The 72,089-nt window shown below is 32.8% G+C and overlaps 2 protein-coding genes, 1 long non-coding RNA gene and 1 pseudogene across 4 annotated transcripts; 2 read left to right on the top strand and 2 right to left on the bottom strand.

Annotated features, from left to right (window-relative positions):
- The first annotated feature begins 18,395 nt into the window (after positions 1-18,395).
- Positions 18,396-27,631, top strand: LOC132041037 (topless-related protein 4-like). Of its 2 annotated transcripts, none has more exons than XM_059431783.1 (26): positions 18,396-18,547; positions 18,986-19,074; positions 20,202-20,381; positions 20,480-20,593; positions 20,670-20,828; positions 21,407-21,593; positions 21,672-21,798; positions 21,934-22,043; positions 22,274-22,442; positions 22,549-22,658; positions 22,757-22,826; positions 22,929-23,002; positions 23,091-23,186; positions 23,272-23,367; positions 23,680-23,807; positions 23,889-24,123; positions 24,200-24,352; positions 24,449-24,538; positions 24,652-24,798; positions 25,015-25,125; positions 25,201-25,380; positions 25,694-25,822; positions 25,927-26,022; positions 26,555-26,743; positions 26,844-27,010; positions 27,095-27,631. In XM_059431783.1, exons 2-26 carry the CDS (start codon positions 18,995-18,997, stop codon positions 27,288-27,290), a joined length of 3,393 nt encoding a protein of 1,130 aa, XP_059287766.1. In that variant the 5' UTR covers positions 18,396-18,547; positions 18,986-18,994; the 3' UTR covers positions 27,291-27,631. The 2 variants fall into 2 exon arrangements, with proteins under 2 accessions (XP_059287766.1, XP_059287764.1); XM_059431781.1 differs by having other exon boundaries at positions 21,928-22,043.
- Positions 27,632-28,818: 1,187 nt separating this feature from the next.
- On the bottom strand, positions 28,819-35,478 carry LOC132040100 (BRAP2 RING ZnF UBP domain-containing protein 1). The gene is made up of 11 exons (XM_059430716.1): positions 35,167-35,478; positions 32,324-32,432; positions 32,081-32,195; positions 31,085-31,182; positions 30,694-30,800; positions 30,323-30,572; positions 30,101-30,154; positions 29,831-29,974; positions 29,653-29,717; positions 29,304-29,358; positions 28,819-29,201 (listed from the first exon to the last, which is right to left on the bottom strand). The coding sequence occupies exons 1-11, from the start codon at positions 35,454-35,456 to the stop codon at positions 29,046-29,048; spliced, it is 1,443 nt and encodes a 480-aa protein (XP_059286699.1). The 5' UTR covers positions 35,457-35,478; the 3' UTR covers positions 28,819-29,045.
- Positions 35,479-41,770: 6,292 nt separating this feature from the next.
- Positions 41,771-42,267, bottom strand: LOC132039858 (uncharacterized). The gene is made up of 2 exons (XR_009410504.1): positions 42,110-42,267; positions 41,771-41,991 (listed from the first exon to the last, which is right to left on the bottom strand). It is a non-coding gene; the product is annotated as an uncharacterized LOC132039858 (long non-coding RNA).
- An 11,382-nt stretch (positions 42,268-53,649) lies between these two features.
- Positions 53,650-57,245, top strand: LOC132038924 (putative clathrin assembly protein At2g25430; annotated as a pseudogene).
- Positions 57,246-72,089: the final 14,844 nt, after the last annotated feature.

Genomic DNA, 72,089 nt, shown 5'->3' with positions numbered 1-72,089 from the left:
AATAATTGTTTTTTTCTTATTTTTTGTTTTTAGAAGTATGTGTTTATTTGTACTTTTAGCCACTAGCTATTTTCATTTCTAAAGAAGCTTCCACAACCTCTTTTGCCCCTTCATTACCTTATGCCTTTTTATCATTTCGATTTGACACATGCACGTGAATTAATATTCGTAGGAAACTTCATGATAGGGTATACAGAAGTACAAATTATGAGGGCAAATATTTGTAGATAAATATTTTATCAAATTATGAGGGCAAATATATGTAGATAAATATTGTATGGTGACCAAATTGATAAGAGAGTTTATTCTGTTATTACTACTATGAATTAGTTATTCTATCTAGACTCAATTTTACAAGTGAATCTTGTGTACCAATGATCACCAAAGCAACTTAAGTATTTCGAAGGTCAAATCAATTTAATATGACATTAACTTCTACCAATACTTAATTCATGCGGTTTGCAGTTTTATAGAAATTTCAAGAGATGAAAGTATTGAAAAAAAAATGCTAAGATTTCTTAATTTGCACATATTTAATTGTACTTGCTGTCCCATAAATTTTGTTAAAATTAAACCTTCGTTTGGTTGCTGGTTAGAGAGGAGTTATTCATGTATTTAAATTAGCATAACTTCATACATTGCATGACTATAAAAATGGGGAAAAATAATCTCCTCAGAGAATCTAGCATAAGTTATATAGTGTTTGGTTGATTTTTTCTCTTTTCCACATAAAATATATTATTGCCATTCCAATGTTTGGTTCATGTTTGTCTTTTTTTCGCATAACTAATACATGTATATTATGAGGGAATCTATGTATTATTTTATGCTTAGAAAATGGAACAACTAATACACATGAATAACTAAACTCTGCATAACTAATTCTTGCACAACTAATCTCTGCGTTGCTAAAACCTGCATAACTAATCCTTATTTTATTAATATTTGCATAACTCTAATTCACCAGCAATCAAACGACCCCTAAATTATTTCGAAGCTGAATATAAACGTACTGAAATTTCTTCTTGTCCAGCATCCCTCAAGTCCTTTTCATTTGCTGTTTAAGATTTTAAATCCATTTATAAGAAATCCAAACAAACATGTAATTTGGTAATTTAATCAATCAGAATTTTAGCATTATATTCCCCTTCCTATGTACGTAAGACTACTTAACACCACTGTTGTAATATTTCATAGTGACTGTTCTTTTTTTTTTTTTCCTTCTAAAATTACTGAGTTGTTTCTAATGCAAAAATGACTTAAAATACTACAAGATAAAAGACTATATGCTAGTCAGAGAAATGCCACATCAAAACATATTATAACTTAGCCATAACTCGTGTTTAATTATAGCAATAATCTCCATGCTTGAGATAATGCATGAGTTTTAAAAGAATAATATGTCCTTTATAGACTATTTCTTTAGCAATGATTTGTCATTTTTTACTTGTCTTCTAAGAAATTCTCATGTTCCTTCCAATTCAAACAGCATGGCTAATTTCAGCATAGAGCGTTTTAAATATTTTAGCAGCACTTGCTCTTCCTTTAGCATTCTGTATTGCCCATTGTTCATGCTGCACCCAAGTTGTTGCACTGAAAGGTTGTCTTTGTATGCATTGTAGGAGCCAGTTCCATAGACTTGTTATGGAATGGAAAAAACGAGAAATAAAATAGAAGAGAGAAATAATGAAAACTCTTTAATTTGTATTGATTCATTACATTGTTTCTTGCATTGAAAATAAGAGACTACATCACTATTTATAGAGAACTAAAAGAAATAAAATAAAAGAAAATATGGTATTTTCCTTATAAATACTAAACTAAAAGGAAACTACTGTATATATTATGTAATTAATGTAGATCCTAGACTTAGAAGAAAAATAAATATTCTAGAAATATTCATAGACTAAAAGTAAAGTAAATATATTCTATCATAAATTTAAATCATAACATAGAAGATATGCAAATTTTAACAAGACTTCTAGTAAATGGACATAAAACTGATAGGTGCGTCAAAGTCTTTATCATGAGCATGCACGGTGCACCTAGGTTCAATCACCAAACCCCAACTAATATATCTGCCATCAATAATCTTCCCTGCAACTGAAATCACAGGGTGAATTTGGCTTCAATGTTGAACATCAAATTCTTCCATGATTTCTGGACATATCTCACAAGAGTTGATGATATTTATGTTTGGTGAAGGTTTTTCCCCGTTCAAATTTGGGCAATATTTGTAGATTTCTCTTGTTTCAATCAACTTCGTAATCATCCAACAGGCTTGTTGGGAGATAGGAAAGTTATCAAAAGATCTCCCTTTATAATATATAGTAATTGTGGATCCATAGTTTATTCTCTTCTGAGCAAAGATCCCAACAACTTCTAATTATTAAGTTTTGCCAAAAAAAAAAAAAAAAAGGTTGTATTATGCCCAAGGTCGTCTTTTTCATACAGTTATACTCAAGATATCTGCATAAAATGTTAAAGATTTCAGATTTTAAGTCTATATAATAGACAACTTTTAAGACGATGAAGCAAAGGTATAACCAAATTCTTACTTGAAGCCAAAACTAAAAACCAACAAAATTGTGCAAAGACCAACATCAATAAGATGACATCATATGCAACTATTTTTTTTTTTTTTTTTTTTTTGGGAAACCACTAAGTTATACTTAGTGGAGGATATTTTATTACTACTCAAAATAGGAAAGTACACAGCAAAAAACAAATGAAAAAGAAAATGGTCCCAACACAAAACCACAACTACGGATCAAACCCGACATTATCTCAAACCTAATCTCTCAAAAAGGAAACTTTGCAAAACAATATTGAAACCTGCAAAACAATACGAAAACCCTATGTATAGTAGGTACTATTAATACCGATCGGAAGCATTGGATACTTAGTACTTAATAAATATTTTCAAGATAATTTAATTGTGAACTTGAGCCTTGATTAACAACACTAGTTAATATTGTCTTATAATTCTTTTTTTCATTTTAGGTTAGAATTTAAATTCAAAAGTATTTGTAAAAGGTCCTAGGGCTGGATTGAGCTAAATTTAAGGCCCATCAAAATGGTGGCCTGGCCCAACACACTCCGTCAATTTTCAAGGCCCGCACGTGTTGGGCTTGTTAGGATATACTATTAACCATGCGGTTTGATTATAGTATTATGTTTTATTCCTTTTGGAACAATTGTTTATTTATTTATTCAATTCAATAAAGTATTATTTTAAATAGATCATTCGTTCATATGTGTGCCCTTTACTTATAAAGTAGACGATTTGGTGTATGGAATTTTAGTTCATGTGCAGAAGATTAAATTGTCGGTTCTTATAAGTTATAAAGTTAATGTTCACAATCAAAGATGAAACTGGGCAAAATATCTTGATAATTGTAGCATAAGATTAAAATATAATCTATCTTGATTATGGGAATGGTTTTGTTTCCAACTTCTTATGCTAGTACATTTTGTATGTATTGAACGGACCAAGTAGAGATAAGTGTTTTTGTACTGAATATATAAAACAACCTCTCTAGCTCATTAAATGTACTTGTACTCTTAATCTTGATGTGATTGTTATGATCAATGTGCTTCGTTCATTATTTTGATTTATTAAAAGGTACGACTCAATGCGAGTTAATGTATCCTGGTAAATTGGATAATGGCAAAGTGCATTTGTGAAATAACAATTAGTTGACAGAATCCATGTCTCGACCTTGAGATTGATGATAACCCTTTATGGATGCTTATAAGTTTTTATGTGAAAACCCTGCAGGTGGATTTTGTATCCGTCACATTAAATAAGTTAAGCGGAAGTATAAAGGATTAAATTAGTCGATGAATTAAATTGTCAGTAATTTAATTTATTTGATTGGTATCTGTAATCTTAACATGGGGAGTTAAATAAGTTTTAACGAATGATTTCGAAATTAAACAGAGGAGTGCAATTATAGTTTTCTAGTGGAATAAATTGTAATTTATTGTGGTAGGATTAATTCACTTATATTCCGAATTAATACCGCAATAGGAAGCCTCGTTATTAAATCTGTGGTCCCTGCTGTGCCTGAACATTCTAGAACAAAGAAAATAAAAAGAAAAATAATATCCTTGGTGGGTAAGGAAAGGGCTGCACGTTTTTTGCTAGGGTTTACCCTAAAACGCGTGTGTATAAAGAAAGCCATTCAACCCTAAGTGAGATTTATTCTTTAGCCGCAATACTTGCCACTCAAGTATTTCGTACATAGAAGTTCAGGATACACAGTAGAAGATCGTAGACCTGGAGAGAACGGACGCTATTGAAGATTTGTGCAACAGCTTCAAAAGGTTAGTGTTACAATCTCGTATTTGATTATGTTTGTCTAGTTTACATGTAAGAATATGATCTTGGTTGTTTGCTTCCGCTGCGTATATATGCCTATTTTCTATCAATTGGCATCAAGAGTTGTCTTACATCTAACTAGATAATGTAATACTTCATGAAACAGAAACCCTAGAATTGGTGTAGTTTTTTGAATGCATGTTTGTCATGTTAGTTTCTAAAAACAATGTTGTTTTATGAAAAACGAGATTGATTATGTTGTTTATGATTTCTGGAATCACGGATATTGTTAGAATCAGTATAAATAATATGTGATATGATCGTATCTGATTTTATTTTGAAACCCTAAAACGACAAAACCGATTTTTACCGAATGGTCATGGTTTTGGAATTCTGAATTTTTGACGAACTCCGATTGAGATGAAATTTGGTAGATTCATTGGAAACGGCCCACTGAACAATACTCACACTTTGCTATGACCAAGGGCCTTTTTTGGCCATTTGGGGTCGTTTAGATGGGTTTATGGGCGTTTTTCTATTTTCGGAAATTTTTTTGTTAACTGAATTTTTTTATTTTAACAAATAATGGTGTTAGGGTTCATTCTCTATGGTCTCCATTGTATGTAGCAGTGATATAATGAGTTTATGTGTTGACATAGGTCTTCCTCCCATCGGATAGATTCATTATGGTTAATTACTGTGTTGTAATCCCTAGTTAATTGATAGCTTGTCTTGACTCTTCAACTGAGTTACACGTTGGTTCAATGGAACTAGGGATAATTTAATGTGATATCTACCTAATATAAATTATCAGTTTACTCTCCATCTGAGTTGGTTCTGTTTTTTATGGGGTAATATATCTGGCATGACTCATATATTTTGCATGAATAGTTAAGTTTCCCTATCGAATCTAACTGTTCGGTAAGCATGGTTTTATGTGTGATGTGTGGTTTGAATTTTATTATTCTTTCAAAATAAATAATGATCTATTTAATGTTTATATCTCTCAGATTAATCATGTTTTCTTTCAACCCACTTACCGTTATTCTGAACCAAAACAAGTTAGAGGGTCCGAATTATGTTGACTGGAAACGAAACCTGGATATTGTCCTAGCTAAGCGAAGGTTACAAATTTGTGCTTTTGATGAGTGCCCAAAAAACCGGAGACGATGCTTCGGAAGACCGATTAAGGCCTATGATAAATGGGTTAAGGTCGATGAGATGGCGCGATGTTACATTCTTGCCTCCATGGCGAATGTTTTGCAACATCGCATCGGGTCTCGTAGGCAACGGGTACTTTGTACGACATGCTTGAAAATCTCAAAGAGATGTTCGGAGAGCAAAATCGCGCGGCTAAGGATAACCATGAAAGCCCTTTTATATGGGCGTAACACTAAGATGGCTGAAGGATCTTCGGTTAGGAAACATGTAAATTGACATGATGAGTCTTCTGAACGAACTCGAGGTTCTTGGAGCTGTGATTGATAAGGAATCTCAAGTTGAGATGGTCCTTTTTTGCGAAATATATAATGCTTCGATTAGAAGCCAAAGGCAATTTCGCTTGAAATCTACAATATGAACAAAATGGATTTGTCAAAGGCGAAATTGTTGAATGAGACAACAATCAAACGGAGAGTCCATTATCAAACAACAAGCTCCCGTTGTGGCAATGACTGATTGAGAAAGGTTCGGTTTCTAAAATTCCGAAAGGCGATGTTAATAAAAAAAAGGCTCGCAAGGTAGTGGCACCCGGATTCTTTCATCCAAGCCGGTGGTGTATGAGCAAGCCTAAGGGCAAGTGCTATCACCGCAAGCGTCCTCTTTTGGCCATCACAAGAAAACAATGTCCCGCTTTATATATAAGATGAATATAGCAAGGTAATTCATATTTAAATGTTGTTGAAACTTGTTTAGCGGTGTTTCTACCATGTCATGGTGTGTAGATTCGGGAGCCACTAATCATATCCGCACTTCTTTGCAGGGTTTCGAAATGCGGCTAAAGGCTAAGTAAGAATGAAGTTTGCGTTTTTCATATATATATGGCGAACCAAAGACCAACTTAGCTTTAGGATATATTAGAGTTGAGTTTAGTAGTGATAGAGTTTTGAATTTAAAAGACGTTTTATATGTACCTTCCATTAGAAGGAATTTGCTTTCGCCGAGATTAATGGATGTTGGTTATAATGTCTTTTTTATTAATAACTATATATATATATATATATGCTATTATTAAGTACAATAGACTTTTTATCTACACCGTCGTAGTACATGACCTTTTTATACTTGATATTTCTCCCGATGTGCTACAACCAAAAGAGCTAAATAACGTTGATCTGCCACATAAAAGGAAGCGTATTTCTGAATTGAGTCAAACTTATTTATGGCATTTACGTCTAGGTCATATAAATCTAAATAGGATTTCAAGGTTGGTTTCTGATGGACCCCTAAGTTCATTGAAAGTGGAGGCACTACCAACTTGCGAATCTTGTTTAGAAGGAAAAATGACCAAGAGACCTTTCCCTTCAAAAGGAAATAGAGCCAGTGATAAGTTAGAATTAATCCATTCCGATTTGTGTGGACCTATGAATATACAAGCAAAAGGTGGTTTTGAGTATTTTGTGACTTTCACAGATGACTACTCCAAATACGGATATATTTATTTGTTGCGCCGTAAGTCTGAGTGCTTTGAGAAATTCAAAGAATTTAAGACAGAAACGGAGAAACGACATGATAAACATATCAAATCATTGCGATCTGATCGCGGTGGTGAATACCTTTCTGCAGAATTCATTAAATACTTATCAGATTGTGGAATAACGTCTCAATTATCTGCTCCAGGAACACCACAACAAAATGGTGTAGCAGAAAGAAGAAATAGAACCCTTATGGAAATGGTCAGATCAATGTTGAGTTATTCAGAGCTGCCCTCATCCTTTTGGGGATATGCTTTAGAAACAACAAATTACATTCTGAATTTGGTTCCTTCCAAGTCAGTACCTACAACTCCAACAGAATTGTGGACTGGGCACAAACCCAGTTTGCGACATATTCGAGTTTGGGGTTGTCCAAAGACATGTGTTGAAAGGGAAAACGGATAAATTGGAATCGAGGACAGAGGTGTGCGTTTTTATTGGATATCCAAAAGGAACAAAGGGAGGTTTATTTTATTGTCCAAAAGAAAAGAAGGTGATTGTTACAACAAATGCCAAATTTCTGGAAGAGGATTATTTAATAAACCATGTTCCTAGAAGCAAACTTGTTTTACAGGAATTGAGCAAAGAAATAACAAAAGATCCATCTCCAAAACATATCCCGGCAGCCAAGAAGATTGATCTACCACTGCGTTCTCATAGTAGGAGGAACGTCAATAGGCAAGAGGACACACAAGAGGCATTGCCCGACATCTCGCTGCCCCAAAGCAATGGGAGTAATGTTGAGCAACCTGCAATTGTGTAAACTGCACTTGAAGAAGAAGCTCATGAAATCCTGGCACCGCAAGGTGCGGAGGATGACGTTGAGCATCCAGTTCTTCATGATGATGTCGTGGATGAAAATGCACCTGTAGTGTCTCGTCGTAGTGGGAGAATTATTAGAAAACCTTCTCGGTATGTACTCTTGGGAGAATCTTACGATAGGATCCCTGAAGAGACTAATACAGAACCTCTAAATTACGACGAAGCACTACAGGATATAGATACTGAAAAGTGGATTGCTGCTATGAAATCTGAAATGGAGTCCATGTACTCCAATCAAGTCTGAGATCTTGTGGAACCACCTGCGGGAGTCAAACCTATTGGTTGTAGATGGATCTATAAGAAAAAGAGAGGAGTGGATGGAAAAGTGCAAACTTTTAAAGCAAGGCTTGTTGCAAAAGGGTTTACTCAGAAAGAAGGGATCGATTATGAGGAAACTTTTTCAAATCGCCGAGTAGCCATGCTTAAATCAATAAGAATCCTCTTATCTATTGCTGCTCATTATGATTATGAGATCTGGCAAATGGATGTCAAGACGACTTTCCTTAATGGAAGTCTTGATGAGTGCATTTATATGGCACAACCAGAGAGTTTCAAGAAAAGCGGTGATGAGCACATACTGTGTAAGCTGAACAAATCCATTTATGGATTAAAACAGGCATCTAGGGCGTGGAACACTTGTTTTGACAAGTCGATTAAGACTTTTGGTTTTGATCAATGTGAAAACGAGTCTTGTGTCTATAAGAAATGGGATGGAGAAAAAGTAGCGTTTTTGGTACTGTATGTAGATGATATCTTGCTCATAGGAAATAATGTGGGCATGTTGAATTCAGTCAAGGAGTGGTTGTCCTCACATTTTGATATGAAGGACTTGGGAGAAGCAGCTCATATCCTTGGGATCAAGCTCACGCGAGATCGCAAGCAAAGGATATTAGGCTTGTCTCAAGCACTTTATATTGATACTATTCTCGCCAGATTTAGCATGCAAGATTCCAAGAAAGGATTTCTTCCTTTCAAGCATGGGATCTCTCTGTCCAAGGATCAGTATCCCAATATGGCTAATGAGATAGAGAAGATGAAGGCGGTCCCTTATGCTTCTGCTGTAGGGAGTCTTATGTATGCAATGCTATGTACTAGACCTGACATCTGCTTTGCTATTGGCATAGTTAGCAAATTTCAGTCTAATCCTGGGAAAGAACATTGGATCGTCATAAGCATATAATCAAGTACCTGAAAAGGACTAGGGATTATATGTTGATTTTTCACTCAAGCGATCTTGTACCCATTGGGTATACAGACTCAGATTTCCAGTCAGATAGAGATTCTAGAAAATCTACCTCAGGACATGTGTTTACCTTAGGAGGAGGAGCCATAAGTTGGAGGAGTATTAAGCAATCCCGTGTTGCTGATTCCACCATGGGCCGAATACGTGGCTCGCCTCGAGGTCGCCAAGGAGGCTATTTGGCTCGGGAACTTCCTGAAAGAGCTTGGTGTTGTCCCTTCAGTACAAGCACCAATTACACTTTATTGTGATAATAGTGGTGCGGTTGCAAACTCGAAGGAACCACGAAGCCATAAGAGGAGTAAACATATTGAGCGTAAATATCATTTAATTCGTGACATTGTTCAGAGGGGAGGGGTGAAAGTTTTGAAGATTGCATCAGCAGACAATTTGGCAGACCCGTTTACCAAAAGCTTGCCGCAGAAGACTTTTGATAGGCATGTAGAAGAAATGGGTATTAGAGTTGTAGATGCATGGTTATGAGTCTAAGTGGGAGATTGTTAGGATATACTATTAACCATGCGGTTTGATTATAGTATTATGTTTTATTCCTTTTGGAACAATTGTTTATTTATTTATTCAATTCAATAAAGTATTATTTTAAATAGATCATTCGTTCATATGTGTGCCCTTTACTTATAAAGTAGACGATTTGGTGTATGGAGTTTTAGCTCATGCGCAGAAGATTAAATTGTCGGTTCTTATAAGTTATAAAGTTAATGTTCACAATCAAAGATGAAACTGGGCAAAATATCTTGATGATTGTAGCATAAGATTAAAATATAATCTATCTTGATTATGGAATGGTTTTATTCCAACTTCTTATGCTAGTACATTTTGTATGTATTGAACGGACCAAGTAGAGATAAGTGTTTTTGTACTGAATATATAAAACAACCTCTCTAGCTCATTAAATGTACTTGTACTCTTAATCTTGATGTGATTGTTATGATCAATGTGCTTCGTTCATTATTTTGATTTATTAAAAGGTACGACTCAACTGCGAGTTAATGTATTCCTGGTAAATTGGATAATGGCAAAGTGCATTTGTGAAATAACAATTAGTTGATAGAATCCATGTCTCGACCTTGAGATTGATGATACCTCTTTATGGATGCTTATAAGTTTTCATGTGAAAACCCCGTGAGGGATTTTGTATCCGTCACATTAAATAAGTTAAGCGGAAGTATAAAGGATTAAATTAGTCGATGAATTAAATTGTCAGTAATTTAATTTATTTGATTGGTATCTGTAATCTTAACATGGGGAGTTAAATAAGTTTTAATGAATGATTTCGAAATTAAACAGAGGAGTGCAATTACAGTTTTCTAGTGGAATAAATTGTAATTTATTGTGGTAGGATTAATTCACTTATATTCCGAATTAATACCGCAATAGGAAGCCTCGTTATTAAATCTGTGGTCCCTGCTGTGCCTGAATATTCTAGAACAAAGAAAATAAAAAGAAAAATAATATCCTTGGTGGGTAAGGAAAGGGCTACACGTTTTTTGCTAGGGTTTACCCTAAAAACGTGTGTATATAAAGAAAGCCATTCAACCTTAAGTGAGATTTATTCTTTAGCCGCAATACTTGCCACTCAAGTATTTCGTACATAGAAGTTCAGGATACACAGTAGAAGATCGTAGACCTGGAGAGAACGGACGCTATTGAAGATTTGTGCAACAGCTTCAAAAGGTTAGTGTTACAATCTCGTATTTGATTATGTTTGTCTAGTTTACATGTAAGAATATGATCTTGGTTGTTTGCTTCCGCTGCGGATATATGCCTATTTTCTATCAGGGCTGGGCCAGGCCGAGCTTACCTATATTTGGATCCCCTTTGGATTGGCTTATAAGTTGGTCAAACCAGCTTATTAGCTATTTTTAATTTATTTGAGTGTTTGGCAAAAATAGAAAACAGCTTAAGTTAAGTTAAAAAATGCTTAAAATAAGCCAAAACCAAGAAGTTGTTCAACCCCAACTTTTTTTTTTTTTTGCTTAAAAGTCATTTTGGTTTGACCAACAACTTTACCTTTTATCTCTTATATTTTCTATTAATTTCAATACTACCCTTAAGCACTTTTATCCAAACACGTAACTGCTTATTTATAAAATAACTTTCAGCATTTAAAAGTACTTTAAGCATTTATGCTTAAAAGCCATTTTTTTCAGCTAATCCAAACGGGCTCTTACACTATAGATAACATTGCTCTTTGAATGACCATCAGACAACATACCATAGATATATTTTTTGATTCCGATGTTTATACTCAAATTAAATAATTTAATGGTCGGAGAATAATTAAGGAGAATACTTGTTTTTGGTTGTATGTATTTGTCATTAGAGATGGATTAGGATTTGAAATTTATGGTCTACAACAATTTCAAGCCAATATACTACAAGTATTTCGGTCTAACTATTTTTTGGTAAAAGGAACGACAATAAATGAATCAGCCGAATAAGTTTTTTCCAGAGCATATTTTCTTCTTCTTGCTTTAACATACCGATATCCAAAATTTACTTGCTCGTTTAATTTAAATTTGAATTGTATAAGGACCATTTAAAAAGAAATTACTCTCATGAAATATACTTTTATTTTACAAAAATGAATTTAAGATTTCTTATTAAAGATGGAGAAATCGGTTCATCCTATCAAATTCGTTGATGTTTCTAGAGCACAATTAAGGATATGAAGATATGAAAGGAGGTAATAGATTTATCTGCGTCGAATATTTGCAACAATACAATAAATGTAAGATATATGTTTTTATATATCATATGTATTATTCAATTATGATTAAATAATATGTATTTTTTCTTTAATTTGTTAATTCTAAAAATTAGTTATTTTATCAAGTATTCAAGTGTAAATACTCTATGCGAATTATAAAAAGAGTGCCACCTTTGACGCAAGCTTTAATTTTGTTTCGTCGCAGACAGTCGGGAAAACGACAACCAAGACTCATTCACTTCTTCTCTGAATTATAAATAATTATCTCTTTCTTACCCATTATTTACACGTCTCTGTACGGACCTAATTTTAAACATTCACATTAATAAATTATTTGACCAGAAAATGAATGCAAGAAATTGACATTAAATTGAGTGGAGTTATGATGTGGACAGCCCCATTGGACCAACCAACAACAAAATTAAAAATTAAATAAAGACCATTGTTATTCCTCGTCTCGAGAAAGATGTAAAAATTAGACAATAATTGAATACGAAATTTATGAAACAAAAGAACTTAACACACGCTAAATATATGCAAAGAGCAAAATTGTTCTTAGTAATATTTCTAAAAGTTAAATGAAATGTGAAGAGAAGACACATGGTTAATCTTATCCAAAAGAAAACTCTTATCTTTCTCCGCTTTTTTTCGCATTAGGTATTCAAAAATACATTTTTTTATAACTTTCTTTTAAGCATGTCAAGGAAAAAATAATTTATTTATCATGTTTTATCGATAGTATTAATTACTCATTTCAAATCAATTTTCAAGTCTATTAAAAAGATACACCAATGAATATGGATATCATAGTAAATTATGCATTTTATTTATTATTTCTTAAGGGTGGTGCAAAGTCCATATTAGACAAATAAAAGTAAACGGAGGAAGTAAGTCTCAACAAGTCATGATATTAATTGTAAATTAAGATATTATTACTAGACAAGTTTTAAATATAAAGTATGACAATTTGCTTTTGAGATATACTAAGAAAGCAAGAATGGTGTGGCAAGTAAAGCGAGACGGACGAGCTAACTTTTAGTGTAAATCTGGTCACAAATTTTGATTATTGAATTGTTTAATATTTTCTTAAAACTATATATAGGTATTATAAATCATGGATCACAATCTTTTAAATAGTTAAATATATAAATATATAATTAATAATATGAAAATACTACTAAATTGCTCTTGATACTAAGTTATTATCAATTAAATAAGATAAAAAAGAAGCTTGCATAATTATTTCTTTTGGAAGGCAATCTTTAATGTTAGTTAGGTCGGAACAAGTCATATCACTATTCTATAAAATGAGATAACAAAATTCAATAGATTTTAAATATAAAAATGCGAATTTTCTATTTTGAGATGTATTAAAAAAAGGATGTCATGTAAATTGGGCGAAAAAACTAACTTTTCGTGTAAATTTGATCACAAAACTTTAGTTTTTTGAACTTTATAAATTTAAAATTACATAAGAGATGATAAATCTTTTCAAATAATTAAAATGTTTATATAAGAAAATGTGAATAATAATAATGTGACTCCAAGATTTGACCGAAGGAATTAGCATCAGATTCCTCAAATCTCGAGTAGATTACATAAATATTGTTTTCAAATTAAAAAGAAAAATAACTACTATCAGTTTCTATTTATTTATTATACTCAAGGCATTTATTTGGCATGAACACGTTACTTTTTATTCCTTTTTTGTTTGTCCTTTTTTTTCTTTCTTTTTCTCTAGTAATTACGTAATCAAGTTATAATAATCTGCAAATAACTTTTAAGTCATATACACCAGCTGGATTACACCAATTATTATAACTTATAAGACCTTATTAAATAACATTTGCTCCTTCAGAAATTGGAAAATTGACCAGAATCTATTCTGAAAACAAATCTCAAATAGATTACCTTAATATGCTCCCTTTTCCCCTTTTATGCTCCTTCTATTTTCACTTGATTCTTGGTCAAACAATTTATTTGGTAACGAATCATTTTCCTTTTTATCATTTATTATTTTTCTTTTATATATATAATTCATTAACTCACAGTATTATGTGTCGATAAAATTTTCATCATATACGATTGGCTTCTAACAATGAAATGATAAAATCTTTTTAAATATAGAGAAATATCTTTTTAAAAGTATTATAACGAGAAAAAATTGTGAAGTATGTTTTGGTGCTGTCCGAACTTTAATCTGGATGGTTGGCTGTGTGCACTTAATATTATTCCTCCAACAGTTATAATTTCGGGATCTTAACATTATTAGCCTACCGGCTAAGAAAAATTTCATGTGTTTAGTCGTAATAGTTTATTGCCGTATATCTGGTCATTGATATATATTATATACGAATTATACATTAATTACACCATGTATGCTAACTAAATTTGTTAAAATAAATAAACAATAGGGTTATTTAGTACAATTTTCTAAGTATGGATCTAGTAGCTCAGTTGGTAGGCTACCTGAATTTTCACCTTATTGGTGACGGTTCGAATTCCCACGTTGTAATCTCCTCTCCCATTTCCCCTTCCCCCACCCCTATGTAATAAAAAACAATTAAAAAAAAGATACAATTTTCTATATACACAGTATCATTTCTTACAAAGGTTATTCAGCTAATCGCCTTCACTGCATGTGACTACGCTACTATGGACTTTATTAGCATCTTGTGTAGTGTAAAACTTCCTATAATTTTAGTAGACCAGATTTAAGGCCCGTGTCGACATAATTGTTTTTGATTTTTTCCAAAAACCTATTTGGTTATACTTTATTTCAATTTTCCAACTCAAACTTGAAAAAAAGTTTTCCAAGTTTCCAGTTTTTCATGTAAAAGATTTTACTTGCAAAACTTCAAAAAAAAAAAAAAAAAAAAATATCATGTGTAGTGTATGTCCAAGTGTATCTTCAACTTTTAAACATTTTTTTTCGACTTAACTTCAACTACTACTCTTACCCCCAACCCCCCCCCCCCCCCCCCCCCCCCCAAAAAAAAAAATATAAGTCAGTTCATGTCCAAACGAGCTACTTAACTACTAAACGGAGAAGAACATGTTTGGCTTAGATGATTCAAAGTAGTTGATAAGCATCAAATGTTGAAAAATACTTTTTTATATATATTGAATCTAAATTCATAAATAAACAATTATTACATGTTTGGATAAAAGTATTCAAACTGATAATAAACAATCGATGAGTTTATTATAAAAAGGTGCTAATAACCATTAATTAATTGAAATATCCTTAATTGTATTAAATACTCCCTCCATCCCAATTTATACGATAGAGTTTGACTAAGCACGAAGTTTAAAAAGAAAAGGAAGACTTTTGAAATTTGTGGTATAAAACAAGTCATATATATTTGTGTGGCTGTAAATAATTTTTATTAAGGGTAAAAGAGAAAGTTTTAAGTTAAATGATTTCTAAATATAGAAATGTATCATTCTTTTTGGGGCAGACTAAAAATGAAAGTATGTTACATAAATTGGGACAGAAGGAGTATAAATTAAAATGTTTTACATGAAAAAGGGCGAATTATAAAAACAGAAGTGAGAGGAGTTACGAATTTTGTTTCGAAAATGAGATTTCAATGATTATAATAGTTATTAAAAGCAAAATAGTAAAACGTTAGCCAAATAGCTAAACAAACCCTCAAAGTTGACTCTAGTTTTTGTTTTGATATATCAGCTAAGGATTGAAATTCAATTCACACGCCTATAGGACAGTACTGAACAATTATGTAGCCACATCAATATGTGAGTTCAATAGATACACTTTCGTTGAGGTTGAAGTGTTCAACAGCCACAAGCCTTAATCGAAGTATTAAAAAACCAAAAGTGAAATCAAATTTAAGGAGTCGTATATGCATTTCGCCTAAAATGTTTGCTTAAAGGTGAAAAGCCATAACCAATAAATTAGAATATCAACTTATGTTTTTGGCTTATAAACACTTTTAGGATTTATCAAATGCTAGATAAATCAAAATGCGCTTGTTAATTGATTTGACCAACCCTCAAAGTTATTTCAATAAATTAAGGTCCAAATAAAATTATGAAAAAATGTTCCAATTTTCAACATGACAAGTAATTGAAGTCAAAATTTATTATTGCAGCTAAATGAAATTTTTTCACAATCCGTGATAGGAAAAGAGTCAATCTTCAAATCTAGATTCTTTTTCCCTTTTTCGATGAAGTTTTATCTTAGAAAAATCGTATTCACACTCGATATTTGCACCAGCCCAATAAATATATAACAAATATTTTCATAAATATTGTCATCCCTAAATCTTAGTTAATTAATAGAAATTAACAACTTAATTTAGAATTTTACATGTTAAACTAATAAATTTGACGTAACACTAAGCGCACATAAATTTTTATTAATTTACAGCATCTTAGACTAATGAAGTTTAATCTTTTCTTTTTGACAGTAAACGATTTTACTGCATTAATGCATAAACGGTCTCAAATAATTAAAAAATGCAGTAGCATCAGTTACAATTTTAGACTAATGAAGTTTAATCCCCGATGATCTCGTGTTGCTTTATCAAGTAAGTAATTTTTTTTTTTTTTGTTGCTTTTACGATGTTCCTATTTTCTTTTTCAAATCCAAAATAGCAAGAAAATTAATGGGAAATGGAAATGCAAAAAGTATTTCAATTGCAAGCTAATCTCCTCCTAGATCTCTTCTTTCTAGGAATGTAGAGCTGTTATTACATTTATATTAGATTACATAAATCTCAGAACTTTATTTAAATTTAGGGCCCCTAAATTTATATCAGATTTGTCATCTCTTAGGTGTACTGCCATAAATGGATCTTCGTAATCAATGGTATGAGATTTCTTTTAGTATCTCATAATTAAGTTATATTTTCCTCAAAAAAATAATTACGTCTTGTTATCAGTATGCAATAAATGTTCCAACTTCAAACGCACATATAATAAATCCATTTTTCCGAAAGGATTATTTAGGAAAAAGCATTTACTAATTTTGTTCAATCAAAAGAAATAAAAAAACAAAATTTGTTCAATATAATAATTTTAATGTCCCTATCTAAAACAGTCATGATCGTGCGTCGTGTCAAATAACAATAAAATTTGCTGTTTCTTTTTTCCAGAATAGGGTTGCAAAATTGAATGCTATTTCATATCAAACATATCTTTTTTCTCTTCAATAATATTCACCATCTGCTCATCAATAAGATCAACATAAATTGAACAAGAGGATAAGTATTCTTAAATCATTGATTAAAGATTTCAGATTCAAGTCTTGAGATGACGTCATTTTTAATAGGAAGCGGTTTACTTTCAAACGTAAAAATATTCCAACATGAATTCAGATTAGTCGAATATTAAAGCAGGAACTAAAATTCTGACGAATAATTAAAGAAAAAGAGAAGAAAAAAGAGAGACTCATAAATTTCAAATTCAAGTCTTAAGAATTAAATCTTTTTTAGTAGAGACGTCAAAAAGTGAACTTCGGAGACTAATTATTCAGGCCATAAAGGGGTGTATCAAATGCCTAGTAATTAACGAGACTATATTTGGAAAAAGAGAAGCTAAAAGTATTTTGTATGACTAGATTTTTCTTTTTTGCAAAATAAGTTATTTCCTAGTCGGTTCCAAAGAAATTTTCTACCAAATAAAGAGAAAATGACGTTTCTCACATTTGGACGAAAAGTTATTATTCTTCTTTAACTGTTTTAATTCTTATCGCCATATCATTGCATATTATTCGATTAGCTTACATTATTATCGATTTATACTAAATATTTTTTACAATATTACTCCGTCCCAATTTAAGTAAAAGTGTTTGACTGAACACAAAATTTAAGAATGAAAGAAAGACTTAAAAGTTATGGTATAAAATATGCGAAAATATTCATGTGGCTATAAATTACCCCCCGTCCATTTTTACTTGTCCTGTATACTAAAAATAGTTGTCTAATTTTACATGTCCAGAGATAATTTACCACTTCATACCTATTATTATTATTATTATTATTATTATTATCAATCAAGAAAATTCAAGAAATTCTTAGTGGTTGCACTCTTAAAGTAGGCTTTAATTAGAAATAATATAGTAAAATTGTCATTCTATTTATGGTTTCTTAATACAAGAGAAAGTAACCTAAATATCAAAAAAACTTCATTGTTTTTGTACTGACTAAAAAGGAAACAATATTACATAAATTTGAGAAAAAATATAATTTTTCGATCAAACATCAAAATTATTTGGAAAGAAAAAAAAAAAAAAAATTTGGTCGTATTACAAAAACTGTGCGAGTCCATTGACAACCCACAATGAGGTCTTCAACACCGAATCATTCCCCTATCTCACATTAGTAACTCCTCTTCGATATCCCCGCATTTATAAGAGACGTAATAAACAAGTCTATAAGTCAACTCACTTATCCTTAAAACCCAATAAGTCCTTGTACTTATCACTCATAAACACTGATAAGTACGTCTACTTATCACTTTATTTTCCGGAATTTAAGTGCTCTTATCACACTTTTTCTCCTATTTATATGTCTCTTCCCCACCTAGCCCTACTCACACATGGTCTCTCTTTCTTTCTTTCTCTTTCATAACAAAAAAAAAAAAGAGAAAAAGAAAAGAAAAAAAAAGTACTTTTGTTTCTCTCTCTTGTTTTTCTCTCTCTCTATATATAAACAAAAAACCCTTCGATCTGTTTTTTTTTTTAAAACTCTTATCTCACTCATTCATTCAAGGTATGTTTATATGATTCTTTTTCTATATGTATGTGTATATATATATGTGTTGTATCTAGATGTGCATGTTAGGGATTTTGGTGAGTTTAATTTTGAAGAATTTTGGTGGTTTTTGTTGATCTATGAAATAAAAAATAGATTTTTTTTTTTGGTTGATTTTTTTTTTTTTTTTTTTTTTGGGTTTTTTCTTATGGGGGTGAATTTGGAATTGGTTTAATTTTTGTGGGTTGAAGTGGAATTTGGTGGATTTTTGAATTTTTTTTTAGGGGATTTTTGTAGGGGGGAATTTGGAATTGGGTTAATTTTTGTGGGTTGAAGTTGATTTTGGTGAAGTTTTGATTTTTTTTTTTTTTTTTTTTTTTTTTGTGGGGTGAATTTGGAATTGGTTTAATTTTGATGGGGGTGAAGTTGAATTCTTGATTTATGTTTTTTGTGCAGGTGAGTGAGATGTCTTCTCTGAGTAGAGAGCTTGTGTTTTTGATACTTCAGTTTCTTGATGAGGAGAAATTCAAAGATGCTGTTCACAAGTAGGGTTTTGTTCTTTTTTCCCTTTTATGGCTTTTTTTTTAATTAATTGTGTCTATTTGTGTGTTATAAAATGTGCAAGATAGAAAAATTGTGTGGGATGTTTTATTTATTTGTTGGTTTGGGGATCAAAAGCTAGATATGTTGCTCGGACTCTCCAAAAAATGATGTCGCGCACCTGTCGGATTATTTAAGAATGCACTACTTTTGGAGAATCTGACGTGTACGTGTCGATATTTTCGAGGAGTTTGAGCAACATAGATCTGAAGTGTTGTGAAATTGTTGGTTGAGTGAGAAATTAGCTGGATTGATTGGTTTTTGTTATTAGTTATGTGAAGACAATTAATTTGGATTATTTTTTTTCAATTTTGTTTATTTGGTGGCTGCTATAAAATGTGCAAGAAAAATTGTCTGAGATGTTTTATTTATTTGTTGGTTTGGTGATCAAAAGCTATGTTGCTCGGACTTTCCAAAAATGCTGCCGCACCCGTGTCGGATTCTACAAGAATGCACTACTTTAGAGAATCCAAGACGCGTACCTGTCGATATTCTCGAAGAGTCCGAGCAACATCAATCTAGAGTGTTGTGAAATTGTTGAGTGAGAAATTAGTTGAATTGATTGGTTTTGTTATTAATTATGTTTGTGAATTTGAAGTTTTCTTTTTTTGTCTTATATATACCATTTTTGACCCAATTAAATGAAATGAAATTATGGTCTTCGTTACTGCTTTCATTTCCGGAGTCCCTTTTTCAAAACTGATGTGAAATGCTTTACTTCAGCCGAGGGTCTATAGGAAACAACCTCTTTATCTCTATGAGGTAGGGGTAAGGTCTACGCACACTTTACCTTCCCCAGACCCCACTTTGTGAGATTATGCTGGGTATGTTGTTGTTGTTGTTGGGACTAAAGTGTTGTGAAAATGTGGGTTGAGTGAGAAATTGGCTGAATTCATTAGTTTTGTTATTAATTATGTTTGTGAATTTGAGGTTTTCTTTTTGTCTTTATATGTACCATTTTTGACCTAATTATTAAAGGAGAAGAATTTGTGGTTGTAATTATGGTGGTTGTTGTGGTTTTGTTTGGTGGTAAAGTGATCTTATTAATTTTTTCTGTTTTCTGGTGCTGAAGATTGGAGCAAGAATCCGGGTTTTACTTTAACATGAGGCATTTTGATGAAATGGTGGCAGCTGGAGAATGGGATGAAGTGGAGAAGTACTTATCTGGGTTCACCAAGGTTGATGATAATCGATACTCCATGAAAATTTTCTTCGAGATCCGAAAGCAAAAGTATCTAGAAGCCCTGGATAAGTGGGTCTTATTTTCTATTTCTTGATGCTTGTTATGTGTTTGATAATTTTGAAATGTCTGATAGTTTTATGTGATTTTTGTTTTTATTTTTCTTGTAGGAACGACCGTCCTAAAGCTGTTGATATCCTAGTTAAGGACTTGAAGGTGTTTTCAGCGTTTAATGAAGACCTTTTCAAAGAAATAACACAACTTTTGACTCTTGACAACTTTAGGTAACGGAATTGCTATCCTAAATGCTTTCTTTATCAATTTTGAAATGGTTCTCAAGTTGTCTGCCATAACTTTCAGGGATAACGAGCAGTTATCTAAATATGGAGATACCAAGTCTGCTAGGAGTATAATGCTTCTGGAACTCAAAAAACTGATAGAAGCAAATCCCTTGTTTCGTGATAAGCTGACCTTTCCCAGCTTGAAGAACGCGAGACTGCGGACATTAATCAACCAGAGGTTTATTTCTAGAGAACATTAGACTTCTACTAGTATTCAGTTTTGGGGTGTGTTCGGTATGGAGGGAAACATATTTCCAATTAACCCATGTTCGGTTGGTCAAAATTTTTGGAAAACATTTTCTGTGTGTCCGGTATGGAGGAAAACATTTATCCAATTTTCTCATGTTCGGTTGGTCAAAATTTTTGGAAAATATTCTCTCTAGAAAAACAAGTTCCTTAAAAATGAGGAAAATGACTTCCCTAGTGGAAGCAACTTCTACAAGTGACATTCCACATTGATTTTGTCCTCCCCACCCTATAATGCACCTCATCTTCACCCCCACCCCCGTATGACCCATCCCCACCACCCCACATCCCTACCCATCCCCACCTCCCATAGTATTTATCTAGATTACACACAAATGCTTTTCGGATAATACTTTTTTGCTTACGTAGCGAACACAAGAAAATCAGTAAGAAACCAACTTATTTTCCTGGAAATTGTTTTCCTTCATACCGAACACACCCTTGGTTCTTGTTTTTCATCATCTTTTATAGTGTAGTTGGCTTACACGTAGGTGCCCTGTATTCTTGTAGTTTGAACTGGCAGCATCAGCTTTGTAAGAGTCCGAAGCAAAATCCTGACATAAAGACTTTATTTGTGGACCATTCATGCGGTCAGTCACAGCCAAATGGTGCCCGGGCTCCATCCCCTGTAACTCATCCACTCATGGGAGCTGTTAAGTCCGGGGTTTTTCAACCTCTGGGTCCTCATGGTGTAAATGTAAGTAGAAAAGCAAACTAGCTAAATTTCATTTGTAAATCATGACTGATGGGAGATTGATTTTTTTTTTCCCTTCAGCCTTTTCAGCAAGCACCTGCTCCTATGCCAAATGCTCTTGCTGGGTGGATGACTAATCCTTCCCAAGTCGCTCATCCTTCTGCTTCTGCTGGACCAATAGGTTTTACCGCTCCAAATAATGCAGCAGGTATTTACGTATAGCACAGCTTTGAAAGATTCTAGTGAGGTTCATCAATACTAGTTCGACTACTGATTCATTGACAAATATAGTGGAGTGTATTTGCAAATCTGAGATACTGATTCTCTAATTATTTAGCAGCAGCTATGCTAAAGCGTCCGAGGACTCCTACAAATAACCCAACAGTAGACTATCAAACAGCTGAGTCAGAGCACATGTTAAAGAGATCAAGACCTTTTGGCGTATCAGATGAAGTATGGCATCATTATCATGAGTTGCTTACACATTAGCATGTATTTAACCTAGCTGTGACATTAGAAACTGTGGCTTGCAAATCTGCTCATATTTTAGGGATCTGTTTTTTGTTGCTTTATGACGATGTTGCTTATTATACTACACATGAACATTTGAGTTGGTAGTTCTTTGTGTATTTGATGATTTCGTTTTTTAAGAGAAACATTGATTCTATTCAGTTTGATTACAGGTAAATAATATGAATATCAATATTTTGCCTGGTGGATTCACCGGACAAAGCCATGCACAAAGTTCATACTCATCAGATGATTTGCCCAAGGCTCTTTTCATGACTCTAAGTCAGGGTTCAGCAGTCAAGAGTATGGATTTCCATCCGGTACAGCAGATTTTGCTTCTTGGTTAGTCTTAACACGGTGAAATCTATTTTTTTTAATTCATTTTATTTTTATGTTACACCAATTGTACATTTGATTTGGGTCGCTACTGATGGTTCTTCATTTTCAGTTGGTACTGCCACAGGAGAGATTATGATTTGGGAGTTGGGTGGTAGGGAGAGGGTTGCTCACAGAAGTTTCAAGGTTTGGGATCTTGGGCAATGTTCAGTGGCTTTACAGGTATGTGTGAAACTTTGTTGATTGTGTTCACATTTGTTTTTCATGTATGGATGGTTTATAAGTCTGATTTACCAATTAATAATCTGAATAACAACCAGGCATCTATGACAAGTGAATACTCTGCATCAGTTAATCGTGTAATGTGGAGTCCTGATGGCACTTTTTTTGGTATGTCAGCCTGAACTGATACTTCAGAAAGCTAAAAAAATTTGACCGAATTGCAAAGATCCGCCTAAACTGTCTTTTTGCCTTCTGTTGATTCTTCTTTAGGTGTTGCATACTCAAAGCACATTGTGCACATCTACTCCTATCATGGTGGCGATGATCTTAGAAACCACCTTGAGGTATGTGCTTTTTGTAATCCTTTCGAATTTTAACCTCTTACTTTCTTCTTCTCAATGAATACGGACCTTGACTGGGCTTTATGTGCAGATTGAGGCTCATTCAGGAAGTGTCAATGATCTTGCCTTTTCCTTCCCTAACAAACAGATTTGTATTGTTACCTGTGGGGATGACAGGCTTATTAAGGTTTGATATGTTTTGCGCTTTGACTCACCTTTTTCTGTTGACTGGTTATGAGCACTGTATTGATCAATGTATTTCTCGTTCACAGGTGTGGGATGCGGTGTCAGGGGCTAAGCAATATACTTTTGAGGGCCATGAGGCACCAGTCTATTCAATATGTCCACATCACAAAGAAAATATTCAGGTTAACCATGCTTCTTTTGATTTATCAGAAAATTGATTGTTAACTCGTGAGATGTTTTTTCCTCACTCTCTGGCACTAGTTCTTCCTTCGTATATGATATGAAGGAATGAATTTTCTGGTGTTGTGATATACTGATATGCACAAGTGCATTAACAAGTAATAAAAAATATGAGGCAGCTCAGCAAGCATGAATTCAAAACCGTTACTCCTTTGCTGTGAAGATCTAATTTACTTGGAAAATTCAACTACATATTAGATTTGGCATTGATGTTTAACTCTTTTGGGTCTTCTACTCCTTATTTTTTTCCCCAGTTTATCTTCTCAACTGCAATTGATGGGAAAATAAAGGCATGGTTATACGATAACATGGGTTCAAGAGTTGACTATGATGCACCAGGTCATTCATCAACCACAATGGCTTATAGTGCTGATGGAACAAGGTTTGCATATCAAAATGACTTCCACAACTGTGCATGATGCGATTTTAAAGTTTGTGGGAATCATGAAATATTGGCTTGCAGGTTATTCTCATGTGGGACTAACAAAGAAGGAGAGTCATATCTTGTTGAATGGAATGAAAGCGAAGGAGCTGTAAAGCGTACGTTTATTGGTCTGGGGAAGCGTGCAGGTGGGATAGTGCAATTTGACACTACTAAGAACAGATTTTTGGCTGCTGGTGATGAATTCACAATAAAATTTTGGGAAATGGACAATATCAACATGCTGACAACTACTGATGCTGACGGTGGCTTACCGGTAAATGCCAGTCGACCAATTCTTTAACATCCCAACCATGTCTTTTTACTTAGACAATTTTTTACCACATATCCAGGCTTCTCCTTGCCTCCGATTTAACAAGGAAGGAATGTTGTTGGCTGTTTCGACGAGTGACAATGGGATAAAAATCTTAGCAAATACAGACGGTGTTAGGCTTTTAAGATCCATGGAAAATGCTACTAGAGTAGCGTCTGCTTCTGTGGTGAAGGTAGATGGATTGATGCATTTCTTTTCCTTGTTTTTTAATGTTGAAAATATTACTGTGAAGTGTTAGGCTGTCAATAAAATCTTTACATGTATGCAGCCCCAGCCCCCGACATTGGGAAGTTTTGGGCCTCCTAGCACCTCTGTTGCCACAAGCTTTGTAGATCGAGTAGTGCCAATGGTATCCATGGTTGGTGACTCTTGAATTATTAAATGGAGTCTTTCTTGGTGCAGTTCATACTTTTATCTTTTGGGACTTGTGACCATTTATTGATCAGACCCTTTATTTTATCTTCTTGCTAGAATGGTGAAAATCGCAATTTAGTTGATGCAAGGCCAAGAGCTGCAGAAGAGCCTCTTGATAAATCTAGAATCTGGAAACCGACTGAAATTAATGAACCATCACAGTGCAGATCCTTGAAGCTTCCAGACAATTTAACAGCATCGAGGGTATGTGTTATTGCTTAAATAAAACCAAGACCAAAGTTTTTGCCTCTTTAACAATTTCTTTATGATTTATGGAATTTATTAGCCATCCATGCCTAACAATTTCTGGAAGCTTCGTACTACACCCAAATTTTGGCGATGAATGTCATTTACCATTTAAGCTGAAAAAGATTAGTGCTTTTTCTAAAAATTTCAAGCTTCCTTTTTTGGATATTTCAGGTTACAAGATTGATATATACAAATTCTGGATTGGCTATATTGGCGTTAGCTGCCAATGCTGTGCACAAACTTTGGAAATGGCCCAGAAATGAGCGAAACCCAACAGGGAAGGTATTGTTTTGTTACGACTTTAACTCTCTTTTGCAAATATCTATCATTAGAGCTCATTGTGCAATTCTCTTGTAGGCGAATGCAAGTGTTGTCCCACAACTATGGCAACCTTCAAACGGGACCCTGATGACAAATGATACTAATGACTCAAATCCTGAAGATACTGTTCCGTGTTTTGCACTCTCAAAGAATGACTCCTACGTCATGTCAGCTTCTGGAGGGAAAATATCATTGTTTAATATGATGACTTTTAAGGTAAAATGCCACACCTTTCTTTTTCTCTTTTTTACTCGTTTTGGTTATAGGGGTAATTTGGTTGCATATGGGATAAGAAAAAGGAACTTTGAGCAACTTGCACTCTAGCTTTAGCCTAGCAGTCTAGCTAAGAAGCTATAAATCAGGAATTAATTGCATGAAGTTATCTTAGTTCCATTCTAGGGATGAAATGAATCTTCTTCAAGTATTTTCTTTTTCTGATTTAACCCTTCTTCTTATCTTTTTTTGTTTTATTATCTTACTTTATTTTGCTTTTCACTTAACCTCTATATTGTTTCTGTTGCAAATGCAGACTATGACAACATTTATGCCCCCTTCACCTGCAGCAACCTTTTTGGCATTTCATCCTCAAGATAATAATGTTATTGCCATAGGCATGGATGATTCCTCCATTCAGATATATAATGTCCGAGTTGACGAGGTTGAACATTTTCAGAGATTTGTTTCATTTTGTGATTTTCGGAATAGTACTAATTCACTATTTAGTTGAAATCCGTTGACATTACGTATGATCCAATTGTGTAGGTAAAGACAAAGCTCAAAGGACATCAGAAAAGAATAACTGGGCTTGCTTTTTCGAATTCTCTGAACGTGCTTATATCTGCAGGAGCTGATTCTCAGGTAAATTATTTTGATACAGATGTACTTATGGTTGGAAAAAACCAATTTTATATATTCTGCGCTCATTCTGGGAAAATGAGCATGGAACTTTTTTGGAGGTTAGTTGAGTTCTGATTGAGATAGGGAAGTGTTGAATAGTGTGACTACTGGGGAAGTGTTGGATAGTGTGACTACCTTGTCTAAAACTTAAGTTGTTGAAGAGAACACCCAATTATATATTTATTTTATGTATGCAACACACCTCATCAGAGTTTGATCCTTTTTTCCGGACCAAGCACATGGATGTATTTTTGTTGATGGGTGCCGGTGAGTTTTGAACCTAGGACCTCAGCATGTTCTTATACCATGTTGAATGACCCTATATAAAGTATAAACTGTTAGAGAGGCAATTTTATTTATTTTAATCTAATAATCTATGTCCTGCAACGAAGGAAGAGCTTGTTTTGGTAAACCGGACTACTTCACCACAATCACATTATAATCTTTTACAAATCTTTTCCTTATAAGAGCTTGTGTACCCCTGTTTGTACAGCTATGTGTTTGGACCAGTGATGGATGGGAGAAGCAAACAAACAAATACTTGCAGATTCCTGCTGGGCGTGCAGCTGCTCCTCAAGCAGATACTCGTGTACAATTTCACCAGGATCAGACACAATTGTTGGTAGTCCATGAAACACAGATAGCCATATTTGAAGCTCCTAAACTCGAGTGCCTCAAGCAGGTGCGGTTTCCCTTATTACTTCAATTTCCTTTACTGTGGGTTTCCTTTTTGTTATTCCGCCCAGTTTCAGTCTTGACATTGAATTTTCCCCCTTGAACAGTGGGTCCCTAGAGAAGCAAGTGGGCCAATTACACATGCAACATACTCTTGTGATAGCCAGTCTATATTTGTTAGTTTTGAAGATGCAAGTGTAGGTGTTCTCAGTGCTTCTACACTGCGATGGAGATGTCGGATCAATCCTACTTCCTACCTTCCTGCCAATCCAAGGTGAGTGGACACTGCTGCAATTATTTACTCTTTTCTTTGTTGAGTGTTTTTCTCATTTTCGATTGGTTATTTTTGTTTTGGCAGTTCGAGGGTGCATCCACTTGTTATCGCCGCACATCCATCTGATTCGAATCAGTTCGCATTGGGACTAAATGATGGTGCTGTAGTTGTACTTGAGCCGCTTGAGGCTGAAGGCAAATGGGGAACGTTGCCTCCGGCTGAAAATGGTGCTGGACCAAGCACTTCAGGTGCTGCAAATTCAGATCAACACCAGAGGTAGTTACCTCGTCGGGCACATGCTGGCAGGAGAAGTTTCTAGATTAGCCAGTGTAGTTGTAGAAATCTGAATTTAGATTATGTAGAGGTTGTTTAGTAGGGGTTACATCAGTTCACCGATAATGTTAAATTTGTGGACGTGTAAATTTAGTAGAGGTTGTTTTTGCATCAGTAATCTGGAGATCATAGTGTTAGTTGGTGGTGAACAAATTGCCTTGGTCCATGGTTCTTTTTAGCTTTACTAAAGAACGACGATTTCCAAAATTGTTTCGTTCTTTTTGGCTGAATATCTCAAAGTTGGTTCTGAAGGTACGATGTTTAGGAACAGGATATCAGGTAGGGATCCAACAGAGTGGAGAATGTGAAGTAAAAACTTGAATGGTATAAGCATGTGTTTTGAAACATGTATCTTTTTATATTACAGAAAGGAGAAAGGAAAAAGCTTTGAATCGTTTTAATGTATTTGTCTCCAATAGATGTTTAATTTACTGTTTCATTTTCTCCAAATGTTTTTGCAACTATTCTATTCTCTGTTATTGAGGGAATAACCCTCTCTAACAAGTGTGCAAAATAAGAACTAGCTAAAATAATTTAACTATGATCATCACAGAGTTAATAACTCTATGATGGTATCACAAATGATAATGCTCTGAAATAGTGAAATAATATTAAAGCCAAGAAAAAAGTTTCCTGTTACAAATATAAGAACAAAGTTTCCTGTTTACAAATATAAGAACGAAAAAAAAAGAGATGACTCTAGAGTAACTTGATGTTGTTGTGACATGATCTAGTTGAAGTTGTTGAAACTCAAGTCACACCATAAGAGCCATTTATTATCTTTCTTTGATTCCAGATCAAAGGTTAATTCCATCTATACTAGTACTATAAATCTGCATTATATTAAGTAGATTGTAGATTTCGATGTATATTTGTCAAATCGCAGCTACTTGTACCAATATTTCAATAGCGTTGCATTCACTATTTTTGTTTTGTTCCAACTGTGTGATGAAGAATAGATCCGATCGCTTTCTCTACTTTGCTAATCTCATTGGCAATGTCTTGCAAACTCTTTAGTCACGTTACCATCCCAACTCGTCTTTCATGAAATTTTAAATATTCATTTGCCTGCGGGAATTGTCAGCCTCACGTTTTGATCTCCTATCTATCCAGTTCATTACGCAAAATATTTTTTTGCATAGTAGAACTATTAGGAAGAGTTTATATTCTCCATAATACTAGTTCTATATGTTCATCCCACATCTTCGAATAGAAATAACCCATCAACAGTTTATAATGTATTCAAATTGTAGCAGTTACGCTGCTATTTCTTTTCATGGTTATCACAAATTTGCAGTTCGAACTTCAGTACAATGGCTTTTTCTAACTTGTGGTTGCATTTTAAATTTATTGCAAATGTTAGTTATGCTAAACGGCATCCTTAAAAGTATCTACTGGTGCACTTAACCCCATCTTTGAAGAACCAACCTCTATGGTCATGTCATATGTAACAGTTCCTACCTTCATCCACAATATGCCAATCTTCTTAAATCTTAATTATTATGAATATTTCGCATAAATATACTTGAGTGATTCTACAAAGCTTTGCTTTTCTGGTTGAAATGACAAGAAACTGTTAGATAGTATAAAACCTGTCTCGAAGAAGAATTCATTAGACTGCCCAACTTCATGAATTTACAAACTGTCAAGGCTTTTTGCTCAAAACTGATATAATACAGGAGCAGAGAACAAACCATTGCTACTAGTTCCGTTTTCGACCTTGCTTTTTTCGTCTTTGAGAATTGCTGGAAGATTGCTTGTTGGGTTCAACAGCTAGAACTGTCCCTCCTTTCCCATCTGAAATTCCCATGTTTGAAAGTTTTCTCTGGGCTTCCACATAAACTTTTAAGTCCCGTATCTACGAAGGTCAAGAAGAAAACTCAGCTATATTAAATGGGAAGGAGAGAAAACAAATAAAGGAAGAACAAGAAGATGATACCAATGGAATACAATGGAGTACCTGTTCCTCAAGGTCCAGTATTTTCTCGTCCCTCGACTTGAGTAATAACCTTTCCCTAAGCATGGTAATTGTTTAAAACTTTAGTCACATTGATTAGATTAAAGCTTCCAAAGAGAAAACTAAGCCTTTTCAACAATAGCATTAAGAGTTTAAGACTATGCATAACTCTCTAGGCATGGAAGTGAAGCAAAAGACGGGTACAAATCAATTGGGCAGACCTATGGGAATCACCAAATTGACTAGTATCAAACGAAATTAGCGGTAAATGTCGAAAAAATGCAGATATTTCCGAGCTCTAACAAGTGTCAATGACTGTGAAGCTTAACTAAGCCAGACAAAATAAATGTACCTTTCTTCTGTTTCTCTATACTTTGTCTGCAAAAGCTCTTGTTTTTTCAGAAGCATTTGATTCCTCTAACAACAAAAAGTAATCATTCAAACAGTCATTTAGCTATCCAAAAGTGAAATAAGGTGCAGTAAAGATCATAAATTTTGTGCACTGGAACTTTTTTCTTAATCGGGCCTACCTCGGCAACAGACTTCGACTCCTCTGTATACATATCTATCTTAGCCTGCAAGTCATTCATATTTGAGAAAACTGCCTTCTCCACCGCTCTGGATATTGAACTCTCCTTTCCGCTTTTTGCCTCAGCTAGTAGAGATTCATAATGCTGAGGAACATAAGTCAAAACTGTTAATGAACAGAAAGGACCTTTTCACTCCCCTAACACTTCTTCGGAGATGAAAATATCGAAACACTCCTCAACAGAATGAAAGTAGGTTTATGTTTTGCTTACTTGTCTTTGAGTCTCCAGCTGACTAGCAAGAAGATTGTTGTACTCATCTACAATCTACATTTAGGTAAAACAATAATTTAATTGGCTTCAAGATATGACAGATGTTAATAAAGGTTTTAAAAACTTATAGAGAAGACGACTGGAAAAGGAGGAACTTTCAATTAAGACTGATCCTCAAGAATATCACAAAAATTATTGCTAAACAAGAAAAGAAAAAAATACCGAATCAACTTTGCTGCTGAAAAGGGCACCACTAAGACTTGAATCCTCATCATGGCCGCAAGTAGTACATTCTCCATCAGGTGCGGTACAACGAGAATTAACACTAACCAACTTACTATCACCTTTCGATTGATTCAACCGATGGACATACTTGTCCTCTACATAGTCCCAGATTTGTTGGGTTTCTAATTCAAGTGAATAATGATGTTTTGCATCACTCCAATGTTTTATTGCATGCCTTTTCTCATATCTAGGATCAAAAAGGTCATAAAAGGGCAGGTCAGAGATATTTTAACACCATTAAGTCACAATAGCAACTTACGAAGTTTACTAATAGGACAGATAAAAGGAAAAAAATATGTATTCCGTACCTTCCACAACCTACGAAACCACAAATCAGACAAACATAAATATTCTTCACTGTTCCACACTCTGAACAGGTAGGCCTCTCATCTTGCTGCTGACAAAGTCGACACACCTACAATTTGGCAAACAAAAATGGGAAAAAAAATGATTAAAAGTATAATTGTAACAATATAACTGAAGGTGCGCATATGACAGTTTTACGATCGAAAACACTCCAATTCACCTATAAGCACCCACTCATCATCTGAGGTGCATGCATGAAACTACGAAGTAGAAAATCTAATCTGGTAAACGCCACACATATATAGTTTTTTTTTTTTCTTAATATTGATCAGAGCACTTAATTTCATCAGTGTAAATGAGAGTAATGGGGAGAAATTAGATAAGCATACTAACTTGGCATGCCAAATAGGTCCACTTTGAGACACAGGAGCATTGAAATGAATGGTCACAAAGTGTACTTTGTATTCCGCTTGTATCTTGGTCCAGTCTTTCTGAAATTCCCAACATGAATTGTGTAAGTTTTCAATGTCAAAATGCAGAAAAAACAGTCGGTAAACATGTAGAAAAAATTATGTGGAAAGTTTTTCCAACTTATAATTAGAGAAACCATGAGTATGAATGCGGATGTTAAAATAGATGTATGGTCATACAAGATTCGATAAATTAGAAACAATCATATTAATAGGTCAATTAGCGCATATAGAAGAAAAAAGTAAGAGAAAGTCATTTGCGGTAGTTTAATTACGTCCTAGATAGACCTCCAAATGCACTAGTCTACAAGTGCGACATTGTGATGATTGAAGGTGTTAAAAAGGGAGGAGATAGATCTAAAATCGCAGGAAGGGAAGTTATTATAAAAGGCCTACAATTTATTGTAATCTATGAGGACTTAGCGATAAATATAACAAACAGAAGCAAAGTATCAGTTGTACCCATAATAGTACCAACTAGCTAGAGCTAAAGTTAGTTGTTATTGGGACACTTACATTAGGTTTGGTGTTCGACAAAAGTCTCTAAAATTTGCTTAGGCGTATGAAATGATAGGATATGTGTGACATGAGAATGATGAGGTCACAGGTTCAAATTCAAGCTGGGACCAACAACACTAGGTCTTCTCTTCCCATATTCCAAGCTTTGGTGGATAGAGTTACCCGTGGTTGTGGAATTAGTCGAGGTGTCCGACACTGACATTTACTCTCTAATTCTAGAGAATCCTTAATTGTCCCAAAAGACAAAGGATTAGGTAGTTGAATGAATCACGCCCAAACAGAGTCGAACGGATACTGAGGATTCATAAACCTGACCTCAACCTACTTTGATATTGAGAAGCAGTTGTTGTTCTAAATCTTATCAATTTATACAGAAATTTAGGAAAGCCAAGTTACTCACCAAGACACACGGGACATGTTGGCAATTCAGTATAACCAACAGGAGGTGTGCTTGCAATATATGACGACTCTGCGTATTCCACTGATTGAATAAAGTAAATATGACAAACCTCAGCCTGAAAAATTACACATCCAATTCACCAAAAAACATAATCATAATCAAATAGTAATCGTAAACTCTAATACTAATGCTAGAATCTAATACTTGTAATGATCATAATAATAAAAAAAAGGGCTTAGATACCTCAGTAGGCTTAAACCTTTTGCCATTGAAGCTACAGTAAAACCCGTCAGCAGCCAATTGATCAACAAGATTGATCAACACACTGTAACTATGTTCTACTCCATCATTCCTGGAACATTCAATTAAAAAAATTCAACACAGACAACCTTACAAAGGATTTTAAGCTAGTGAAGTGCATAGTCTCGCTGATCCACTACTTCACTGCAAAAGTACGAGACTTAACTATATATACAACCTTATAAAACTGCATATATGGACTCAAACAACAGGGCGGATCCACCATTACAGTACCGGGTTCATCTGAACCCAATATTTTCAACGCGGAGTACAAATTTATGTGTAAAAAATTACTAAAATGACAACAAAGACAACCGATTTTAAGCTAGTCCTGTTGACCCCACTATTTTTCGTGAAAATGCGCAGACTTAACTATATATACAACCGTATCAAACTGCATATATGGACTCAAACTCCGGGCGGATCCACCATTACAATACCCGTGTATCTGAACCAAATACTTTGACACGTAGTACAAATTTATGTGTAAGAAATTACTAAAATTACAACAAATACTCCCTTCGTTTCAATTTTTTTGGCTTGATTCGGAGTATTAGGGTCAAACTAGCTAATGTTAGGTGTGAATTCGGACATAAAATCTTCAATTTAAAAATTTAAATTTACACATTTAAAAACTACATAAAAAGTATGATAAGTCACAATAGTAACAACTCAAAATATTTAGAAGGTATTATAACTATATAATAGGGAATAATGAAGTTTTATAGTCCTTACATATTCTTTGATCCTATGAGGCTGCGACATGTGGCTTTTGTTTTTTCACCACATTTTTGACCTCATTCATTTTCTTATGACGATTCCCACTTGGGCCTTTGTTATTTGACTATATTGAATAAGAGGGAATAATGAAGTTTTGTAGTCCTCACATATTCTTATTATCCTTATCATGACATGTGGATTTATTATTTTCTCTCAATATTATCGTTATCATTAAGTAACTACATAAAATAATAGTAATCGAATTTCTATTTTCAAAGCATAATTAATAAGGATAATTAAAAACCCCTAATAAATAGCTTCTTAAGGGAAGTGTCAATATGTCAACAAAGGCGAAGTAAAATGAAACTAAGGGAGTACATTATTTGTTATTATACATTTTGGGAAATTATGCAACTTTGGAGTCGCATTTTCATTCACAATCATAACATTTATTAGGTCTTACCAATTAGTATGCCATATTCTTCTCTTTGGTCGCGTTTGGTATGAAGAAAAAAAAAATTCAAGAAAAAAATTTATTTTAAAAATCTTGTGTTTGGTACGTAAGCAACAAATATTATTCTTAAATCATTTGTATACATAACTAGACAAGTACTATGGAAGGTAGGTGTGGGGGTGATGGGGATCGGGATACAGGGGTGGGATGAAGATGAGGTGTATTGGAGGGCCGGAAGGATACAAGGAATGTGGAATACCACTTGTGGAACTTGATTGGGGAGGTGTGAGAGGTTGGCTATAGCAGGAGTTGGGAGAAGTAGAGGTATACCCCACTTGTGGGATTATACTGGGTATGTTGTTGTTGTTTCTTGAACTTGATTTTCCTACTTCCACTAGGGAAGTAATTGTACTAATTTTAAGAAATTTATTTTTATAGAGAAAACATTTATCAAAAACTTTGGCAAACCAAACATAAGAAAATTGAAAAATATTTTTCAAAAGATGTTTTCTTCCATATCGAACACACACTTTATTTGTTTTAAACCTCTAAAGTTTTGCTTCTTATGAATATCAAATCTTGTGTTTCTTTGTATTTTCTAATTCTCCTTCCAAACTTCCTTCCTCATATAATGTTCTTTAAAATTTATTCAATTATATGACTAAGAAACTCTAATAGTTATAAGACCTACCAACAAGACATGATTAATGCTTCACTAGATTGACTTAATTATGCAATAGATAATGTGACATAGGTTATATTTTCCAAATTAATTTTGCTACTTTTGTATCATGAGTTTGGGCCTCATGCAACTAGTTTTAAAATAATTATGACCAAAGAAAAAATTCTTTGACTCAAATAGTAATTAAGACAAACAAATTGAAACATAGGAAGTAGTACATATGAACTCATAACTTTAAAACTATACTGAGTTAATTCTAAAAATACTAAAGGTTGAACCCATACAATATAAATCATGGATCACAAATATACTTGAGGAACATAATATCGGGATGGATCCACCATTACAGTACCGCGTCCATCTGAACCCAATACTTTCGACGCGGAAACGGAGTACAAATTTATACGTAAAACAGTAAAAGTTCACTAAAAATACAACAAATAGTATATATGAACTCGTAACTTTAAAAATATAATGAGTTAATTCTAACAATTACTCCCTCTATCCCAACTTATGTGAAACATCCTTTTTAGTCTATCAAAAAAAGAATGATACATTTTTATATTTAGAAATAATTTAGCTCAAAACTTTCCCTTTTACTCTTAGGGCTCATTTGGTACGAGAGATAAGGATAAATAATCCCAGGATTATATTTAAGATGAGTTTATTCCACGTTTGGTTGGGATAAAATCATCCCGAAATTATAGTGTTATTTTATCCCCGTGGGAGGGTGGAATAACTAATCCCAGGATAAGTTATCCTGGGATAACTTGTTTCCAACCAAACGACCCTTTTAATGAAATGAATTAAGGTTACACAAATGTCTATAACTTGTTTTGGACCACAAGTTTTGAAAGTATTTCTTTCTTTCTTAAACTCAGTGTTTAGTCAAACTATATCAGATAAATTAAAACGGAGGAAGTAACTTACTTGAGGAACATGACATGTGAGAAATCGGCAAGATGGGTCCCACAAAAGAGAAGGAAATCATCAGTGGATAGGTAATTAGGGACGGCAACAATGAAGACAGTGGTGGTTCGGGAAATAGGGTTGGAAGTGGGAAGGTAACGGAATAGATGTGCGATCCCTCTAAGTTCCGATAGGTTTAGATGACTGCTGCTGGTGTTAGGGTTTGGGCCGTGTGCGGCGGAGGAAGAGGCGGTGATCGTGATCGGAAGAGGTTGTGGTGAGTCGACGGTGTGGATTTGGAGGGTGAACATGGTGGTTTTTTTTTGGGTAGTAGGTGTTTTGAATTTGGGTAGTTCTGGTGTTTAAATACTCTTCCATTCTCATATGACTTAATCACTACCGACTTTGGCCATAAAAATTATTTCCAGAATTTTTTTCACTTTTTCAAAAATTAGTTTTTAGCTATGAAAATTTCAAATACAACTTGAAATTGTATTTGAAATTTGAATTTTCTTGTTTTTCGCTTTTTTCACCATCAAAACCTTATTGAAAAATACATTTCAACAAAAAAAATACTATTTGCAAAAATTATAGCCAAATGCAACTCCAACTCCAAAATTCCAGAAAAAAATGAAAAAGTTTTTGATTTCTATGGCCAAACGCCTACTAAATAAATTACTTTACTCCCTAATATGAAGTGTGCATTTAGTTTTTTGGTTCAAAATAAAAGTTTGCAGTGTCCATTTAGTTTTTTCTTTTTGGGTTCAAAGTAAGTGGTCGTTTACATAATTAAAAAGGAATCAATTATTATTTTTTCAAATTTATTCCTATTTAGATAAGTGATTTTTTATGTAATCAAGAATCTATATTAATTAAGTAGTATTTAATTAAGAGTAGTTAGTCAAAGTACTATTTTGTTAGAAGTTACTCCTTCCGTCCCAAAATAAGTGTCATCTTAATAAAATCATGTCCATTAAGAAATCCATAAATATATTATGGAGTTTACTAAACTACTCCTATTGAGAAATATTAAAGAGGACTATTTCTTCAATATTAAGGGTATATAATTGGAAACACTTGTCAATTTTTGTCTTGAATTCCTAAGGTGACTTTTTTTTTGGCTAAGGTGACATTTATTTGAAACGGTGGGAATAGTATTTTTCATAAAGGGTATGTTAAATTTTAAATGGACACTTATTTTGAATCGAAGAGAGTTTTTTTTTCTTTTTCCACAAACATATGCATTGTATTACTTCAAAATATGAGTTACATGTGTGTAAGAAGTCAGTGCATCATTTACAACCCAACTTGGGAAATTAGAATCCCAAAATTTTTCATGTAAAAGCATAAGAGAAAATTTAGCTAGATTATGAGCTAGCACATTCCATGCCCAGGTTATATATACAAAGTTGATAACTTCAAAATAATTCGTCAAACTCCATATATTCTCGCAGGAGGTGTCTATTTCCCAAGATAGTGTCATCTTCTTTTGTAACATTTGTATCACAATCTTTGCATCTGATAATATATGAATCTTTGACCAGTCATTCTGTAATGCTCTTTCTAATGCCTATCGAATTCTTTCTAATGCCTATCAAACCCTAACTGCGGGTTTGAACACAAGTTATGATGGGATTAATTATGTTATAAGTTATATTGGGATTATTTATGTTGGGAAATCCTAATATTATTTCTTAAGGGGGTTTGTTGTATTAAAAGTAACGGCATTGCATAACGTTTTAAGAAAAAGTTATTTGTTTACAAAAAATACAAGTTAGAAAAAGGGTTCGGAGAACCCTCGTGAGTGATTAATTTTATCCTAGGATAAGTTATCCCAGGATTTAATAAGTTATCCCAACACTTGGGATTATTTATGTAGTGGATTAGATATCCCATCACTATTTTATTTCTTATTAAAGGAAAAAAAAATTGTGTAATTCTTTCAAGTGTTCCATACATCACATCTCATGCCTGTTCCATACATCACATCTCATGCCTCTAGTTATACCATTCTATAGAAGCCAAACCCATCGCATAACTTTTAAGAAAAATGTTCCATTTGTTTACAAAAATAAAATGGATCCACCTAATTAAAATAGGACATGTGGCAGGGTGTAAAATAATAATTTAAAAATCAATTACAAGAAAAAAGAAAAGAAAAAAAAATTATTTTTTCACCAAAATAAATAAATAAATTACCTATTTTTAGTCTACCTACCCCCTACCTTCTCACTATTTTTTTTCTAACGGCTCCATATTTTATCCATTTTGGAAGAATATAATTCAAAATTTGTTCTATAGCCCAATTCATTTCTATTCCACCGATTTTCGAATTTGAAGCTTTAAGTTGCGTTAATGGCGAGTTCCTCAAATCTCAAAAACAGCACCAAATTTGGATTCGACTATTTTTTTTGAATATCACCCACTCAAAATGGAGCCGTGATAAATTTATCGATTAGTAACCAAAAAAAATTGCATTCGAGAAGGTGGAAGGAGCTTAGAAGGTTGAAAAGAGAAAATAATAAATTTTTATCCCATCACTATTTTCAGGGAGTTTGGTTGAGAATCAAAGTTATCCGTCATACCAAACCATCCCTAACAGTTTAGTTAAAGGAAAAAAAAATTTGTGTAATTCTTTCAAGTGTTCCGTACATCACATCTCATGCCTGTGCCATACATCAGATCTCATGCCTCTAGTTATGCCATTCTATAGAGGGCAGTTACAAGAGGTTGCTTTAAACATAACATTAATCATTAGGATCATGGAGAAGATTATGGAGATGTGAGAGATCATGGAGAAAGTTATGAAGGTGTGAAAGTTACCAATATAATGATAGAATTACTCTATTAGGAGTTATGGACATCCACTAATAATAATAAAATATACAACAAAAAGGCAATTCTCTCTTTATGGGGATATTTCTGACAGATGGGGAAAAAATAAACTGAAACCAACCTGAAGCAAGAAACAGACATTGATCAAAGAATACATTTTTTTTTGGGCAGTTTAGTAAGAGTTTTGAATTAATCAACATATTCTCTTGGCGGAGAGATACAAATCATAAAAATATTTCCTTCGCTTAATCCTTAAGGGAACTCAATAATTTCATGGCAATTAAAACTTAAAAATCTTTAAAAAAAAAAAAATTAAATATAAAAGAGAGAAGACAATATTCATACTTAGTTTACATAATGCTACAAGAGGTTAACTAAACTTTATAACAAAATTTGTAAAAGCACTTCTCATTACTTTGAATGGATTGAATAATCACAATTTAGTATGAGATATGTTATCATTTGAATTATCAATACAATTACACCTAAGATGAAAATCTGATAAGAGGCTAAGAGCCATTTAGATAGTGATGAAATTAGGTATTTCGCTAAAAGTGTTCAAAAGCTTATTCTAAATCTAAAATAATTTTTAACCTATATATAGTATAAATTCGATCGAGGATTTTCAATTTTCAACTAACCATCTTTCATTTTATGTGGTTATTCACCGGGAAAGAAGATGACGTTGACGGAAACATTTGAGGGGTTTTATAGATTAGCTCCTTTTTTCAACAGAAAAGAGTAAAAAATGCCCTTAAACTATGCGAAATGAACAAAAACGCCCTCCGTTCATAGTTTGCCCCCAAAATGCCCTTAAACTATACGAAATTGAACAAAAATGCCCCTATTGTTACTTAATTGGGTCAAAAATGTCCTTTTTCTAATAAACATATTGTTTCTTTTATTTTTAAACACATTATTTTTATAAGATATTTTTTTAAAGAAACCTTTTCGTGTTTCTTTCTTTTAAAATCTCTTTACCTAATAAAAAAGTGGGAGATAGTTTTTTTCTTCTTAATCTCATTTTATCAATTAAAATAAAATTACCCTATGATAATACATATCATATATATAAGATAATAGTAACCACATCATTAATTTTTATTTAGCTAACGATAAAATTCTTTTTCCTAATAAAATAGAAAATATCTTTATTTTTTAATTTTTTCCGAATTGAAATAGGATAAGCATTTGCTATGTAATCCTTGATTTTAAAGTTAAAATGAAAAAGGGGCAACAATAACTCCATCAATGATATCTTAAAGATATTTTGTGATTTGAAGCAATGTAATAAATTTTCTTGTTTTACGACACTATGATTGTTGTATTTTAACTTTAAAACCAAGGATTATATCAGCAAATGCTTATCCTACTTCAATTCGGAAAAAGATTAAGAAATAAAAATATTTTCTATTTTATTAGGAAAAAGAATTTTATCGTTATATAAATGAAAATTAGTGATGGGGTTACTACGATCTTATATGTATGACCTATGTTATCAGTTAAAAAAGTACATAGTATAATTCTATTTTAATTGATAAAACGAGATTAAGAAGAAAAGAAATTACTTCCCATTTTTTTATTAGTTAAAAGGATTTTTTAAAAGAAAAGAAACAAGAAAAGGTTTCTTTAAAAATAATATTTTTATAAAAAATTTGTTGAAAAAAAAAAAGAAATAATATGTTTATTAGGAAAAGGGCATGTTTGACCCAATAAAGTAACAATATGGGCATTTTTGTTCAATTTCGTATATTTTAAGGGCATTCTTGGACCATACTATGAAGGGAGGGCGTTTTTGTTCATTTCGCATAATTTAAAGGCATTTTTTATCCTTTTCCGTTTTTTCTATATAAATTACTCTTCCACAATTTAAAAGAAAAGCAAAAATAAAATATAAAATCACACTATCATCATAAGGGCATGTTAGAACACCAAAAGTGAAAAATCTCATAACTTACCTAGTAAAGCGATATGTACTAATTATTGAGTGTTTGCCAATAACACAAGCCTAAGAAAAGAAATGGATTTAATGATGGTATTTTCTTGTGCAAAGCATAATGCAATAGATTTTAAAACAAATCCCACTAGTAAATTATGAATCATTTGCAATCTAAGTAAATGCATATTGTGATCATGAAGGTAATTAATTTAGATTCATGAATATGTATGTGATTTTTTACGTGTTTCTCCTCTTGTGAATATACAATTATGTAATCTCATTTTAGGGTTAATTGCAGTTTTAATCCCTCAATTGTTTGTAAATTCTAATTTTATTCTTTGTAATATTTTATTTAGTGTATTTAACCTCTAATTGATTGAAAGTGCAGTGTTGATACCTTTACTTTTGAATATTCATAATTTTTATTATAATTATTATCATGTATTATGTTCAACTTGTATTGTTATTCCGTATTTAACGGTAATATAATTATTATATAAATTCCCTAGATAAACGGGTAAAAGATAATTTTTTATTAACTGATGATTAAATGTGTTAAGTCATACATATCAAGTCTTTCTGTGTTAGTTACATGTTTGAATAAATTGGCAATTATTAAGAAAACCAAGAAAAGTGTCATCTTACTTGATAATCCTATGGCATACATTCTGTGTATAGGACATTTTCTCTTAATTCCCTGTTTTATTTCTTTTTTTGAGTTCGTAAATTCAGGAGTAATTATCCCTTCCCCCTCCAATTCTCTATTAACAATTCTGCTTTTAAAAAAAACACTTTCGTTTCTTTCCTTTTCTCCTAAGAGACTGTCTTTGCACTCCCTTAATTATTGACCAATGGCATAACTGTTCAAACATATCGAAATGCCATGGCAATTGATTTAATACAATGACAAATTTTTAATTGAGACAAGTCTAAAAATGAGAGAAGACAGATTTTGATATTTGTGGCACAAGATAAGTCGTAAATATTTGTGTGATTATTAATAATTTTATTATGATAAAATCAAAACTTAAAAGTTAAATTATTTATTTGTATATAAAAAAATATGATATACATTTTGGACGAGAGATTAAAAAGGAAGATATGCTAGTACTAAGAAGTGTTTGGATAAGGCATAAGCTGGTCAAATTGACTTATACTCACCTTTTCACTTATCTACGCGTTTGGTAAATATTTAAAGTCCTTATAAGCCAAAATCAGTCATAAGCCATAAGCTAATCAACTCAACTTGATCAAAAAAAAAAAAAAAAAAAGGTCAACCCCAACTTATCATTTTTCAACTTATAATGATTTGACCAAACATTCTACAATTTTATCCTTAATTATGGTTTGTAGTTCCTAAATATCTTTACTAAAACAAAACCCTTACCTTCTTCATACTTCAGTTTTCCACTTCTTTTTGCGACCCCTTTTAAAACAAAAATGCATTCTTCCGCCATAATTGTGTGTTTGCAGCTGTGGAAGTGTAATTTTTTCAAAGGGCTGCTTTAATTTTTTTTAATTCATTTATTATTTATTTTTGAGATTATCACATAATTTAAGCTCAATTATATATCTTGAAACTAAAAATAAAATAAAATTAAGAACATTATTTAATGAACTTATCATTCATTGAGACAAAAAGAAGACACCAGATTTGTTTTTGTCGTGGGTAATATTTAAGTTATAATTATTTTATTATAGCTTATTAGAAAAGAACTTATATCTATACAAAAATAATCTTATCTAATCAATTTAAAACTAAAATAAACTGAGACGTAATTTAATCTGTATTTCAGTCAAATTGAGTATATTGTAGTACTAATATATCCCGTGCAAGCACGGGCCCAACACTACTTCGCAACAATGTTTCGTATTGAATTAAAAGAAATAATCATAATCAGAAACTTTTTTCCATCCAACATGGACATAATCTGACTATTCTCTTAAAAAAAATATCTGCAGAAAGGACATATGGACGATGCCTCTCCCATAACCAATCCAGAGCCTCAATTACATTATCTTTATACCATGCCTTCTTGTTGTGGCAAGCCTGTACCTTTATCTGCATTATGCTATTAAGTAAAAAACAACTTTGTCTTACAGCTTTTATAACATACCTTGTTTAACTCAGAATTGTCTCGACTACTTTCTTGCTCGCATTTTCCTGATTTATCTTTAGTACCGTTACACCTGTTAAGTAGCTTTGTCTTACAGCTTGGTACAACATACCTTGTTTAACTCAGAATTGTCTCAACTACTTTCTTCCTCGCATTTTCCTGATTTACATTAGAGACACCTGTAGAATTATGTTGAACTAATCAAATATTGGTGTCCATATCTCAAACAGACTAAATAGTGGAAAATGAAACTATGTTTTGCATATTTTATTGGTCAAAAGGCATATATTTTCAAACATCATCAATCTTTGCACATATGATTGTAATTGTGCCGGTTTAACAAAAAATCTGATTTACTGAAAAGAGAACTTTCATCTACAAAGGTCAAGGAGCATATAATGATAATCACTATGCCAAAGAAGCCAAGAAAGACGATAGACATTAAAGCTAGCTTCCAAAGTGATAAGTGAACAACACAGAACAAAGGGTCTAACAATTGTTTAAGTCTTTATCATTTTGCGCTCATATCTGTTGGACAGATTTCTTTTATGTTTACAGTTAAGGATAGATCCCAAAAGAATATATATCATTAATGTGGTGCATCAGTTTTTCTCTCATAGCTACAGGTAAAAAAGAGCAAACAACTCAACACAATATCATTTTTTAATATTTTTATATGTTCATGGGTAATGTATATTTTAACTAAAATATGATCAAACAGTAGTCTCGACGTGAACTCTTTCTTATCTGTTTCAGCAAATGGGACACTTATCATTGGACATTCTTAATGCCAGGAAGTATTTACTACTTACTACATAAGGAAAATGGAAAATGGATCACAAATACTTCTTCCATCTTTTGATCTAAAAATACCCTCAACCTTTATTTTTAATTCAAGAATACCCCTCCTCCTACCTTTTGGTCTAAAAATACCCTCAACCTTACAGAGTTACAGAGCAATCTGAATCATTCTTATGGAATCTCTTCACTAAGTATTCTTATTACGTTTATCTGTCAAAATCATAAAGTTTTAAAATCATGGATTCTTGTCGATATATTTTAGGGGTATTTTTGGCCCTTTTCCATACTATATATAGATCAAAAGTTTGGAAAAAGAAGTTTTTTATATGACATTACATTTCAAACTCAGCGTCCCAGTGAGGTAAAGACAAAAAACTATTACTATGATTTTATAGAAACTCTATAGTCAAACACTTGGAAAAAATAATCCATTATTAAAAGAAGGAATCTAAATAAAAGAGCTCAAAGACACAGAGGGTCTGTCCTATAAAAGCTCTATATTTTGTTACACCTCAACAGTCGGTTTGAAAGAAGCATAAACATTTTAATAAACCATGGAAAATGAGTTAGCAGAGTAATGTGGGAACTGGGAGTGCCATGGGAACATGGCAAACATGTGATCTAACCTAAATTTCACCATAGCCAAAAGTGGCTTCAACCATATCCAAAAACAGTAGGAAACAAAAAAATGAAGAACAAAAAATTAAATAGCACATAGAGAAATAATAAGGGAAATCAAAAGCTCAAGGACAAACTTCTATTATGAAATAAGAAAGACAATAAAAACTGAGATTTGGGCTAAGATGAAGAAATAATTGAGATGATGAACAATGTAATTAGAGATCTAAGGAAAAAGATAAAAGAAGAAACTTTGTAATACATATGCGCTGGTAGCAACTAATTCCACGCATGATTAGTTTAATTAAAAATAAAATTTAATTATAAAAAATTTAAAATATATTTAAAAAATATGTGCATATATAAATGATATTAAATTATTTAATTAATAATGCATTGTTTCTTGAAAATATGCTAATTAGTAATCATATATTTGTAAGTAATATTGATAAAAAAATAATATATAATTTCAAGTTAATAATATTTTAATTGATTATATAACTTAAAAGCATACCTTTTCTATGAGAATTAAGTATAGGTGATTTGATGTTTGACAAAAAAAAATATTTATAAATATAATGTCCATAACATTATTCAAATGTTCTTTTACAATACAAAAAAGATCAACTTAATGAAAAATAAATAGCATTCTCCTCCTCGCACCCCTCCCCGAAATAACAAGTCAATAAGTTTTAAAGCAAATATTTTTTAAAATCGAAAATATAACCTAAATTCAAAATCCAAAAGAAAAAAAATTTAACATAATACTCTTATGTCAAATTCCAACGTTACATAAGTAAGTTTTAACGTAAAGATAAGTAAATACTCCTATAATTCAAAAAAAGCTTTGAAAAATATTTTTTAACCTTATTCACAACGAAATTTTAAGAGATGTAGTTCAAATATTAGAATATTAACACGGTTATTTTAAATGAATAAAATAAAAACCCCCCCCCCCCCCCAAACAATTTTTAAAGAATTTTTTTTTGTTTTTCAGCAAGGAAGTAGGTTGAGAAAAAATTTGAAGAAAGGTCCCCAAATATAAATACTATAAAAAAAAAAAAATATTTTAAAAAATAAAAATAATTAAAAAGTAAAAATAAAAAAAATTTTAAATAATAGAAATAAAAAATAAATTAGAAAAATGAAAAGAAATTAAATTAAATTAAATTAAATTAAATAATAGAAATAAAAAATAAATTAAAAAAGGAAAAATTAAAATAAAATTTAAAAGAAATAAACTAAAAAAAATCTTGTAATTTTTTTTTTTTTTTTTGTAATTAGAAAAAAGTTTGTAATTACACCCAATTCTCGCCCCTCTGGTAGAATTTAGGAAAAATATATCCAACAATTACACTTTTTTGTTCTTGTCTAATTTATCGAATTTGTAGAAACAAACAAGTTTCAAACTATTGCATTACATCAATTACACCTTTTTGCAACAAGTAGACAATCCGTTGCAACGACTTTCCAAACAGGGACATAGCTAAATAGCACATAGAGAAATAATAAGGGAAATATAGAGAAATAATAAGGGAAATCAAAAGCTCAAGGACAAACTTCTATTATGAAATACGAAAGACAATAAAAACTGATATTTGGGCTAAGATGAAGAAATAATTGAGATGATGAACACCGCGGGGGAGATCTACGGAAAAAGATAAAAGAAGAAACTTTGTAATACAACTATGCGCTGGTAGCAACTAATTCCACGCATGATAATAGCTACCAGGTTCCCACAAATTAAAAGTTTGGAGCTAAAACTAACTAAAAGACTAAAATATTTAACATCAGAAAGGCTTATTATACATGTATATATCAATTTCCCAGTTCTATGCTTCGGTTATGGCGGATTATTGTGCTTCTCTTTCTCGATTATTGCTTTGCTTTGCGAATACTATCTAACCCCAAAAGTTCAGATTAGATACCTAATCAAAATAAACCGATCAAGAAAAAGTTGAAGAAATAGATAAACGATGGTAAATTTCAAGATCTATGTTGTCTATTTGGAGTAAATAAAAGCCACTTGGAGTGGATTGAGCCTGCAATTAACACATAAAGAACATCTATAGTAGCCATATGACGGAATGTCTAAAATGCCCTTGATACGAATCGCTATTACAAATTATTACTTATGTTGTGGTATTTAGTAAAAATATAAATAAATTCTAAGGATGTTTAAGTCATTTTTACAGAAAAAGGTGATTATCAACATTTTTTTATCAAATACTTCAGTTGCAAATTCTCGTTTATGAACTTATTTATTTTGCTTCAAACACTTAATCGCTTATTTATTAAATTCATTTTTAACAAGACTAAAAAACAAGTTTATATTTTTAAACAAGTTAATTGTTGTATCAACTACTTTTAATCAAACAATGGCTTAAATTACAAAAACTAAAAAATATCAAATTATTAAATGAAAAAATTATATACAAAAAGTTTCATTTGTAATTGCACCGAAGATTCTTTTTAGTCGCCATAATATTCCGTACAACTTACAATAACAGATTGATGAAACAAACGCTAAATACAAGAATATATAGGAAAAGCTGTCCATAAGGTTTATTCTTGTCTTTTTCCGCATTCCTAAGTTAAGGAAAGCATAATAAAAGGGAAAGGAAACAATAAGAATTTTTTTCATGAAAGGAACATTAAGAATATAATACAAGGTTGAATTTTCAAAATGGGAATAACTACCCTTTAGAAAGACATACTTAGAATTGACCAACACTCCGCTCCATACAATCCATTAAGGATATTAGTAGATATATATATTCATCACTAAATACCATTTATTTCTCAAATATGGGTGAATCAAGTAGTTATATAAATTTTTTCCGATGAATGAGTGCAACAATTTTTTTCGACATCAAAATACATCCAATTGATTACATTCGATCCTAAAAATTTATGATCCATTTGATTATCGCAAATATTCTGTGATAAGTAGTTCACATCAATTCACTAGAAAACTCATATGGTGATTACCGAATGAAAACAACAATATACCTATTTCCCGACTCAAAATACATCAAATTGAGAACATATACATTGATCACTAAATGTCATTGATTTCCTTTGAATATTACAAATCGAGAGATAACGACTAATTGATATTCTTTCAAAAAGAAAAAAATAAGAGTATTATTTGGATAATTAAAATGATTTCATTTGTAATTAAAAAATAAAAGAGAACAAGTGGTTGTGTCACACCCTAATTTCCGATAATGGATTTCGGCACCCGACCCTTACTTGGTAGATCATTTTTCCTAACTCGAAATACACACAATCATTAAGCCCGCAAATTGATGTAAAAATGCGTCGTTAATTTTTTGTTTATCACTAATTATCATTGATTTCTTTTCAAATCAAATAAAATCAAGTAGTACATGAAATTCATAACACAATACATAATGATACATTGTAATACAGTATCCGCTTACAAACAGTGACATCTTGTTGCACACGACCTTACTCTTGTTGGTCTAAACACCATAAGTTACCTGGATACCATACAAAAGTACTCGACTCGTTGGATAAATCCCAAAATGTAATGGAGTCGCTAATCCAAAAGGTCGGTCGAGCATCTTAACTTACTTGTAGCATCAATCTTTTTCGCTGGTACTCGATTGGTGAATAAAACCCAACAAGATACTAGTTGGCAACAAGTCCGTATACCGAGCATGTAAAACACAAGCATACATCAAACGAGGTCTTAACGGTAAGTAGTTGTTGGAAATTGTTCGGCAATTTGAGCACAATAAATCGAATACTTGTTATATACGAAACACATATAAACCAAGTTCACAAACACCAAGAACAAAATTATTACAAAAAAAAAAAATCATCAAAATGTCATAAAGTTCCACAAATAACTATTATTACAACCCAAGTCATACGAGATAACATTAACATTTCGATTTGGACATGATTTTTTTTGTGACCAACTCGTGGGGATTTGCCTCATCATTGGTTTTTTCCCGCCGCAATGAACAAACTCATCATATCATCATACATCATCACGCCTATCTTCCGGTCCTAGGATCAGACATATGGAGGAACGGGTATCTCTCTCTCTACAACACAACATAACACCGTTTTCAAATTTTTTGGTATCCCCATCACAAAATATATATATATTTTCAATAACTTTTTTTAAAATAATTTTTTTTTTTGCCTCGTGGGTGGGTGGAGTAACACAAGATAACAAAGAATCGCGCTTTTCATCATTTTTTTTGCCGGATCCGGGGGGGGGGGTGGGGTGGCACGAGGGTGGTAAGTAGCCATAATCATACAAATCAATTTCAAACTCAACCGAAAACCAAAATTAATTATTGGTTCGGGGAGGTAAGGGGTGGGGGTCAAATCCGGGGGGGGGCTTCCGAACTCTTCGAAAATATCAAAAACTTCAAAACTTTTTTTTTAAATAAAATCATTTTTTTGGGATAAAATCCTTATTTCAAAAAAACAAAAAATAAATAATCATGCTTGGGGGTGGGGCTAGGGTCGTGGTGGGGGCTAAGTCCCTTTTAAAAAAAAGGTCATTTAAAACCAACATAAAAAGTCGCGGGACCCACGGACGAGGGGGGGAATCCGGGGCCCTCGCCTTGTAAAAAAAAAAGTCCTTACTCGTTTTGAAAACCTTTTTGCGAAGAAATCGAAGCGATCCGAGCTCTCTCTTGAAAGTTACGGCGTTCGTAGTTTCAAATCGTTTAAGGAACATATCTCTTTTGAAAAAAACAAAAAAAAAACAAAAATTCTTTGAAAATATAACTCTTTTGCAACCTTAGAATTTTAATCATACAAAAGACGGGCATAAGGATCAAACTCGACCGCATTAAGGATACAAATAACAAGGAACATATAAAAAAACATTTTTTTTGACAACATTTCAAACTCAATCATATCAAAGACATACGAACCATAGCCCGACCATACCAAGGATACCAACATCAAAAGCAAAACTTGAGGGCAATCACAAAAATAAAGTTAACTTAAGAATGGAGTTACCCCCTTAATCACAAAAAATCATGTCATACCTAATCCCGTCTAAGACATGCCAAAAGAAAAGCACTTATATTTAAATGCCCCTACTTGCTTAAAGAATCCAAACGTAAGTCTGACATAAAATTGAAAGACAACATCAATAGGCATCGAACATTAGCCATAAGCGTCGAAGAATTCAATTCCAAGCCATTTTTTTCTTTTCTTTCGGAAGAAAGTAAGATAACCGATTAAGAAAAAGTTGAAGAAATAGATAAACGATGGTAAATTCATCAACAACAATACCAACAAACATTTGGACAACATCAACCATTCAAACATTGAGCCTGCAATTAACATTTCCAACAATCCACAAAAATATTCAAACAATCCAAATCTAATATGCCATAGAACCCAAAACCTTTTGAAGCCAACTCAACATAGAACAACCATAACATATATATATCCTTAAATTCTAATGTTTACACCAACAACAATTCCAACAATTATCAACATTAACCATAATATTTCCAAATTCTCAAATACTTCATAAACATTCCATATGGTATTTGTCCCATATTTCCATCAAAGAACCATTTTATAACAATTTATCAACTACTCCTTTCCATAAATAAACCAATATTAACATCAAATAGAAAGAGATTATATACATAATAATGTTATATATTTACTTCCACCTTGAACTTAAGCCACAAATATTCCTCAACTTACAATAACAGATTGATGAAACAAACGCAACTATACAAGACTACATAGGAAAAGCCGAAAGGAATTATCTTTTTCGGGCTAAAAGTTAGGAAAGCATGGTGAAAGGGAAAGGAATTTTCAATAATTGGAATGTTTTTGTCCGATTTTTTTACAAGGTTGAAAATTTCAGAATGGGTTAACTACCCTTTAAAAAGTTTTGTGACCAACACTCGGCTCATACAACATAGTTAGCGTGTGAACGTTCATCCGTTTAAAATTATTTCGAGACCTAAAACTTTTATATACCGATCTCTTTTTTTTTTTTTTAACATCATCCTGGATATGTCCGAAACTCCATACAATCCATTATAACTTATTCAACATCCCAAACTTTTTCTTATTCCCAATTTAAATAAAAACAACAACATACCAATGAAAGTACGAATATGGAGAACAACAAGGGCATTAAAACAAAATACAAAGCGGAATTAAAAGTCTTATTAATATTCTTTCGCAATCCAACTTAAAATATTCCAACGTGCAAAATACGGGATATAACAGGTTGCTAACTTGCTATTAGATCTCGTAGTCTTCTTTTTAACAATACGTATAGCAAGGAAAGAAGAAAGACTAAAGAAGCTTCAACAAATGAGTCCAACGTAACTCCAAACCCACATAGGAATAAACCAAATGCAAATCATAACTCAAATACAAATAAGTTTAGTCGGAACATGGAAGAAAATAAGTGCAAATACAAATCAACCAAGTAACTTAAGACAACGTTTGTATGTTTTCTTTTAAAGAAAGAAGATGACCAGCGTTTGACGCAAGCTTTAAACCGTAACTTTTAGGTAAAACTGAACACCCTTTACTTCTAAGCTCTCTATCTCAATTATTTTAAGAGTGTTCATAATTTAATTTATATCCAATTAACTATAATATCTAATTCATATACTAGTACCATTTTCCAGCCAAGGGTGTGCATGTGACCACCCTTCGCCATGAGTGGCTCCGCCACTGATAGTTGGTCTAACCATCCCTTTGTAGAATTGGTTCTTAAATTGTGGTGGCACCTTCTTGTAGCACAAGACTCCGGATGCGAGCCTCCATTTCATTCATCCTGCACCAATATGATGTGCTACATTATCGTAAATAGTAACCAAATAAAGGATAATTAGTTGTTTGCACAATAGCAAAGAATACCAATGTGTCAATTAAGAAAAAGAATAAGGAAGACAATAATAACTTGTGATCGTTCTCCTAAGTCCTAAGTCCGTTTTCTTGATTTTATTTTCTTAAAGTTTCTCCTTATAATCAATTTAAGACCATAATTTAATTTTTTTCTTACTAATCAAATTTCGTACTCAATCAAATTATCTACTCCCTCCGTTCAGTTTTATTTGTCCATTATGGCCTTTGCACACCCCTTAAGAAATAATAAATGAACTGCATATTTTATGATATCTATATTAATTGGTGTATAATTGTATTGGATTTGGAAAATGATTTGGAATGAATAATTAATGTTAAGGGCAAAAGAGGAAAAATAAATTATATTTCTCTTGATATGCGAAAGTGGACAAGTAAAAGTAAAAATCTATTTTTGAAATAGTAGACAAGTAAAAGTGAACGGAGGAGTACATAACATGGAATGAAGGGAGTATTATACCTACACACTCAAATTTCCTTTACTATTAATAGCCTGTTTGGCCAAGCTTCTATAGCTTATTGAAAAGTGTTTTGCGACATAGGCCAACAACATAAGTCGCACCCAAGAACATAGGCCGCGCCCAATGACATATGCTAACGACATAGACAACCGTGTGTCGCGTATTAATGCACGTATCCTCGGCTTGACAACAAAAAACAGTACCAATTAATTTTAAAAATACTTTTGAACAACAATTGGTGTTTCAACAAACTTTTAAAAAGTGCTTTTTAAAAAGGACTTTTTGAGAAACAAACTTCTTTTACTCTCTTATTTTCTCTCAAAAATTTGACAAAAAGATAAACATTTTTTGGCCTTTCGACAAACTTAGTAAGTGTTGGTTTCCCCTCAATAGGGGCCAAGAAAAGGTCCCACCCAAACATTTTTGAAAAATTGTATTTAAATCAAAGAAAGAGGATGAATATGCACAAACGTACACAAGAAATACGCAATGCAGCTATCATAAAGTCTACAGTCCACTCTTCTCTCGGTTTATTATAGCCATTCCATTACTCTTTCCTTTCTTTCTACGCGTTTTTCTTTTCTTCCATTATCTTTTTCACTGAACTATATTTATATAATTCAGTATTAATTCTGTTTCAATTGGGTTTATTGTATTTTCCACCAAAAAGGGTAATTCACTGATCAGTTTAATCTTCAGCTCTGATCAAGATTCGGTGAAATTACAAAAAGGGTATGATTTTCTTGCCTTCATCTCTCAATTCTCAATGTAATTTCATATGGTTATTCAGTAATTTTACCTATACGATTGCATTTAAGCGTTTGATCATTGTATAGTGTAACATGTATCTATTGATATCTACTGTTTTTTTTTTTTTGATAATTGCCTGCTTTGACTCTGATCTATTCTAATTTCTATAACAAAATATCAAAAAGGGTTTAAGGGTTCTTTTTATATTATACCGTCAACAAAACACAGTATAAATGATCTTTTGTTGTTAAATGTTTGTCAGTATTACATTTTTATATAGCACTATCAGGGGTAAATTTCATAGATGTTTACGTAACTATGATTTCTTTTTTCATCAAAGTGATTTAACTATGTTTTCTAACACAAAAATCACGAAACTTTCACCCTCTTATGACCTTTATGAAATTTACCCTACTATCAAGACCTGGTGAATCAAGCATTTTTTTTCTTTAACTTATAGTTTTCTATACTCTCAAAATGGTTTTAATTATAGAATTTGTGATTCGTATGATTTTTTGAATTTACTTAAGAAAATTTAACCATTGAACTCCGAAACACATTTTATTTTGTTGTTGTAATGGATGAGTTAGATTGTATATATGTTAGATAAGATGGTCATACAATTCAACATAGTATCACAATAGGCAAATATCTTTTGTTCGAGTCTCACCTCTACCTTTTATAAAGAAAACAGAAATTTCACATCTTTGGCCTATGAAAAAGAATCAGGTAAGGGGGCGTGTTGAGAATATAATTAAGTAAATTAAAGTGTGTTTTCTGTAACAACTTAAGCTTTTTAAATGAAATGATCACACATCTCACCAAGATACATTATACTTTTTTATTCTAGTTGTAATCAATTTGAATTACAGAAAGAAAAAATAAAAAATAAAAAAAATATTGCATTAAAGGAATATTTGATTTGAAGAACAAGAAAATATTGCATTAAAGGAATAGTTGTAATCAATATTTTTTAGTCCTTAATTGTGCGACATTTTGACTAATAACCTAACTTATTAAATTATGATTCTGCATTTTTGTAGCATATTTTGGGAATGTTTGGTTTGAAGAACAAGAAAATCATGGTATTACTCTATGTCATATTTTGTGCTCCCTTCGTCCTTTTTAGTTGTCAAGGTTATTAAAAATAATTATCTTAAACAGAATACCTTTTTTTATATTTAGTAAGTTGAAAATTCAAACATTTTACTGCGACAAGTTTAAAATCATAAGATTCAAATGACATTCTTTAATTTACAACCACAAGATTCAAAAATTTCTTTTTATTCCTTAAACTTTATGTGCGGTTAAATGTAAGACACTTAAATTAGGATGCAGGGAGTAGTATATTTATTTATACGCATCTCCCAAAATTTTCCTTTAATTTTAGGTCTTGATCGCCCCCTCAATAAAATATGGCAAAATAACACTTCATGTCTATTTGGAGAAAATATTTACTCGAAATGGCTCATATTTCTAATATTACCCGAAATGACCCTTTTAAAATTATTATACACTTTTATACAAAGTTTACAGTAAGTATATAATGTTATATATCGTGTTTATAAAAATTGTTGCAAATTTTTTTTTTAGCTATACGGCTATAAATTAAAATATAGCTACGTGAATGTAATATTATATGTTGCATTGCATATTATTGAAATTATCCCATAAAATATGGGAAATTTTTTCAGAAATATACAAGTTGGTCACTTACATTGCAAAAAAATAGCCCAAAACTTACATTACAAAAAATAGCAAAAAATATACAGACATATACAAATATATACAGATACTTATACTAACATATACCAACATATACAAACATATAAGAAGACAGAGAGAAAGAAAAATTTCAGTCATTTTTTGTACGAATTAAAAAAATAGGTCAATTTTAGTAGTATTAATGCCCTAATTAACATACTGTATAATTTTCTCTATTTTATTGCTGAAGAAAAGGTCGCACCAAATATTTTGAAAAATTGTATTTAAACCAATGAATACGTAACCCCCCCGCCCCCACCCCGCAAAACAACACAACGCACCCCTACCACTATAAGTCTACAGAAAAAAAGTGTCGACTCTTCCTCTGAGTTTAAAGCCATTACTGTTTCCTTTTCTCTCTACGCGTTTTATCTTTCTCTTCACTCTTTTCATTATCTTTTCTCACTTTACTATATATAGTAATATTCTTGTTTTGATGGCTTTATTGAATTTTCCCTCAAAAACAGTATAGCCTGTGGCAATCCACCGATCAGTTTAATCATCAGTTTCGATCAAAATTTGGGTGTAATTCTAAAAAGGGTATGATTTTCTTGTCCTTATTTCTCATTTTTCAATGTATTTTCATATGGGTATTAATTAGTTTTAGCTTTGATCGTTGTATAGTCTCACGTGTAAAGATGTTGACAATTTCATCATTGCCGGCTTTGACTCTGATCTATTCTAATTTTTGTAACAAACTGACAAAAGGGTTTAAATTTCTTTTTATAATCGCTCTTTGTTAAACATTTTCGAATATTCCATTGACACTATCGAGGGGTCGTTTGGTTCGTGGACTAAATTATCCTGGATTATAGTCCTGGGCTTATAATCTTGGGACTAACTTATCCCTCCTGGGAGACGGGATAAAATAATCCAAGTTTGATTGGGGGTAAGGTGGGATATCCAGGATTAAGTACGACATTAAATTTATATTGCGCTTGGTGTGTATAAATTTAATCCCAAACTTAATCGTGGGATATCCTACCTTATCCTGCATAACCAAACATCCCTCGGGAGACGGGTAACCAAACAATTTTTTCTTTGGCTAATATTTTTCCAAACCCTCAAAATATTGTCTTAATTATAGAAGTTCTGATTTTGTAGTACTTTTTGAATTTACTTCAGAAAATTTGACCTCAGAACTCTGAAACTCGTAATTTATTTTTGTTTTTTTTTGTAATGGATGTGTTGAATTGTATAGCTGTTAGATAAGATGGTCATACAATTCAACATAGTATCACAGTAGGCAAAGGTCTTTTGTTCGAGCCTCACCGCCACCCTTTATAACGAAAAAAGAATTTTCACGTCTTTGGCCTGTGAAAAAGAATCAGGTAAGGGGGCGTGTTGAGAATATAATTAAGTAAATAAAAGTGTGTTTTCTGAAACAACTTAAGCTTTTTAAATGAAACGATCACACACCTCAACAAGATGCATTATACTTTTTTATTCTAGTCGTAATCAATTTGAACTACAGAGAGCAAAAAATATTGCATTAAAGGAACTTGATTTATTTTTTGTTTTGTTTCTGTGAAAGGTGATTAATGGCTCCGAGTATTAGGAAGGCAATTGGTGCGGTCAAAGATCAAACTAGCATAAGCCTAGCTAAAGTGACCGGCAATGTCGCTCCAGACCTTGAAGTATTGGTGGTGAAAGCAACCACTCATGATAATGATCCAGCAGATGAGAAATATATTAGGGAGATTTTGTACTTGACCTCTAATTCTAGAGGATATGTGAATGCTTTTGTTTCTGCAGTGTCAAAGAGGTTAAGTAAAACTCATGATTGGGTTGTGGCGTTGAAGGCCTTAATGCTTGTTCATAGGCTGTTAACTGATGGAGACCCCGTACTTGGGCAAGAAATCATGTATGCAAGTCGGAGAGGGATGAGGATTTTGAATATGTCTGATTTTCGTGACGAAGCTCACTCTAACTCGTGGGATTATTCCGGATTCATTAGGACTTACGCTGTTTACTTAGATCGGAAGCTTGAGTTTACAGTCTATGATAGGAAGATGAATGACGTTGATGAGAAAAAGAGGTTTGAAGATGGTTATGGGAATGACAGGGAAGAGAAAAAGAGGTTTGGAGATGGTTATGGGAATGATAGGGAAGAGAAAAATGGTGTGACACCAGTTAGAGAAATGAAGCCCGAGGGTTTTAGAGAGGTTGAATCAATTGCTTCAGCTTCTTGATAGGTTCTTGGCTTGTAGACCGACTGGAGCAGCAAAGAATAGTAGGATGGTGCTGGTGGCACTGTATTCTCTTGTGAAGGAGAGCTTCACTTTTTATGCCGATATTTGTGAGGTACAGATTTTGTTAGACCGCTTCGGGAGATGGAGTATGCTGATTGTGTCAAGGCGTTTGATGCTTATGTTAGTGCAGCAAAGATGATTGATGAGCTCGTGGGGACTTACAATTGGTGCAAGGATATTGGGATTGCAAGGTCATCCGAGTTCCCGGAAGTGCAGGTCATCACTGATAAGCTTTTGGGCACGCTCGAGGGATTCTTGAGAGAGAGGGCAAATAGGCCAAGAAGCCCTGAGATAAATAGAGTGGAGAGTTCATCAGCATTTAAAGAGGAGAAAACACCGGATATGAACGAAATCAAAGCTCTCCCACCACCCGAGAATTACTCACCACCAGCTCCTCCTCCTCCTCAACCTGTACCTCAGCCAAGGCCACATACTCAACAGGTAAGGGTGTCAAATGGGAGGGTTGGGATGAATTTAGGCGGGATCTTGTTAAGCTTTTAATTTCTGTATCTGTTCTTTTATATTTTTAGTACCTAATAAAACTAGTTTTTTTCTTTATTATGGCTATATAACATATATCAAATAAAAAAAAATCTTCTTGATAATATTTTGACAAGATTTCTCATGGGTCAATTTGGGTACATACCATCCCAATTTTTTGATGGGCTGAAATGTGGCCAGCCCAAAGGTGGACGGAGTTAGGGCGGGTCATGTTTTCATGGACTAATTTAAAACCCCTATCAGCAGGTAACTGAAGACTTGGTGAATTTGAAGGATGATGGAGTGACAGCTGATGGTGAGGGCAATAAAATGGCATTAGCCTTGTTTTCTGGACCGGTAGCCAAAGGAAATGGCTCGTGGGAAGCATTCCCGTCTGATGGAGAGACTGGACAAGTAACTTCAGCTTGGCAGACACCAGCAGCTGAGATTGGGAAAGCTGACTGGGAATTAGCATTGGTAGAAACTGCCAGTAATTTGTCAAAGCAGACGGCTGATTTAGCAGGTGGTTTTGATTCGCTGTTGTTAAACGGAATGTACGATCAGGGGACCGTGAGGCAGCACGTGAGCCATACTCAGGAGACTGGTGGGAGTGCCAGCAGCGTGGCATTGCCTGGAGTGGGAAAGAGCGCAAAACCTATGCTCGCTTTGCCTGCCCCTGATGGAACAGTCCAACCAGTAGGGAATCAAGATCCATTTGCTGCTTCCCTTGCAGTGCCACCTCCTTCGTACGTCCAAATGGCAGAACAGGAGAGGAAACAGCATTTGTTAATGCAGGAACAACAGCTGTGGCAGCAATATGCAAGCAACGGGATGCAAGGCCAAATGGGTTTGTCTAGACTTGCTGGAACTACGGGCTACTATGGCGCGGGAATGCAACCATCAATGCCTTATGGGATGCCACAAGGTGCTGGAATGGGACAGTCAGCAGGATATTACTTTACTCCTCTCTGAATCGCCTCTCGGGACATGTGCTTTTGCTACATTGCAATTTTTATGACATGCTACAATATTATCCTTTCTTGAAACTTGTTATTAGCTCCTCCGCAATACTAAGTTGTGTATTCTGACATTTTTGCGAAAGTCAGTTGCTTATATGGAGATAGCCATAATATGGCTTATCAGCAATGAAATCATACAATAAGTAATCTTTTTAGATCTATCCGAGCTGTTAAAATTTCATTTTTTTTCTTCTTCAGTATTTGTTTACAGTCAGACCTTTCTATAACAATCATCTTCTATAACAACATTTCACTATAACAGTCATGATTTTGGTTGAATAGATCTTCATGTCATGTTATATTATAAGTTCTCTATATAACATATCACTGTAGCAGCAAAAAGTATCGCAACAAACAACATTGTTATAGAGAGGTGTGATTGTATTTAAGCTTTCAATACGGAGCTTGAGTCCAAATCCGTAGGTCTAATTGGGCTATATATGTCAAGCTTAGGATTTTCCTTCCGAAAGAAATAAAAATTGACAATGATAATAAAATAAATGAAGAACAAGTCACCAAGATTCTGTTGTTCTATATAATCTCTCAACTCTCATGACTTATTCCTATTCTGTTTGCACATATTTAAGCGTTACAAAATTGCTAAGAATGTTTGGGAAAAAAAAAATATTGAAGTCAAAATTTCCAACTGCTGATTGTTGAAAATTGATAAGTGTCACCTGATACACAGATTTGAAGTGCAAAGTTACTTCTAAGAGAGGTAAATTCCAAGGATGGTGGCTTTAGCTTGAAAAATAGGAGTGACAATTTTGGAAATAAATGTTTCGGATTATTCACAGACACTCGATAGTAATCTAACCATTATACATCGACTAATGATAAAACTGCCTATATTCTAAATCAACTACTTCATTTTAATAATATTAAACCAATAAACTAATTTTAATAGAATTGACCCACAATAGAGAGGATCTTGAGTTTTGCTAGAGAGACTATTCTTCCTAACAACATATTCCTTTTGTTTCAAAATTTCTCATTAACTTAAGTTCGTAGGAGTAGACTAATGTAGTTCTTTGAAGAAAATTCTTTTTGTTGTTCCAAACTTAAAATTCTTTTCTTTGGAGTTCCAAACTTACTGTTGTACTTTTATTTAAAAAATTCTAAAAGAAATTGCGTACGATGAAAACCCTTCTTTAGTGATCAATGACTTTTCCGTTGTTCTACTTTCAACTCATTTTATTCCATGTGACATGGGAAATTTAAAAAAATCTATATTATATAACGTCATTTTCAAATGAAAATAGAAGAAACAAAGTTGCTCTTAATAAAACATTGTCCAAACTAAACAAGATACGTACTTTATAGGGGTGGACAAGTTAAATAAACATTTCTTTTTGGTAACCAATGTAAATTACCATTAACCAAACAAACAACTTACACCTAAAGAGTAGTTAATCTCCTAATCACCTTTCAGGAAGGGTATTAAGAGAAGTAAGCCTCCAACAGAACTCTAGTTACACGAAAAATCTCTGCATCAACCATCTACATTTGTAAGCCTTTCTAGACAATTTAACTAACTCAAGTCTATCTACATATTCCTTCTTTATACATCAACTGATGTATACGTATCTACTGCCTGATTCTTTTTAAAAATTCTCCGATTCCTTGCCCTCCAAACATGATAAATTACTTTGCTCCAAACAAAACTGTAAAGAAAAGCTAGTTCCTTTTGTGAAAGACTGCTTTCCCCTTGTTCTTGAGTCTTGCACAAATGCTTATGCCAGACCATTGTGTCATTGCTATGATGACTCTTCTTGTCCATTCACAATCAGCAAATAAATGCACATGAGTTTCCTCCACCACTCTGTCACATAAACAACAAGTGTCATCCTTGTTCTTGAGTCTTGCACAAATAAATGCACATGAGTATGTTCAACCTTTTTAAAAGCCTCTCTTTGGTTAGCAATTTGTCTTGCATTGCTAACTAAAGTGTAAGCTGTGTTTAGGTTGTGCAACTCTTGTCCAAATTAACTCATTTCTCTCGGCTGTTGGGCGCCCTTGATGCATTGCGACTTTGAGTAATTGAGTATTTCCCACAAGGAAACAACAAGTAAGCATATGATGAATATAATAAGATAAGATAAAAAGACAAATTTGGACCTCGCAAAATAATTTGGTTTTAACAAATAAAAGAAACTTGACATCATCAATTTAGATATAAAACAAAAAGAGCTAGTCTGAAAATTAATGTGCTCTTTATAAATGAAAATCTATTTTTAGAATAGTAGAAACGTAAAATTGTTGAAAGCTGAAAACAAATTTTACTAAACCTATATTAATTTAGTACTTTGAAGTGCATGTATGCATGAAGCGATAACCCTTAGCTTTGCATTACTTAAGGCCTATCCAGGGCCGTCTCAACAAAATTGGGGGCCTCAGGCAAAACTTCATGGAGAGGCCCTAATTTAAAAAAAAATAAAAAAAATAAAGTAAAGATCGTCATATATATTTTTATTTAATGTCTACTTTTCTAGCTTTTTTAGATGCGAACTCATTAATTATTGTTTTATAATCTATTTTTTCTAACGATTCTTTTTCAATTGATAATATAGCTAATCCATTCAATCTCTCTTTTTGCATAACCAGATTCATATTTTCTAGTTGACATATTTAAATTGAATAAGTTCTAATAATAACTAGAACAAAAATATTTACTTATGAAATAAGAATATCAAAAATGAAAAATTTTCAATGAAATATAAGATAAAGTTAGAACAATAAATCATGGTTCAAGAATTTGATAAGTTGATATAATGATATCGAAATAGTGTTCTTATTTACTTCAACATAATAATTGCTTGTTGCAATACTTTGATAATTTGAAGAAGGCGCCAAAAGTAAATCTTGATCTTTCATAAGTACTAAGTTTTGCAGCGAGAATGCTTAGGAGCTTAGGAGCGAGAATTTTCAATAAGAGTTCAACCCCCCATAAAAGGAAGAAGTTACCATTCTCTCCCAAAGAAAATCTACATGTGGATCCCGCCCCAATAATAAAAGGAAAAAAATAAGCATTGTATGCTTCTTCCCAATATCTCTTCAAGCTTTCAATTTAATTTATACTTTAAAAAAAAAAAAAACAAATTGCCCTTCTTTTGGGGTGGTCTTTAACTTTTGCCCCTCAAATCGGTGGACTTTAATTTTTGTCCTTCGCCTAAAACCCATGGGTTCTGGGTTCGAACCCCCGTTCAATCAAAAATTTTAAAAAAAATTCGCAAGATGGAGTTTGAATTACGCTCTGCTCCCTCCGCCAGACTTTTAGTTATGCTTAACTAGAGTCACGCTGGGAAAACCGGACTTTACTGCTGAGATATATATTTTATTTTATTTTACTTTTCAAGACAAACTTTTAGTTATGCCTTACGGAAAAGTTCCGCCTTATAGGCACACTTTTAGTTAAGGGTATAGGGCATACTTTTAGTTATGCCTTAACTAAAAGTGTGCCCCATAAGACATAACTAAAAGCATGCCCCATAAGGTAAAACTTTTCCTTAAGTCATAACTAAAAATTTATCTAAAAGTTTGCCTTAAAGAAAAGTTCGCCTTATGGATACTTTGGTTATGCCTTAACTAAAAGTCTGCCCCATAAGGCATAACTAAACTATGCGTTAAGGAAAAGTTCTGCCTTATAGGGTAGACTTTTAGTTATGTCGGATTCGGCATAACTTTAGTTTTTGATCCGGCATACACGCCCCCGGCACGCACTTGCGAAATTATTTTTATTTTATGCACGAGCGGGGCTCGAACCCGGAACCCGGGTGATTCGCCCACCTTTTCAAGTGAAGGGCAAAACTTAAAGACCAAAAATATGAGGGGCAAAATTTAAAGACCACCCCAAAAAAAAAGGGCAATCCGAGCAAAAAAATGTAGTAAATATATGGGTAAATATATACATATAGGGTGTTAAAAAAAGTGAAGCTCCTAAAAAGATGGGGCCCTAGGCCATTGCCTTACCTGCCTACCCTTTCAGCCGGCCCTGGGCCTATCTTTTAATAACATTTTATATTAACCTTAGCCAAATCATAATTTCGCTTCAATTGGATAGCCTGTCGAACATCGACAAGAGAAAATCTGATGAAAAGATATAATGAATGTTTTCAGGACTTGATAGTTTGTTTACACTTTGATCAATCTCTGTTGCTTCATATATAATTCTAGGAAAAATATATAAAGTCGTTATTGTAGGAAAATAGGCATATATACGCAGCGGAAGCAAGCAACCAAGATCATATACTTACATGTAAACTAGACAAACATAATCAAACACGAGATTGTAACATTAACCTTTTGAAGCTGTTGCACAAATCTTCAATAGCGGCCGTGCTCTCCAGGCCTACGATCTTAACGTGTATCCTGAACTTCTATGAACGAAATACTTGAGTGGCAGGTATTGCGGCTAAAGAATAAATATCACTTAGGGTTGAATGACTTTCTTTATATACACAAGTTTTTAGGGTAAAACCCTAGCCAAAAACGTGTAGCAAGGATATTATTTTTCCTTTTATTTTCCTTGTTCTAGAATATTCAGGCACAACAGGGACCACAGATTTAATAACGAGGCTTCCTATTGCTGTATTAATTCGGAATGTGAGTGAATTAATCGTACCACAATAAATTACAATTTATTCCACTAAAAATTTGTAATTGCACTCCTCTGTTTAATTTCGAAATCATTCATTAAAACTTATTTAACTCCCCATGTTAAGATTACAGATACCAATCAAATAAATTAAATTACTGACAATTTAATTCATCGACTAATTTAATCCTTTATACTTCCGCTTAACTTATTTCATGTGACGGATACAAAATCCACCTACAGGGTTTTCACATGATTTTATATCATTTATGATTTTTTAAATCTTCTAGTCTTGTATTACCTTTTTTGAATTTATTAATGTGAGTCGGCACAAAGCTGGATACATGTACATCCACAAAAAAGTGAAACATTAAATGCCGTGTAATGAACTAAGAAAAGTAAGCATGGATTCGGGCTTTAACACATTTTCTGCTGTCATGTTGCACCAAACACTAAGCAAAAACATACACTTGAATTTACTCTCAGTAATTTTTAATAAAAGTTAAAAATGTCCAAGATTAGATTAAAAAGAAAAATTAGTTAATAAAATAGTGAAAACGTCTCGTGAGGGTCAAAAATCACGTGTTTACATATATGAGTAAATAAAAGAACATCAATCGATTATTAAACAGTAGTATTGGTGGACTAATTTAATTAAGCTCCCTTGCGGATGATTTGAGATAAAAAAATTTGGGGATCAATGTATTAATGTACAATTTTCATTTATTAATTCAACGAAATTATCTTCTTTTTTCCATATAAATCTTGACTATTGAAATAAAAAAGGAACATGATTTATGCTTGTTAAAATCGTTGTCCAGGACTTAATTAATTTTTTCTTGAGGTACATGATTGAAGACAACCTTGGATCAGTGAGCAATGCACATCTAGTCTATGCTGATTTAAATGATGCTACAAGTAAAGGTTGTCTAGAGTTAGCGAAGTCTATTTCTAAGGAGGTTGATTCCACTATAATAGGGAAACATACAGCCATTTGGAAAGAGCACAAACCATATAAATATCTCACTTCATGAAAAACAGAGAGTCTCAACATATAAGTCAACAAATATCTCAGTTCAACTATACAATTTTTCTATGAAGGATGTTAGATCAGAGATTTTCCTTGGAGACATTGGCCTTGTGATATTAAGAGCTGAATCTTTCAAGAAGGAGGCATTGAGGTAAAATCTTTCTTATGATTTTAAGTTGAGGGGACTTCAAAAACTGTATGAGGTTATGACAGAAGTGGAGTGGTAACAGGAAATACATGTTCATTGTCAAAGGATAGTAATAAGAATTAAGGGATGTCGAAAGAGAGGTTGAAGATCGCGTATGATAGACTGTGGAAGGAGTAGAGGAATTCTTTCCAGGAATTTAGGACCTGGTTCTTATGATCTTTCTGATGTTGAGAAGCAAATCTGAGCATAAGACTTCTGCGTGTTATTAAATAAATCTATTCCCTCAAACTTTTTGTTTTTACTTCGTTCTCTAAATTGAATCATTCTCTGATTTCACTAGTTATCTTATTATTTTCCTCCGACAACTATGTTTTCATTTAAAACAACTTCACTATAAATCTCTTCTTAATTCTGTTCTTTGAAGAAAGTCACTATAGAATCTCCTCCTTGATTCTTATTTTTCTCTTCTCTAATTTAAGATTGTAACGTTTCATGTAATTACAGTAGTGGACTACAGAGCCCTGCTTTGGAGCTACGTCGATCACTGCAAAAAAGCTCAATATAGTATTAGTAATGGAGCTAACAATATAATGTGCTGAGATTTCCTATTATTTGGTGTTCTCTCTCTAAGAACATGTCAGAAGCTTCACTCCTTTTAATAATGTCAGGAAGTACTATTATTCCAAGTTTTTTAACCTCTTGGAAACTAATACCTTGGAGAAGAATGCAAGAAAAGCAAGAATTTTTTTTTTAACCTTTTGGCTCCATGAGTTATCAAAGGGATCTACTTTTCTCATTTCATGCAAAGAAAAAGTCTTTGCAAGTCATCTTAACATAACTAAACACCCTTATTATTGTCTACCTTGGCTAATAAAGAAACTTCACACACAGTTGACAATTAAAACAATCGACCCAACCATATTTTATTGGACAAATCTTTTATACTATGAAATTAAGAAATAAGGATACCAAAGATTATGAAATATAGTGAGTAAGATTTCTATCAATAAAAGTCAAGAGAGATCCAAATAGTTTCACCAATCCCTTTCCTTATTTGAAAAAAAAATAGGGTCTCGTATTCGGAATCCACCAACCCGAGTAAATCAGATTCAGATTTGGGTCACGTAAATCTCATAAAGATGCACCTTTCCATAAAAAAAACTTCTTCATTCTCAGAAATTTCACCATTTGGATTCTCTAAATGTCGTTGAATTGGATTTATTCTGTTAATACTGCATTGGTTCGTTAATTGCTTCCAAATCGTCTTTAGACAAAAATTGTGCTTTCAGCCATATAGTCCCAAACCCCGCGCATAGCGGGAGCTTAATGCACTAGACTTGGCCTTATAGTCTAGTGACTTTCGATGTTTGATTATTTATAGCAATCAAGGGGCGGGCTTATTCTCCCAAGTCCCACCATCAGAATACATATATCAAGTAGATAATTAATACACAACAAATCGTAGGTAAGCACCTAGAAGAAAAAATTGAACCCTTGTTTTCAACAAACTATATCGCGAGAATGACTTTAATTCGAAAAACTACAGGTAGAGATTTGGAGATATTGTATATACCTGATGTACTATTCATATGTTTCACCACCATTTTGGATGTCATCAAAATCTCTGCAGCGTCAATAGAGGATTTATTTTGAAAATAAAAGGAAAAAAAAATGAAAGATGGTTAAGGAAGCTCTCAAAATCACAGAGAACTGATAAAAAATTACGGTAAAACACCAAACATACTACCCAAGGCAGAAGCCGCTATAAGAAGAACTCAGGATTCAGGAAATGGGTACGGACACAAACGGAAGAAAGAATGAAAGCAGGACAGTACATACAAACCAAGCAGCCGCTTTCCTGTTGTCATGGTAAGAGCACAATACTGCTTCCTATCAAAGGCGGAGCCAGGATTTGAAGTTTGTGGGTTCGGGATTCTAATTCGTTTAAGGTACTGGGTTCTAAAGTCACAATTTATACATATTCAACGAATTTTTCAAGACAAATACAGGGTTTGAACCAACGTTATTGGGTTCGGCCGAACCCGCAAACCGTAGTGGCTCCCGCCCCTGCAGTTCCTATGCACACAACTGTAAAATGAGTACATTTGTATTCATTCTGAACGGGATACACGTAAGTTAGTTACATATAGTAGATAGAGTACACAAGGCAATATTGCCCTCAAATATGAATTTATTGTAAAAAAAATTGACATGTTGATACTGGATCTCAACTGGCGTTTCTATATGGTAGAAATGTCTTCAAGCCTTAATAATTTGTTTGAACTTTGATTAATCTTGAATTCTCCACATTGCGGACAAATGGTCGTCTCTCTTATTGTAAGTAGTTGGGACAGTATGTCATAATAATAACAGCAAAGACAACAACACAAATAGTATCATTGTGAGAGCAAGGAATAGAATTACATAGTAACATAGATTTGCACTTCTATTTCATATCACTGTACTTGAAAAAGCAACGACAAAGGACAAGCCCCTTTTGCCAGAAGAAAATATTATGTAACTAACCCAAAAATAAACAATTTACTTTGATGAAACATAATAATGAAAGGTTTCCTAAAGTTTATATTATAACTTTAAGATGAAATATTGACGATGGATCAAGCAGATAACAACTTCTATCAAAGTCTTGAAAGCCATTGGCAACCACTGGCAGAGATGGGAACGCTAGGCCACTAATAAAGGAAGTGATCGCATAACATATACTTACTTCCTACCTCACGCAGTTTCACATTTTCAAAATCATACCAATAGTAGTTATTGTATGCTTCTAGGAAAATTAGGTGGGAGTTGCATGGATGAAGATGTCCAAAGGAAATCAAGAGCCATGCCCAATGCGAGTATTAAGATTGTTTTGGTTCATCTCTGTCAAACTCACCTTATGTTTCAGCACCCATTCAACAGCACTACTTTTGTAGCCGCCTGAAAAAACCCAAACTTCTATATGGCTTTTACCACTTCTAGCGTAATGAATATTGCCCTCAAAAAAAGCCAATCGAGAACACTTGTGCTCATTGCTTCACCATCTTTAGGCAATTTCAGTAGTTGTATGTTCTCTTCCTCATCTATAGTCATCTTGGATGAATCATAAGCCACTAAGAACTCTCGTTGGTCATACCAGTAAATCACATCCGCATCCTCTAGGCAAAGCCAAGAACATTTGCCACCAACAATTCGAAAGGCAAGCTAGATACAAGATGTGACCGCTCCATTCACCATTCAAAGGAAAACGTCTCTGTCTCGCAGGTGGTACTCGTAATCTTTGTTAGTGGTTTTGGCACACCAACTCGGAGTATTTCATAGTCGATGCCTCTATCATCATTCCTTTTGCAAATAAATGTAACCGCTACACATCTGTAACCCTTGTGGGATGAAATTGAATTCTCTAGTGATCACTGAGTTGTATACAACATATTTCAAATTTTCCTTGAACTGGTACCAGTATCCACGCTTAGAGAAGCAGCTAAACTTGCATAAGAGAGTAAATGAATCAAAGTTAATTTCACAAAGAAGATAATTTCAATTTTAAGTAATAAGGTTTATTTGATTACAGCAGGTCCAAAGGTGTAATATTCAAGCAAATTTCTAAACCTCACTAGACACATAAGAAATTGGACCTAATTGAAATAGATGTTAAATTTATTACGAAACTAGTATACGTACCGGCGCGATGCGCGGTTGTCTCAAAAAAAGAAAAAAAAAAAGAGGGAGATAATTTAACAATCTTATCTTTAAGTTGATCATTTTGAATAGAGCTAACAAAACATAAGTGTACTCTTCTTAAACAATATATATTTAGGTACAACATAATTAATTGTAATATAAATGTGATAAGAAGCTTTTATACACAACAATGATATATACGAGTGTAATCGCACAAATAGGTGGGGCACGGGAAACAAAAGAACTTTATTTTGAAGCATAATATTTTTTTAACGTGGGTGAATTACTTTTTAGCATCAAAATTTGATGTCAAAGTGACCATAAATCATTTGATAAAGGAGAATGCACAAATACATGAGCATCATGCTCTTACAACTGTAAACATTATATTATCCAATCAAATTAATTTGTGATCATCTTGCAGTGAAATCTTCTTTATAGCATTGTGCAAAGCGCTTCTCTCAACTATATCATTGTCCAAAGAAATTTAAATTCAGAAGTTCACATATCAGAAAAAATTTATGCATGTAAAAATACTTATAGTCACAAAACAGCTATACGAAGAAGGTATTGGGAGTACACAACTTTCACGTTATCTCTTCTATGTTTGTATGTAACTAATATGTGAAATTGTTACACCAATCATCTTAAACTGAAATTTTAAATTTTGGAGAAACTTAAACTTCACAGACTTCTATTTATTACGAAAATATCACCAGAGCTTCCAATGCATCCTTTGTTGAAGTATTAAAAGAGGTAGTTAAAGATCTTTGCATAAAAGAAGATGATTTGCTTGATGAATTGTTCCGTGATCATTATCTTGATCGAATAATTGTAAGCGTAACAATCCCCATGTAAGACAACGCCAAAACCAAGTATTATTGAAAAGACCATATAGAAGCCAACATTTAGCACCAATAATGCCTAAGAAATAATGTCTAATAGCTCTATTGTACCCGTTTGCTGGTATTGTATGAATAACATCAGCGAGAGGCACATCTTCATTTACTCCATATTGTGATGTTAGAAAATCATAAAAATCTCAAGCTATTGGATTAGACCAGTAGTGCTAAAAATTACACATGACTTCATAGACATTCTTATCACTAAACATTAATTATTTTCATATTTTTTAATTTATAATTTAATCATAGTAAATTATGATTTAGGTTTTCCCAGTAAGTGGTTTACTTATGGTCCAAACAATGTTATGTATTATCGTGATTCCACATTTGTTTAGTGTATAAATAGAAGTTTTTTTTATTATTTTATCATAAAATCTATTAATATTTTTAATAATTGTTAGTTTAGTATTATATGCAATAAACATTTATTTATATTTTCTATTTGAAAATTTTATTATATTTTATAATTTTATTTTGTTGTAGCATTTTGTTTTGTTTTTCCATCTTTTATTTCAGTTACATGATCTTATTCATAGTATAACTTTACTCTTCCAGCGGTTCAAAATACTTCTTCAATTCAAATTCAATTAAGTATTATCTCTTTTAAAAAATATTTTTGTATCTTTTTCTCTTTACCTAATTAAACATGTGAACATGATATATTAATTTGCGGTAAATTGAAAAGGATGAATATTTGTCTTTACCTTAGAGAGGGAAAGACATGTTTGGGATTATCATGTTATGGAACATGTGATAATCACACCACAAATCCTATACATTCCATTACATATTGGTTTAAATTACCCCGTTAAAGAAATAAATCTTTGAGTGACAAAAGCTCCCATTCATTGGAAGGCAATACACAATTCAAATCATTATATTACATGTATCCTTTACAATATATGAAACTTTGGAAGGTGAAATTGCTACTTCAATTGAGCACCCAACCACATGATGTATATTGTCGAGCATAGAATTATCTACTTTTAACTTTGCACCACATATGATGATAAGGCGTAACATGTGAACATGATATATTGAGTTGCGGTAAGTTGAAAAGGATGAATATTCTTTTTCTGTTGTTGTTCTAAAAAAAAAAAAAAAGAATTATTAGAGTCCATAGAAGTAAAAAATAAATGAGCTAAAGTCTATATAAACGGAGAAATAACTTTTTCTCATATAAAGTAAAATAGTACGAAAAAGTAAAAAATGTGATTAAGAATAATTGCAAGGCAACATCAATTTAAAGCTAAATTAGAGAAAAATCAAATAACTTTATCTTTCATTTCTAATTCATCGTTTTTTTTTTTTAATCTCAGTTACAAAGAACTCTTATTAGGTTTATATTACATCTTCAAATTTCAAATTAAAAACTGACCACATCTAATTCAAAAGAGTTTATATTTTCATTCAAAATTTAAAATTAATCATATTAAATTCAAAATATTCATAAAAAAATTTGGCTATGTGTTGTGTGTTCATTGCTACATAAAGAAAGTTTTCTACTAATCTCGATTTTTATGAGTTAGCGTGCATTTTTATTTGCTTAATGGCTCAAAAGTTACGATGTTATGATAATATGACTTAATTTTATTAACAATCTTCTGAACAATTCTTCTCTTAAATAAAAGAGGACAAAAGAGAATATGGATAAATACAATTTAAATTTGTCTTCAGCTTTTTAAACTTTTGGTAGTACTTCATACAAAAATTTTGCCAGTCAAATCTAAAACAAAAAATAATAGTAGATTTTTTTTTGTCATAAGTTTCCAAATCTATTACTATTAATTAACTTCAACTTATAAAAACGGAAAAAAAAAACTACTATGTCCAATAGAAGAGGAAATCGAGTGATTAGTGGTGCTGAAATTGCTTACTCCCATGCATGCCAAGGCACAAGTATAAAAGACATTTAAGTACTCTTAAGTGGACAGTAGATAAAATGGAAGTCATGTGAATATGAAAAGAAAAAAAAATTCAAAAAGAAGAATGAACAAAGTACACTATATGAATACCCGAAACCATATCTTTGGAGGAGCCTTTAGTGAAGACTTCTGCCATTGCAATGCGTGATATTATAATTAACCTCATTTGGGTTATAATTGGTGAACAAATTCATGGTTAGCAGTTAAGACATATAGTGCATAAAAGAAATCATTCTACTATAGGTTCTTACTATGTTAAAAGACCCTAGCAGAGTGCTGCAGAAGCTTCTTCATATGACAAAACAACATTCCCTATGTTATATCCTTTTTCATATGTATAACTTTATGCTCCATGGCCACGGGTCTTATATCATCGCCACCTACATATTAATGGAAAAAGGAATTAAGCATCATTCAAAGGCATGGACTAACTATGACTAGTCACAAAAGTCAATAACTTCATTGTGATGATAAAAAGTCAGGGCAATATTTCTATGATAAACATAAAAATACCAAGTATCCAGACATGTTATCTTCTTGCTTCAAGTACTAATACCACAGAACAACATGGAATTGTGAAGTAAAAAAAAGTTAATGTACTACTAATGGAAAAAAAATAATCTGAAACATATAGCCAAAAGTATTTACATATTACTTGTCCGATGCTTCCAAAAAGTTCTTGGAGTTCTTCAATGGTGACATGAGAGTACTTTGCTGTAACTACCTACTTCTTTTACCATGGGAGAGAAGTTTCTCACTTTTCCTTAGAAAGGGCTCTCATGAAGAGCCAACCATTCTATTCTATAACTTTTAAAGAAAAATGTTTTTTATGAAAGCACATCTTCATCTGAATAGAGAAGTTGCCCTCTTATAAATTAAATTTGTTTTAAATGTAGCAGTTAATTAGTAGTTAATCGTGGGAGTGGACAATTTGCAACCCTTCTTTATAGTGAATTTGAATTTTAAAAAAAATTAACCACTCTCAATCAAAAATTTAAAATTCAAACTTTTGAAAATTAATTCAATTCCATTGGTTGCCACGTGAAACTTGAAAGACTCTAATGGTGTATATTTGTGAGTTGAAGGTTGTGTGTGATCATGAAAGAGTAAAATGAGGAAAATGGGGAAGTTACAAACGTGGGGCTTTGGGGTTGGTTTTGGTTGTTTTTTTTTTTTTTTTTTTTTTTTTGCGTCTTTTAAATGTGAGTTTATATATAGATGTGTCCAATAGGGTTGAGAGAATTGGGTAAGGAGGAGTCTAGTTGGTTTCTAAGTTTACACAACTTTTGTTGCAATAATGCAGCCACAGAAGCTGTCGCTCCGTACGTGTAATTTAGCGACAATTTTTTGGGAATAGTATAACATGGATAACATTTTTAGTAATTTTTAAGAATAGCAATTTCCACCTTCATTTTTCATTTTTCAATAGCTAATAACTAATTATTAACTAATTAACTACTTTTTGTCCTAAAACTATCCTCTTTTTAATAATATATAGATATTAGCATAAAAATTGGGGCCAAAGTCATGTCTTGTGATCAGGCAGCAATAAATAAAGCACTTGTAAGAGGAAAAGATGCAAAACTTAGGGTGTATTCGGTACGGAGAAAATGTTTTTCAATTTAGGTTGGTCTAATTCTTTTTGAAAAAAATTTCTCTAGAAAATAAATTCCTTAAAGTGAGGAAAATACTACTCCAATGGAAGTAGGAAAACAAGTCTCACAAATAGTGTGTTTTGTATGATGGAAGATGTTTTCCATGGAAAATTTTTTTCTAGAAAATGATTTCTTGGAAAACAAGTGATATTCCCACTTATTTTTTTGTGTTTGGTTGGATGTGAAAAATATTTTCTAGTGTTTAGTTTGACGGAAATCTGCAAATCCAACCCTCAACCACACGCTGCAACCCCCCAACTCCCTACCTTTCACCTCCTACCCCCCCCCCAGGAAAAAAAAAACCCCATTCCCCACCCGGCACTTTGAAAAAGATGCTACTTTCACAAAGTAGCTATTTTTATAAGATAACCAACTATGTGCATACCTTTGCAAGGAGACTTTTTCCAAGACAACCAAAAAGTGACTATGTTTGCAAGGTAGCCATTTTCAAAAGTGACACAAAAAATGGTTATTTTTGTAAATTGACCGTTTTTGAAAAGGGACATAAAAGTTGCTACTTTGCAAAACTATATTTCTTGCAAAATGACTGAAAATGTAAACTTGCAAAGTAGCAACTTGTTTGTAATTTTTCAAAAAATGGCTACTTTTACAAAAGTTATTTTAAAAAATAGCTACTTTTGCAAAGTAGTTAGTTTTAAAAGTAGCTACTTTCACAAAATGACTATTTATGAAAATTGGCTACTTTCATAAAGTGACTATTTTTAAAAAGTATCTACTTTCTCAAAGTGGCTATTTTTCTAAAGTGACTATTTTCTTAGATGACTACTTTTGCAAAATGACTATTCTTGAAAAGCGACTCTTTTTTTTCGCGAAGTAATATTTTAAAAAATGGGCATACTGCAAAGTTGCTATTTTTTAAAGTTACTACTTTCACAAAGTGCCTAGTTTTGCAAAGTTGAGAGATAGGGGTGGTGGTAGGGAGGTGAGAAGTAGGGGTTGGGGGTAGGTGGTGATATGGGTAGGGGTGGGGAGGAGGGTAGTGGGGGTGGTGGGAAGGGGTGCGGGTACTAGGGGTGTAGGGCAGTTAGGTGGTGGGGTGGGGTGGA

This window comes from Lycium ferocissimum, chromosome 12 (genome assembly GCF_029784015.1).
Source record: "Lycium ferocissimum isolate CSIRO_LF1 chromosome 12, AGI_CSIRO_Lferr_CH_V1, whole genome shotgun sequence".
Lineage (NCBI taxonomy): Eukaryota > Viridiplantae > Streptophyta > Magnoliopsida > Solanales > Solanaceae > Lycium > Lycium ferocissimum.
The sequence above is the reverse complement of the archived record's forward strand: the minus strand, read 5'-3'. Positions and strand labels throughout refer to the sequence as shown.

Coding starts and splice junctions, on each gene's coding strand:
- LOC132040100 (XM_059430716.1), bottom strand. CDS start 35,456: ATGTTCACCCTCCAAATCCACACCGTCGACTCACCACAACCTCTTCCG. Junction 32,196..32,323: donor AAAGGTTTAAGCCTACTGAG/GTATCTAAGCCC, acceptor GTAATTTTTCAG/GCTGAGGTTTGTCATATTTA. Junction 31,183..32,080: donor AACATGTCCCGTGTGTCTTG/GTGAGTAACTTG, acceptor TGGGAATTTCAG/AAAGACTGGACCAAGATACA.
- LOC132041037 (XM_059431781.1), top strand. CDS start 18,995: ATGTCTTCTCTGAGTAGAGAGCTTGTGTTTTTGATACTTCAGTTTCTT. Junction 21,594..21,671: donor TGGGTCCTCATGGTGTAAAT/GTAAGTAGAAAA, acceptor TTTTCCCTTCAG/CCTTTTCAGCAAGCACCTGC. Junction 24,353..24,448: donor CGTCTGCTTCTGTGGTGAAG/GTAGATGGATTG, acceptor ACATGTATGCAG/CCCCAGCCCCCGACATTGGG.